This window comes from Pseudophryne corroboree, chromosome 5 (assembly GCF_028390025.1).
Source record: "Pseudophryne corroboree isolate aPseCor3 chromosome 5, aPseCor3.hap2, whole genome shotgun sequence".
Taxonomy (NCBI): Eukaryota; Metazoa; Chordata; class Amphibia; order Anura; family Myobatrachidae; genus Pseudophryne; species Pseudophryne corroboree.
In genome coordinates, this window is record NC_086448.1 from 560,411,364 (window position 1) to 560,483,452 (window position 72,089).

The window sequence follows — 72,089 nt, forward strand, 5'->3', positions numbered from 1 at the left end:
ACTTCTTCTCCCCTAAGTCCCTCGTTGCAGTGAGCCTGTTGCCAGCAGGACTCACTGAAAATAAAAAACCTAACAAAACTTTTACTCTAAGCAGCTCTTTAGGAGAGCCACCTAGATTGCACCCTTCTCGGCCGGGCACAAAAACCTAACTGAGGCTTGGAGGAGGGTCATAGGGGGAGGAGCCAGTGCACACCACCTGATCCTAAAGCTTTTACTTTTGTGCCCTGTCTCCTGCGGAGCCGCTGTTCCCCATGGTCCTTACGGAGTCCCCAGCATCCACTTAGGACGTCAGAGAAATGTCAGTTTCCCCCAAGTACCTTCAGAGAGACACAGAGTTAAGGAGCCAGCACACACAGCGCCCCAGTAGGCAGTTATATAATAAAAGCCTGGTGCTAGCTGAATAACCTTAATAGAATACACAGCCCTTATATGTGACTAGACACTTCCCCCCCCCCCCTTCAATAACCCACTGGTACCGCACAGGATAGCTGGAGTTATGTGGAGTGTCAGCGCTCCTTGTCAGCATCGCTGTAGTGTGATCTGCAGGGAGAAAATGGCGCTGGTGAGTGCTGGCTCCGCTCCGAGGAGAAGCTCTGCCCCCTGTAATGGGGCGTCTTCCCGCACTTCTGGAGATAATTCTGGCCTGAGGTAATGGTGGCTAGCAGCAGTACAGATGTCCCTGATAGCAGTAGTGACCAGTTTGAAGAGTATTGCGCTGGCCCAGGGCGCCCCACATTTTTACCGTGGAGCCCTGCGTAGCGCAGCATCAGCTCTGTGCTCCCACCCTGATGCCGCGTCCTACTCACCACCGTGTCTTCTGGCTCTGTTAGGGGATGGAGGCTGCGGGAGCGATCGGTCGCCTCGGGGGCTAGCGATTGACACACTCAGAAGCTCAGTATCCTGTCAGCGGAGATAGTGGCCATTAACCTCTAGGGTTGGACACTACCCCCACCCCTCCCTCCTCTTCCTAAGTCCCACGAAGCAGGGAGGCTGTTGCCAGCAGCCTCCCTGTGCCTAAACTCTTTAAAAAAACAAAACTAGAAAAGCTCCTAGGAGCTCCCGGCTCCACCGGGGTATCCGTTATCCATGTTATGGTCGACATTCATTAGGTCGACCACTATTGGTCAACATTGACATGGTCGACACATGAAAATGGTCAACATGAGTTTTTCACATTTTTTTTTCTTTTGGGGAACTTTTCCATACTTTACGATCCACATGGACTACGACTGGAACGGTAATCTGTGCCAAGCGCAGCGGAGCGTGGCACCTTGCCCGAAGCATGGCGAGTGAAGTGAGCCATGCACAAAACGACACCAAAAAAAGGTAAGAAAACTCATGTCGACCTTTTCATGTGTTGACCATTTGTCCATGTCGACCATGCCAATGTCGACCAATAGTGGTCGACCATTCATACCGGAACCCTCCACCGGGCACATTTTCTAAACTGAGTCTGGTGGGAGGGGCATACATTGAGGAGCCAGCCAATACCATTAAACTCTTGAGGTGCCCAAGGCTCTCAAGGGACCTGTTTATACCCCATGGCAGAGCCGGATTAAGGGGGGGTCACAGGGGGTACATTACCCTGGGCCCCCCTGCTGCTAGGGGCCCCACAGTTCAGTGTGCAGCTGCAATGCAAAGTGCACCGCAAGCTGCATAAAGTCCAAAGAAAGCAGAGGGAGAGTGCAGCGGGGTGGAATCCGAGCCGGGGGGCGGGGCTACACGGCACTGCTTTCATTTTCACTGCAGGCAGCATGTGAGAGGAGGGAGGAGAGAAGGCAGTAGGAGCAGCTACAAACATGTGCCCATGGCCCACCCAGTCAGTGTGTGATAGTGAGGTAAGAGGGAGGAGAGGAGCACTCTACAGTATATGTATAATATGGGTATAAGTGTGTGATTGATTGTGGTAGGTGTATATGTCTCTGACTGTGTGTGACAAATGTATATATGTGTATAAGTGTGTGACTATGTGAATGTGTCTGTGTGAATGTATGTGTATAAGTGTGTAACTGTCAGTGTGTAACAGTATATATGCATGTGTATACATGTGAGACTGTATGTATGCTTACATGTGTTTATATATATATATATATATATATATATATATACTGTGTGTGTGTGTATATATATATATATATATATATATATATATATATATATTGTGTGTGTGTGTATGTACAGGAGTATGAACGCATGCATTTCCTGCCAACCATCACGTTTTGGTGGGACCGTCCTGTTTTTCGGAAACTGTCCCACCTGTGGGCTGGAGAAAAGGTAGGGAGGGATCGCTCCCACCTGCTGTGTGCATGATGCTGGGGGCAGCACAGCGGCTGGTTAAGTGATGTGCATGCCCCCTGCGTGAAGTGAATTTTTTGCGTGACGTGTGTCCATGCTCCTTGTTTATGTACACGCAGAAGGCTTGTGCACTATGGTGGTCATTCCGAGTTCGCTCGCTAGCAGTTTTTAGCAGCCGTGCAAACGCTATGGGAGTGTATTTTAGCTTAGCAGAAGTGCGAACGAAAGGATCGCAGAGCGGCTACAAAATTTTTATGTGCACTTTTAGAGTAGCTCAAAACCTAGTCAGCGCTTGCGATGACTTCAGACTGTTCAGTTCCTGTTTTGACGTCACAAACATGCCCTGCGTTCGCCCAGCCACGCCTGCGTTTTTCCTGGCACGCCTGCGTTTTTCTGAACACTCCCTGAAAATGATCAGTTGACACCCAGAAACGCCCTCTTCCTGTCAATCACTCTGCGGCCAGCAGTGCAACTGAAAAGCTTCGCTAGACCCTGTGTGAAACTACTTTGTTTGTTGTAATAGTACGATGCGCGTGCGTATTGCGCTGCATACGCAGAAGTGCCTTCTTTTTGCCTCATCTCTGCACAGCGAACGAATGCAGCTAGCGAACAACTCGGAATGACCACCTATGGCTCTTATTAAGATGTGGATGAGTAGCGGTTCATGCAGCAAAGTACCGATGTTCAGTACTTTGTGCATGGACCAGACCCGTACTACATGTGCGCAGTACGGGTCTGTGGCACCAGACATAAGGCGGCATCAGACAGTCAGAGATTGACAGTCTGATGCCATTTGGGGGCAGCGACGGCCTCCATTTCTCCAAACAGAGGCGTGTCTCCGGGGACACAGTAGGCCAGGATCTCTGTCAGAGAACGGATATTTCCTGGCCTCTTGGTAGGTATTGTGGCGGGCGGCTTGCGCAACCCCTTGGGTCACGCAGCCAGCCAATGCTTGTCGGTATTTAGGGGGTTCGGGATATAACCATCAGTATTGTGACCAACTAAATCCCCATCCTTGGACATAGTTCATATCAGTAATACAGCTGGAGGCATTACACCTACTGCTGCATTACCACATTAGTGCTATCGCTGCTACTTTTATGTAAGCAGCAGCGATAGCTACTCCGTCCACATCTGAATGAGGGCCCCCCAGTCTTAAATGCCCCGGGCCCCCCAAAGCCTTAATCCAGCTCTGCCCCATGGTACTAGTGTGGACCCCAGCATCCTCTAGGACGTGAGAGAAAATGAAAATAAATACCTCAGACCCACAAAATTATGGAGGAATAAAACTCAGAAAGGTGATGGTACTGAGAAGTACACCCACAGAAAACAGTGTTCCCATGGTCTAATTCATTTTAATGGGATGTACTAACCTCCGCAGCCGCGTTAATTGCCTTTTTCTCTGCGATTTGAGTCACTGCTCCCCCTTAGCTACCCGTCTCTTCTCTTCTCTTCTCCCTCCTCATCACCGCCGCGGTCACTGGATAGGGTACTCCTATCGCCGTAGTGCTCGGTCTGCGCTGCGCTCCCTCTGGCCGTTTGCGCATGCGCTCCTGTCAAAGTTTCAGGGCATGCGCACACTGGTCAGTGGGACGCCGGATCCTGAAGCCTCCCTGCGCATGCCCGGAAGCAGTGACAGTTGACGCATTCTAGACATAGACATAACCCATTTTAGATGGTAAATCCTAGTGGGCTAAGTGACCTGTGACGTCAGGTGGCGGAGCAAGGATGTTGCATAGAGCTATAGGAACGGTGACGCCCAGACCGCTTACTGACACTTCCGCCACACTAGGGTGGCGATTGGTAACGCCCCCATGATACGTTTCGGGGCACAGGGCGGGGTCTGCTATTGGCTGGGGCGGGGCTTGGAATGGACTTACACTTGCACTGCACATACATTCCATGGGATAAACCTGAAGGTGACCCGCAGACATGAACAGGAGCAGCGTGTAGGTTGTGTATATCCCTGCATCGTCTGCCACTGTTGGATAACTGCGGCACGCAGTCATGGGCTCTCTGTCTGCCCTGCGGATGATGCTGAAGGCGCTGGGAGAAGGTCCCGGATTTGATCGAGTTTTGAACAAGGTATCATGAGTTATGTATGGTACATCGCGCTGACAGGGAGCCGCCTGCTGCCCATACGCATCCTGTCACTGCTGGTTCCACTTGTGAACACAGTGGATGTGTTAAAATAGGATAGCTCACAGAGGTTTCTGCCAACTGTGACAATGCCAGCTGTTGTGGAACTACAAATATCAGCATGCCGGCAATGCTAGTTGTGGAACTCCTGGAGAACCCCAGGTGGCTTATTACCTCTGCTGTAGGTACTAGAGCATGGATGGACCATGTCTGAGAGTGCCATATTTAGAAAAAAATCTTTGAACAGGGAACCATAAATTTTATGTTCACAATTATAGGGGAATTCAGTTGTGGGTGAACAGATTTGCGCAACACCCACTGCGCTTACGGCAGTGGGATTTCGCTTATAAGTGTTCGCTACCCCATAGGGTAGTGAGCACTTTTGAGCAAATAGGAGGGTGAATTGGTCAGACGAAGGGTGCGAGTTGGGCTATTTGCCGGCGTTTAAACGCTGCGCAAACAGCAATTAGCCCAAAATTTAATAAATTATTCCAGATTTAGGCCCCCATTTATCAAGCCTTGGAGAGTGATAAATAGCACGGTACCAGCCAATCAGCTCCTAACTTCCATATTACAGTCTGTTTGAAAACTGACAGTTAGGAGCTGATTGGTTGGCACTTTATCACTGTGCTATTATTCTTCAAGGCTTGATAAATCTGGGCCATCATTTTATAAATATGAACAGTGGAATTGTGGCTTTAACTGCATGAGAGAGTCCCTGGTTTTATGGAGACGTATCAAGCAGTGTAAAGTGTGGAGAAGTTTCACATAGCAATGATTAGCTTCTACCTTGCAGTTTCTGGAATATAGTTGATAAAGGTAACCTCATAGCTCAGGGGTGGCCAACCAGTCAGTGACAAAGAGCCAAAAAACCTTGTTATGTACGTCAAAGAGCCGACATCGAGCCGATGGCGCACATGCAAAAATGGAATGTGGCCTTGTGCCTGCTAGACCACACCCCTGGTATAAAATACAATGAAAAAGCCAGAACGACATAAAATAAAAAAATTAAGCCAGATCCATTAACAAAGCCACTTTCACATAAAATAACTGAAAAAGCCAGATTCACATAATAAATTTCAGCTCCCCCATGTGTCACTCCAGTCAACACCCTCCTGTCACTCTAGCCAGCTCTCCCATGTGTCACTCCAGCCAACACCCTCCTGTCACTTCAGCCAGCTCTCCCATGTGTCACTCCAGCCAACACCCTCCTGTCACTTCAGCCAGCTCTTCCATGTGTCACTCCTGCTAGCACCCGCCTGTGTCACTCCAGCCAGCTCCCCCGTGTCACTCCAACCACCTCTCCCATGCGTCACTACTGCCAGGACCCTGCAGTGTCACTCCAGCCAGCTCTCCCATGTGTCACTCCTGCCAACACCCTCCTGTCACCCCAGCCAGCTCTTCCATGTGTCACTCCAGCCATCTCTCCCATGTGTCACTACTTCCAGCACCCTCCCGCGTCACTCCTGCCAGGACCCTCTTGTGTCTCTCCAGCCAGCTCTCCCATGTGTCTCTCCTGCCAACACCCTCCTGTCACTCCAGACAGCTCTCCCATGTGTCACTACTGCCAATACCCTCCTGTCACTCCAGCCAGCTCTCCCATGTGTCACTCCAGCCAGCTCTCCCATGTGTCACTCCAGCCAGCTCCCCCATGTCACTCCAGCCAGCTCTCCCATGCGTCACTACTGCCAAGAACCTGCAGTGTCACTCCTGCCAACACCATCCTGTCACTCCAGCCAGCTCTCCCATGTGTCACTCCAGCCAGCTCTCCCATGTGTCACAACTGCCAAGAACCTCCTGTCACTCCAGCCAGCTCTTCCATGTGTTACTCCTGCCAGGACCCTCCTGTGTCTCTCCAGCCAGCTCTCCCATGTGTCTCTCCTGCCAGGACCCTCCTGTGTCTCTCCAGCCAGCTCTCCCATGTGTCTCTCCAGCCAACACCCTCCTGTCACTCCAGCCAGCTCTCCCATGTGTCACAACTGCCAATAACTTCCTGTCACTCCAGCCAGCTCTTCCATGTGTCACTCCTGCTAGCACCCTCCCATGTCACTCCAGCCAGCTCCCCCATGTCACTCCAGCCAGCTCTCCCATGCGTCACTACTGCCAAGACCCTGCAGTGTCACTCCTGCCAACACCATCCTGTCACCCCAGCCAGCTCTCCCATGTGTCACTCCAGCCAGCTCTTCCAGTCGTCACTCCTGCTAGCACCCTCCTATGTCACTCCAGCCAGCTCCCCCATGTGTCACTACTTCCAGCACCCTCCCGCGTCACTCCGGCCAGGACCCTGCTGTGTCTCTCCAGCCAGCTCTGCCATGTGTCACTCTAGCACACCCTCATGTATCACTACAGCCCCCCCATCAACTCATGCCATTGCAGCAGTCCCTAATGTGTCCTCTGTTTGCTTGTGGGTGTCTCACCTCTAGTTTCCGACTCCTTCAGTTTTCAGTCCCTGTAGTGCTGCTGCGTGTCTGGCTGGAGTGCAGCGGTTTCTGTATCCGTTGTGGTCACATGATTTAGAGCAGAGGTTCTCAAACTCGGTCCTCAAGGGCACACACAGTGCATGTTTTGCAGGTAACCTAGCAGGTGCACAGGTGTATTAATTACTCACTGACACATTGTAAAAGGTCCACAGGTGGAGCTAATTATTTCACTTGCGATTCTGTGAGGAGACCTGAAAAACAATGCACTGTGTGTGCCCTTGAGGACCGAGTTTGAGAACCCCTGATTTAGAGTGTTGGGAGCCACATTTGAATAAAGAAAGAGCCACGTGCGTCTCAACAGCCACAGGTTGGCCACCGCTGTCATAGCTGATCAGTTGCTATGGGCAACTTCTTCACATGACCACCCTTTACACTGCTTGATACACCTTCCCCATATATATTCTCCTCAAATACTGTCTCTGGTATCAATACTTCTCATATTATGGTCCCATTCCCTAGTCTCTAATAATGACTGCAGTATGCCCCAGCTGTCATGATTCCTCCTTGCATGCATTTCCCAATGCCTATCCTCCTTCAGATAATGAGCCTAATTCATGTTTGTACGCAATGGCCGATGTTCACGCAACAGAGCGTTTATCAGCAAACCACATGTGCTGCGATCGCAGTGTGCAGGGATGCAGTCAGTTTACCTCCAATCAAAATCCCGACGTTCAAAATCCCGACACCAATTGACCGATGGTCAAAATCCCGACATGGACAAAATACCGACATTTAAAATACCGACAAGGTCAAAATACTGACATGTAAAATGCCGACAGGTCAAAATACCGACATAAGTTTTTCATGATTTTTTTAATTGAAACCGACTTGTTCATACTTTACCATCCCAGTGGACCTGGAGGGGGAATATAATAGTGTGCCGAGCGCAGCGAGGCACCGTGCCCGAAGCATGGCGAGCGCAGCGAGCCATGCGAGGGGACGCGGTACACGTTATATGGTGTCCATGTTGACTTATGTCGTCAAACACACAAAAAACCAACAAAAACCGCATGTCGGTATTTTGACCTGTCGGCATTTTACATGTCGGTATTTTAAATGTCGGTATTTTGTCCATGTCGGGATTTTGACCATCGGTCAATTGGTGTCGGGATTTTGAACGTCGGGATTTTGATTGGAGGTATTTCATACCGATCCCAGTGTGCATGCATCAAGGAATTGCAATCTCGCAATGAGGATTTCATGTATTAGGCACTGTACCGCAAAAAATTCCTAGTGTACGTGAGTACACCTGGCCAATAAAGCTGATTCTTATTCTGATGTAGAAGTGATTGACAGGAAGTGACCGTATGGTGGTGTTAACAAGGATTGGTTGAAAAAAAGGATGTCATGGCCATTTTCAGAGCGTGCATCTGCTGTGAGCTCATACGTGCAAAAACGTAGCTACTGGCATGTCCAGTCTTTGTTGCCACAGGCCTACCCTTCACCTCGATGTTCCTTCGATTTGCCTATAGGCCGGGAATGTGTACGCAATTGCAAATGAGTTTGCGATGGCTCAGCTGAGTGTCACTTTTCAATTCTGGGCGTCCGCATCACTTGCCAACATTAGCAATTCCGTAGCCTGAAAAATCACAGTTGCAATTGCATGTGCGTAGAAACCTGAATTAGGCCCCATGTCCGCAATAAGTAATTTGAATAAACACTACCCCCAATCCCTATCCTCCTCAGACATTACCATGGGGTGGGGTGGGATGGGATACAGAATACAGACCCCTTGATCCCAGTTCGCCAGAATGCGGCAGCTGAGCGAGCGCTAGAAAGCCCCTTGCTGGCAGCCTGCGCTCACTACACTGCGGGCTCGATGGCTTGCTGCGCTGGCCACAGGTTCTATTCCCACTCTATGGGTGTTGTGGACACCCACGAGTAGGAATAGCCTTGGCGCAACTGTCTGCATTCTCGGTGATCGGGATCCCGGCGTCAGTATTCTGACCGCTGGAATCCCGACCGCCGGGATAGTAACTACATCCCATTACCATGGTCTCTACTCTTCTTAGGTCAGATATTGCCTCCAGTCTTTGGCTTATGTACCCTTGACTGTGTCTGCAGCTGGGCAGGAGCCTAGGCACTGATGCTTGCAGAAAGGGAACCCAGCAGTACTCTGGCACAGATATAGCACTAGTAATTGCAGATGTGCTGCTAAATAGGAGCCAGGATTCAGCAATGTGACTTACTGCTCTTTCTGTGAGTTAATGAGCAGGGAAGCTTTACATAGGATCTGCAGGTCACAGATTGGCTGCCAGAGTTGAGGAAAAAAACACTCTGGGGGAGATGTAGTCAGCTGACAAGATCCAATATGGTGATATCCATGCATCAGCTACACAACACAAGTACAACAAGAAAACCTGTCCTTCAGAACAGGCAGCAAAGGCAAGTCACATGATGAAGTTACGGAATGTGAAATAGACTATGAGGTATATTCAATTCGCAGCGATAACAGACTTTTCACGTGAAAAACCGGACTTTTCCCGCGAAATGCAATTACAGCCTATTCAATTTTCCGGGAAAATTTATCGGTGATCATTTTCTCTGACGTCCTAGTGGATGCTGGGGACTCCGTAAGGACCATGGGGAATAGACGGCTCCGCAGAAGACTGGGCACATCTAAAGAAAGATTTAGGTCTATCTGGTGTACACTGGCTCCTCCCCCTATGACCCTCCTCCAAGCCTCAGTTAGATTTCTGTGCCCGGCCGAGCTGGATGCACACTAGGGGCTCTCCTGAGCTCCTAGAAAGAAAGTATAGTTTAGGTTTTTTATTTTACAGTGAGACCTGCTGGCAACAGGCTCACTGCAGCGAGGGACTAAGGGGAGAAGAAGCGAACCTACCTAAGTGGTGGTAGCTTGGGCTTCTTAGGCTACTGGACACCATTAGCTCCAGAGGGATCGCACACAGGACCCGACCTCGTCGTCCGTTCCCGGAGCCGCGCCGCCGTCCCCCTTACAGAGCCAGAAGCAAGAAGGTCCGGAAAATCGGCGGCTGAAGACTTCTGTCTTCTCCAAGGTAGCGCACAGCACTGCAGCTGTGCGCCATTGCTCCTCATGCACACCACACACTTCGGTCACTGATGGGTGCAGGGCGCTGGGGGGGGGCGCCCTGAGCAGCAATATTAACACCTTGGCTGGCAAAACTGACACCATATATAGCCCCAGAGGCTATATAGGTGTAAATTACCCCTGCCAGAATAACACAAAAAGCGGGAGAAAGCCCGCCGAAAAAGGGGCGGAGCCATCTCCCCTCAGCACACTGTCGCCATTTTCCCTCACAGCTCCGCTGGAAGGATTGCTCCCTGGCTCTCCCCTGCAGTCCTGCACTACAGAAAGGGTAAAAAAGAGAGGGGGGGCACAAATTTAGGCGCAGTATAATATATATATGCAGCTATAAGGGAAAACACTCTTTATAGGTGATATCCCTGTGGTATATAGCGCTCTGGTGTGTGCTGGCATACTCTCCCTCTGTCTCCCCAAAGGGCTTTGTGGGGTCCTGTCCTCTGTCAGAGCATTCCCTGTGTGTGTGCTGTGTGTCGGTACCGCTGTGTCGACATGTATGATGAGGAAAATGATGTGGAGGCAGAGCAAATGCCTGTAAATGTGTTGTCACTCCCTGAGGGGTCGACACCTGTGTGGATGGACTTATGGAAGGAATTACGTGACAGTGTCAGCTCCTTACATAAAAGGTTTGACGACATAGGACAGCCGGCTACTCAGCTTGTGACTGTTCCAGCGTCTCAAATGTCATCAGGGGCTTTAAAACGCCCGCTACCTCAGATGGCAGACACAGATGTCGACACGGATACCGACTCCAGTGTCGACGACGATGAGACTAGTGTACCCTCCAATAGGTCCACCCGTTACATGATTGAGGCAATGAAAAATGTATTACACATTTCTGATAGTACCCCAGGTACCACAAAAAAGGGTATTATGTTCGGTGAGAAAAAACTACCAGTAGTTTTTCCTGCATCTGAGGAATTAAATGAGGTGTGTGAGGAAGCCTGGACTTCCCCCGATAAGAAATTGATAATTTCTAAACGGTTATTGGCAGCGTACCCTTTCCCGCCAGAGGATAGGTCACGTTGGGAAACGTCCCCTAGGGTAGATAAAGCGCTTACACGTTTATCAAAATAGGTGGCACTACCGTCTCCAGATACGGCCGCCCTAAAGGATCCTGCTGATAGAAAGCAGGAGGCTACCCTAAAAGCTATATATACACACACGGGCATTATATTGCGACCAGCGATTGCATCAGCATGGATGTGCAGTGCTGCTGCTGCGTGGTCAGATTCCCTGTCGGATAATATTGATACCCTGGATAGGGACACTATTTTGCTGACAGTAGAGCAAGAAGGCACCGTATTATCAAGTACAGTCCTTTCGGCCCCATAAACACAAGAGGGCTCGAGGCGCATCCTTTCTGCCGAGAGGCAAAGGTAGAGGGAAAAAGCTGCAGCATACAGCCAGTTCCCAAGAGCAAAAGTCCTCCCCCGCGTCCGGTAAGTCCACAGCATGACGCTGGGGCTTCACAGGCGGATCCGGGTACGGTGGGGGCCCGTCTCAGAAATTTCAGCACACAGTGGGCTCTCTCACAGGTGGATCCCTGGGCCCTTCAAGTAGTATCTCAGGGGTACAGGCTGGAATTCGAGACGTCCCCCCCCCCCCCCCGCCGTTTTCTAAAACCTGCCTTACCAGCAACTCCCTCTGCCAGGGAGGCAGTGTTGGTGGCTATCCAAAAACTGTATTCACAGCTAGTGATTGCCAAGGTACCCCTCCTTCAGCAAGGGAAGGGTTACTATTCCACAATGTTTGTGGTACCGAAACCGAACGGTTCGGTGAGACCCATCTTAAATTTAAAATCCTTGAACACTTATATCAAAAGGTTCAAGTTCAAGATGGAATCGCTCAGGGCGGTTATTGCGAGCCTGGACGAGGGGGATTACATGGTCTCCCTGGACATCAAGGATGCGTACCTGCATGTCCCCATTTACCCTCCTCACCAGGAGTACCTCAGATTTGTGGTACAGGACTGTCACTATCAGTTCCAAACGCTGCCGTTTGGGTTATCCACGGCACCGAGGGTCTTTACCAAGGTAATGGCCGAAATGATGATACTCCTTCGCAAGAAGGGAGTTTTAATTATCCCGTACTTGGACGATCTCCTGATAAAGGCGAGGTCCAAGGAACAGTTGGTAGTGGGGGTAGCACTTTCTCGGGAAGTGCTACAACAGCACGGCTGGATTCTCAATATTCCAAAGTCACAGCTGGTCCCGACGACACGTCTTCTGTTCCTGGGAATGATTCTGGACACAGACCAGAAAAAAGTGTTTCTTCCAGTGGAAAAAGCCGAGGAGATGTCATCTCTAGTCAGAGACCTCCTGAAACCGGGACAGGTGTCGGTGCATCAATGCACACGAGTCCTGGGAAAAATGGTAGCTTCGTACGAAGCAATTCCATTCGGAAGGTTCCACGCAAGGACTTTCCAGTGGGACCTGTTGGACAAATGGTCCGGGTCCCATCTCCAGATGCAACAGCGGATAACCCTGTCGGCAAGGACCAGGGTGTCGCTGCTGTGGTGGCTGCAGAGGGCTCATCTACTAGAGGGCCACAGATTCGGAATACAGGACTGGGTCCTGGTGACCACGGATGTCAGCCTTCGGGGCTGGGGCGCAGTCGCACAGGGAAGAAATTTCCAAGGACTGTGGTCAAATCAGGAAATTTCGCTTCACAGAAATATTCTGGAGCTAAGGGCCATTTACAATGCCCTAAGCCAAGCAAGGCCCCTGCTTCAGAACCAGCCGGTACTGATCCAATCAGACAACATCACGGCGGTCGCCCATGTAAACAGACAGGGCGGCACAAGAAGCAGGAGGGCAATGGCAGAAGCCACAAGGATTCTCCGATGGGCGGAAAATCATGTGTTCGCACTGACAGCAGTGTTCATTCCGGGAGTGGACAACTGGGAAGCAGACTTCCTCAGCAGGCACGACCTCCACCCGGGAGAATGGGGACTTCATCCAGAAGTCTTCCAAATGCTGGTAAACCGGTGGGAAAGACCACAGGTGGACATGATGGCGTCCCGCCTCAACAAAAAGCTAAAAAGATATTGCGCCAGGTCAAGGGACCCTCAGGCGATCGCTGTGGACGCTCCAGTGACACCGTGGGTGTACCAGTCGGTTTATGTGTTTCCTCCTCTGCCTCTCATTCCCAAGGTACTGAGAATAATACGAAGGCGAGGAGTGAAAACTATACTCGTGGTTCCGGATTGGCCAAGAAGAGCTTGGTACCCGGAACTTCAAGAGATGCTTTCAGAGGACCCTTGGCCTCTGCCGCTCAGACAGGACCTGCTGCAGCAGGGGCCCTGTCTGTTCCAAGACTTACCGCGGCTACGTTTGACGGCATGGCGGTTGAACACCGGATCCTGAAGGAAAAGGGCATTCCGGAGGAAGTCATCCCTACCCTGATCAAAGCCAGGAAGGATGTCACCGCAAAACATTATCACCGCATTTGGCGGAAATATGTTGCTTGGTGTGAGGCCAGGAAGGCCCCAACGGAGGAATTTCAACTGGGTCGATTCCTGCAAGCAGGGGTCCATTAAGGTCCAGATTTCGGCCCTGTCGATTTTCTTCCAGAAAGAACTGGCTTCACTGCCTGAAGTTCAGACTTTTGTCAAAGGAGTTCTGCGTATTCAGCCTCCTTTTGTGCCCCCAGTGGCACCTTGGGATCTCAATGTGGTTTTGGAGTTCCTGAAATCACATTGGTTTGAACCACTTAAGACTGTGGATTTGAAATATCTCACGTGGAAAGTGGTCATGCTGTTGGCTCTGGCTTCGGCCAGGCGTGTGTCAGAATTGGCGGCTTTGTCCTATAAAAGCCCTTATCTGATTTTCCATATGGATAGGGCAGAGTTAAGGACTCGTCCTCAGTTTCTCCCGAAGGTGGTATCAGCGTTTCACTTGAACCAGCCTATTGTGGTGCCTGCGGCTACTAGGAACTTGGAGGATTCCAAGTTACTGGACGTAGTCAGGGCCCTGAAAATTTATGGTTCCAGGACGGCTGGAGTCCAGAAAACTGACTCACTGTTTATCCTGTATGCACCCAACAAACTGGGTGCTCCTGCTTCTAAGCAGACTATCGCGCGCTGGATTTGTAGCACTATTCCGCTGGCGCATTCTGCGGTGGGACTACCGCAGCCTAAATCTGTAAAAGCCCATTCCACAAGGAAGGTGGGCTCATCTTGGGCGGCTGCCCGAGGGGTCTCGGCTTTACAACTTTGCCGAGCTGCTACTTGGTCAGGGGCAAACACGTTTGCAAAATTCTACAAATTTGATACCCTGGCTGAGGAGGACCTGGAGTTCTCTCTTTCGGTGCTGCAGAGTCATCCGCACTCTCCCGCCCGTTTGGGAGCTTTGGTATAATCCCCATGGTCCTTACGGAGTCCCCAGCATCCACTAGGACGTCAGAGAAAATAAGAATTTACTCACCGGTAATTCTATTTCTCGTAGTCCGTAGTGGATGCTGGGCGCCCATCCCAAGTGCGGATTGTCTGCAATACTTGTAAATAGTTATTGTTACACAAATCGGGTTGTTATTGCGAGCCATCTGTTCAGAGGCTCCGTTGTTATCATACTGTTAACCGGGGTTCCTATCACGAGTTATACGGTGTGATTGGTGTGGCTGGTATGAGTCTTACCCGGGATTCAAAATCCTTCCTTATTGTGTCAGCTCTTCCGGGCACAGTGTCCTAACTGAGGCTTGGAGGAGGGTCATAGGGGGAGGAGCCAGTGCACACCAGATAGACCTAAATCTTTCTTTAGATGTGCCCAGTCTCCTGCGGAGCCGTCTATTCCCCATGGTCCTTACGGAGTCCCCAGCATCCACTACGGACTACGAGAAATAGAATTACCGGTGAGTAAATTCTTATTTTTTCACTAATTTCACTTCACCTACTCTGAAGCAGATGAAAAGTTGGGAAAAGTCACTATTTTAAGGTAAAAATGTTTGGATATGGTACAGAACTCCTGGGACACCCCCCTTAAGACTAATTAGGCACGTTGAGGTTTTTAATTATTTTTAATTGGCCAATAATGACATGTCATTTTTGGGGTGAAAAAGTACAAAGTGATGGAAATTGGGGTTCAAGGTATGGGACAGGTATATTGGGGTGCTTTATGAGTGGGACAGGTGTTTTTAGGCGTGCAGATGGGAGTAATCGGTCTGTTTCCACTTTTTTTTTAAAGTACCCTAAAATGACCCAAATATATACTTATACCCATTTTCATGTACCCCAAATTTAATGAGAGCATTTATTTTGCTCAAAAAAAACTTGCTTTCTATCATTTTTTTGCATTTTTAAAAAAATGCATATAACAGCCATTTCACACAATTTAAGTCCCCAAAAACGCTCTAATGTGATCTCTAATACACTTCTCTTCTGTTTTCCTATGTTCGTTTAGCATTTTTTGGGGTACAGGCTGATTTCCCCATTTTCACCTGCACTTTTCACTGCAAGAATTTTCAGGTGAAACCCGTTTGGAATTAAATAGGTAGAAAAACGGAGCATTTTCGTGGCAATTTTCGCCCGATTGGCGCGAAAAAATTTTGGCCGAAAAATTGCCGCGAATTTGCGGATAATTGAATACCCTAGTATGTATATTGCTGCTTTCACATCGCAAAACCTGCTTTTGAAATGGTATTTGAAACGGTTCTTAAAACGGGTCTGAGCAGTTAAACCCCTTTCACATCTCATGTTGTAACCAGTAAATTACCATTTCATTCCCGTTTTGGTACCTTTCACACTGAACCCGTTTCACCCATAGAAAACAGTGGTTGTCATTATAAATGGACTTTTCTGGCCCACACATTATTATTAATCACTAATTAATTCATTATTAATAATTTGGATAGTCGTACGATGGAACCCAGCAGCTTGAAGCATATCTATTTTTATTAGATGGGATTAGGTACTTGGTTTGTCTTTTTTGGAGGCACAAGTATTATTTATATATTTTTTAAAAATATTATTTTTTTTTAAAGATGGAATGGTTAAAAACACGGAAAAAAATGGCGTGGGGTCCCCCCTCCAAAGCATAACCAGCCTCGGGCTCTTCGAGCTGGTCCTGGTTCTAAAAATGCGGGGGGGAAATTGACAGGGGATCCCCCGTATTTTTAAAACCAGCACCGGGCTCTGCGCCTGGTGCTGGTGCAAAAAATACGGGGGACAAAACGAGTAGGGTCCCCCATATTTTTCACACCAGCATCTGGCTCCACTAGCTGGACAGATAATGCCACAGCCGGGGGTCACTTTTATGCCGTGCCCTGCGGCCGTGGCATTAAATATCCAACTAGTCACCCCTGGCCGGGGTACCCTGGGGGAGTGGGGACCCCTTCAATCAAGGGGTCCCCCCCCCCCAGCCACCCAAGGGCCAGGGGTGAAGCCCGAGGCTGTCCCCCCCCATCCAATGGGCTGCGGATGGGGGGGCTGATAGCCTTTGTTGTAAATGAAAAGATATTGTTTTTTCCAGTAGTACTACAAGTCCCAGCAAGCCTCCCCCGCAAGCTGGTACTTGGAGAACCACAAGTACCAGCATGCGGGAGAAAAACTGGCCCGCTGGTACCTGTAGTTCTAATGGAAAAAAAATACCCAAATAAAAACAGGACACAGACACCGTCGACAGTAAAACTTTATTACACACTGCCGACACACACATACTTACCTATGTTCACACGCCGACATCGGTCCTCTTCTCCATGTAGAATCCAGGGGTACCTGAAAATAAAAGTTCAATATACTCACCTCAGCCATGGTCCAGAGATAAATCCACGGACTTGGCAAAAAAAGAAAACGAACACCCGGACCTGTGGACCGAAAGGGGTCCCATGCTAACATATGAGACCCCTCTCCCCGAATGCCGGGACATCACGTGACTCCTGTCACTGAAGTCCCTTCAGCCAATCAGGAAGCGCTACTTCCGTGGCGCTCACCTGATTGGCTGGGCGCTGTCTGTACTGTGACAGCACATCGCAAAGCCGCTCCATTACTTTCAATGGTGGGAACTTTGCGGGTAGCGGTGGGGTCACCCGCCGGTCAGCCGCTGACCGGCGGGTGACCTTACCGCTAGCCGCTAAGTTCCCACCATTGAAAGTAATGGAGCGGCTTTGCGATGTGCTGTCACAGTACAGACAGCGCACAGCCAATCAGGTGAGCGCAACGAAGTTGCGCTTCCTGATTGGCTTAGAGACCTTTCTGTGACAGCTGTCACTGACAGGTCTCATTCGTGGAAAGGTGTCCCATGTGTCAGCATGGGACCCCTTTCAGTCCGGCATGGAGCGGGTGTTCGCTTTGTTTTTTTGCCAAGTACGTGGATTTATCTCTGGACCATGGCTGAGGTGAGTATATTGATCTTTTCTTTTCAGGTATCCGTGGATTCTACATGGAGAAGAGGACCGATGTCGGCGTGTGAACATAGGTAAGTATGTGTGTGTCGACGTATGAAATAAAGTTTTACTGTCGACGGTGTGTGTGTCCTGTTTTTATTTGGGTATTTTTTTCCCAGTAGTACTACAGGTACCAGCGGGCCCGTTTTTCTCCCGCATGCTGGTACTTGTGGTTCTCCAAGTACCAGCTTGCGGGGGAGGCTTGCTGGGACTTGTAGTACTACTGTAAAAAACAATATTCTTTAAATTTTGACAAGGCTATCAGCCCCCCCATCCGCAGCCCATTGGATGGGGGGGGGACAGCCTCGGGCTTCACCCCTGGCCCTTGGGTGGCTGGGGGGGGGGGACCCCTTGATTGAAGGGGTCCCCACTCCCCCAGGGTACCCCGGCCAGGGGTGACTAGTTGGATATTTAATGCCACGGCCGCAGGGCACGGCATAAAAGTGACCCCCGGCTGTGGCATTATCTGTCCAGCTAGTGGAGCCCGATGCTGGTGTGAAAAATACGGGGGACCCCTACTCGTTTTGTCCCCCGTATTTTTTGCACCAGCACCAGGCGCAGAGCCCGGTGCTGGTTTTAAAAATACGGGGGATCCCCTGTCAATTTTTTCCCCGCATTTTTAGAACCAGGACCAGCTCGAAGAGCCCGAGGCTGGTTATGCTTTGGAGGGGGGACCCCACGCCATTTTTCTCCGTGTTTTTCACATTTAAACGTTTATAAAGCCACTCTCTCATGTGTCTCCTGTGTTTTCCAAGCTGTTTCCTGGTTGTGGCTGGTGACATCACACATGGAGACAGCCTATCATCTTCTGGGGCTTGCAAATACCGTTTCAGACCCTTTCACACTGCACAGTGAAATGGGACTGAAACGGGTAAAACCCTGCTTTTTTACCGTTTCAAAATACCGGTATTTTGAAAACGGTAAATTGAAGGGGACCCTTTCACATCGCAGCTTGACCCGTTTAGGAAGCCAGTTAAAACGGCAAAATACCGGGTATAAGCTGCGGTGTGAAAGGGGTATAAGTGTGATCTAAAGCTAGGTACACACTTTACAATTATTGGACCGATTTGCCCATAATCGGGCGATGAGTAGTGTGAAGATGAGCGTTTTGGCCTAGCACTAATAAAACTGGTCAAAAACGGATAGAAAGCATTTGCTTCAATAATCCGATTGGACACCCTTCACAGAAAATATCGTTCAAAAGGTCCCAATCATGTACAGTGTGTGTACATTCTCAATAATCTGCCCTATGGTTTATTCAGTGTGAGTGGTAGAAAATCTAAAACTTGAAAAAATTGCTTAATGTTTAGCACAGAATATTGGCACCTTCCAGTGGCAGAAAAATCACTGCTTGACCCCTGTATAGTGTGTACCTAGCTTAACAGTACTGGACACATCACTCATTGCTAGATCTTTGAAGATGACCACACATAGCAACTGACTGGATCTGTGGCAACATTGAGATCCTGAATACACAGATCCTTACCAAACAACTGGATCACAGTTTTTTAGGAGTTCCTGATCAAATATGACTGGTCTTATGCTCAGGATCTGATTGCTTTCAGCTCGCATCTGCTGGGTCAATGTTAAAAGCTACATGTAATGCTTGCTTAAGGTCAATGGAAATCAGTTTCTAGTTGACCTTGTATAACAACTATGGCTTTCTTCACTTAAGAATATCATTGGTAACATAATTTGGAAGACCTTTGGGTGTGGACAGGCCTATAATGGGGTATATGGACAGAGGCAATAACCAATTTGGGTTTGAAATATTTTTATTGAACTTTATTTACAAGGCACCACTAAGGGGAGTATTCAATCACAGTTGGAAGCTCCGACAGGGCGGAAAGACGGCACTTTCCGCCAATAATCGGAACTTTCCGACACTTCAATATTCAATTGAAGTGCCGTTCTTCCGCCCTGTTGGAAATTCCAACAAGTCTAAAAATACATGGATGAGCGGAATCTCTGCTCATCCATGTGTTTTAAACCCCGTCGCTGTGTCGACCATTCATTTTTGCCCATAAGAAAGGGCGGAAATGAATGGTTGGAATGGGAGGTGAAATGGGCGGAAACGGCCCGCTATTGGATAGTGACGTGTTGGATCCTCTCCATCGGAGAGGATCCGCCTTCAATTGAATATACTCATTAGTATTTGTAACACCATAGAGAGAAACAATTACATTGAAAACGCCTCACTTAAAAAAAAGTACACTAAAAGTATAAGGGGATAGACTTAACAGTGAAATAAATTTTTTTGTGATTGACCGTAATAATCACTCAATGACCCAGTGACCGCAGAAAAAAAGACCGTTGACAAGAACCATGAGAGGGAGAACACTGAGGATATGAATAGTGCAGGGAGAGAACAAAAGGGAAGAAGGCCCTGCTCGTGAGAGCCAACAGATATGGGGTCCAACGGGATAGAACGAGGTGGGAGTGCGGAGAAATCAGCTGACGGTGAAGAGCACTGTTGGCTTTGAGGAAAAGGCGTGATTTAAGGGAGCGTTTGGAGTCGTATAAGCTGATAGTCTGATAGGGCAGGGGAGAGAGTACCAGAGGAGGGGAGCAATGCTGGAGAAATCCTGAATGCAAGAGAGGGAGAAGGAAATCAACACAGAGGCAAGGCTGATGGATGAAGAGAGGGTTGAGGGGGAGCATGAACTGAGGTGAGGTCCAAGATGTAGGGAGTAGGGGAGCAATGAAGTGCTTTGAAAGATAGCAATTAAAAAATGTGGCTTATTTTACTGTAGCGAATTAAGTGTTCTTTTTCTCATATATTTTATTTATTTAGTGATGGGTAAAGGACACAGTATGTAGATGCTTGTACTGCTTGTGTACGATGAGAAATTTTGTTTAACCAGCTTTAGCAGTCACTGAAATAATAAGAGTCATCATTGCTGTAGTGCATATGCTTCCAAGCCTAATGAAAAACCCTCTGGTAGTGAGAAGTAGGAATCTAGAATGATCTTAGTGCAGAGGTTCCCAAACGTGGTCCTCAAAGCACCCCAATGGTCCTGGTTTTTAATGTATCCATGCTTAGCCACAGGTGACTTAATAAGCACCTTAGTCAGTTTGATTTAACCATCTGTGCTGAGCCATGGATATACTTAAACCCTGGACTGTTGGGGTGCCTTGAGGACCGCGTTTAGGAACCTCTGTCTTAGTGATGTTCCTAATAATACCTAGGGCTTTCTTCATGTTTTTTAGCAAACCAAAAAAGCACACTATGAGCAAAAGCATGTGCAGTGCCGGTGGGGCAGATATAACATGTGCAGAGAGAGATTAGATATTTTTTGTATAATCTGTGTTTATTCAAGAAAATACAGACATAAATTGTTACAAAATCAAAGTGAAAAAAAAAAAAGCATCAAACATACTGTACAAAGAGTAACGGTACACAACAGCATACATCAGTGCATATAAAATCAAACTGATGCGTCCAACATCACGAGTGATTAGATTTGGGTGGGGTGTGTTCAAACTGAAATCTAAATTGCAGTGTAAAAATAAAGTAGCCAGTATTTACCCTGCACAGAAACAAAACCCATGCAAATCTAAAGGTGCATACACACGGAGAGATTTTAACTATGAGAGATTTTGACTGAGCGTTTTCCCTTGAACTGGCAGTAGGAGATATTGACTAACTTTTCCAGTGATTTTGACTAAAGCTGCATATACACTGACCGTTTTTGCCCAGCGTGAATGCACAGCGATGATCGCTGACATCGCTGGGCTGAACATCGCTCAGTGCATACACACTGAGCTATTTTCTCCCCTGCCCAGCGATGTCGGCGGGGGTGATTGGCTTTCCATAGCAGGACGCTATGGAAAGCCGCTCACCCCGCCGTTCATCTACTGGTAATACCAGCAGATGAACGGCTGCGATGAAGCGGGTGTGCGCATCAGCGCTCATCGCTAGGGCATACACACTGGGCGGCTTTGAGCAGAAAGCAGCTCAACACACCAAAAGTGAGCTGCTTTCAGCTCAAAATCGCCCAGTGTGTATGGGCCTTAAGTGTGCAAGTGATTTTGGCTATGGGCGATTTTGGCTAACTCATTTAAGCAAGGGGATGCTTTTTGTTTTCCAGCGACCTAGCCAAAACTGACTTGCCTGCACAGTCTATTTTTAGCAGCGATAGCGACCTGGCGGGGACGCGCATCGCTATCGCTGGCTGTGTATACACGGAGCGATATGCACTACCTTTCTGACCGATTTTGACTATATAGTAAAAATCGCTCAGCTATATCGCTTCGTGTGTATGGACCTTAAGTACAGGTGTACCAGTTGTACAATATTTGCTACCTTAAATCAGAGATACAGGAAAAATGGAAAGTACAGTATCTTTTGGGAGGGTTGCAGTTAAAATGCTGGGTGACGGTATCTTGGCAGTCAGGATACCGATGCCAACAGTGCCGAAAGCCGGAATCCAGGCACACCAGGGCTCTTCCCATTTGTGGGTGTCCACAAGTGGGAATAGCCCGGCATTCTGACAGGCAGGATGCCGCTGTCGGTATATTGACAGCTGGCATCCTATCTGCCGGTAAAACATATGTAATCCTTTTGGTAAGTTGATGGTCCCAAGGTGTTACTGGAAGTAAAAAGACTAAAAGTGAATGTTATGATTTTTTTCCAGTTACAACTTGTATCTGCAACTCCCGGGAAGATCATTTGTGAACTGAAAGTGGATGAAGAGCACACAAACCGTGGCGGTACATTACACGGAGGCCTTACTGCTACTTTGGTTGATATGGTGTCCACAGTTGCTCTGTTGAATACAGAGAGAGGCGCTCCTGGAGTGAGCGTGGACATGAATATTACGTAAGGATATTTTTTCGCATTCTAATTCTGCACATATATGTGGTGACAAGCAATGTCAGTTAGTTATGGTGCCTATCTAGTTCACTAGCACAGAATGTGCTGGTTACTTTTTAGGGAAAGACTGTGCAGTCAGCATTGGTAGACTTTAGTGATTCGTTAGCCATTAGAACAGTAATGGAATTTGTACATTTTCATGTGGTACTGATGTAGAGTTGCTCCCAGACTGCATACACGAGCATTTGTTGCTCCCAGACTGCGTACACGGAACCATTTATATATACACACATGTATGCTGATTTTGTGGATCTTGCCCACTACTAGGGATATTCAATTAGCTGCGATCATCTTAATTCAGGCTGATAGTGCGATTATCGACCTGTCTAATAATAGGCTGTTTTTAACGCCTGATAAAGGATAGTGATAAAACATGGGATCCGGGATAAGTTCCCAATCCCATGTGTTATTGCAGCTCCGAGGGCTGCTAACATTGTGCACCCCAAGCATAACCCCTCCATAAGTGCCATTTATCAAGGTGAATTGGCTAGCCCCCAGCGAAAATTTGTAGTGCTAAATTACCGCTGCTCATAGTGTACCCCCTTATGTGTACACTTTGTTTCCTCATCATAATAATCATCATTATCGGGACAAGCTTGCACCTGTCTTATATTATTTGCAAAAGTTACGCCTGGAAACGGTTGTATTTTCACTGCCCAAGTCTGCATAACTTGTAGTTGGCTTGACACGAACGTTTGCTATGTGGGATCACACTTATACCCCAGTTACACCTCTTCAGTTGCAGGTAGAGATGCCATTAAAATACAGGTGAAACTCAGAAAATTAGAATATCGTGGAAACGTTAATTTTTTTTCAGTAATTCAACTTAAAAGGTGAAACTAATATATTATATAGACTCATTACATGCAAAGTGAGATATTTCAAGCCTTTATTTGTTATAATTTTGATGATTGTGGTTTACAGCGTTTACAGCTTAAGAAAACCCCAAATCTCAGAAAATTAGAATATTGTGAAAATGCTCAAAATTGTATGCTCAAAGGCCCTCATTCCGAGTTGTTCGCTCGTTCTTTTTCATCGCATCGCAGCGATTTTCCACAAACTGCGCAATGTTCGCACTGCGGCTGCGCCAAGTAAATTTGCTAAGAAGTTTGGTATTTTACTCACGGCATTACAAGGTTTTTTCTTCGTTCTGGTGATCGTAGTGTGATTGACAGGAAGTGGGTGTTTCCTGGCGGAAACTGGACGTTTTATGGGTGTGTGAAAAAACGCTGCCGTTTCTGGGAAAAACGCGGGAGTGGCTGGAGAAACGGGGGAGAGTTTGGGCGAACGCTGGGTGTGTTTGTGACGTCAAACCAGGAACGAAACTGACTGAACTGATCGCAGTGGCAGAGTAAGTCTCGAGCTACTCAGAAACTGCAAAGAAATTTCTATTCGCAATTTTGAGAATCTTTCGTTCGCAATTTTGCTAAGCTAAGATTCACTCCCAGTAGGCGGCGGCTTAGCGTGTGCAATGCTGCTAAAAGCAGCTTGCGAGCGAACAACTCGGAATGAGGGCCAAAGTGTCACACACTAATCAGCTAATTAATCCAAACCACCTGCAAAGGGTTCCTAAGCCTTTAAATGGTCTCTCAGTCTGGTTCAGTACAATTTACAATCATGGGCAAGACTGCTGACCTGACAGTTGTGCAGAAAACCATCATTGACACCCTCCACAAGGAGGGAAAGCCTCAAAAGGAAATTGCAAAAGAAGTTGGATGTTCTCAAAGTGCTGTATCAAAGCACATTAATAGAAAGTTAAGTGGAAGGGAAAAGTGTGGAAGAAAAAGGTGCACAAGCAGCAGGGATGACCGCAGTCTGGAGAGGATTGTCAGGAAAAAGACCATTCAAAAGTGTGGGGGTGCTTCACAAGGAGTGGACTGAGGCTGGAGTTAGTGTATCAAGAGCCACCACACACAGACGAATCCTGGACATGGGCTTCAAATGTCGTATTCCTCTTGTCAAGCCGATCCTGAACAACATACAACGTCAGAAGCGTCTTACTTGGCCTAACCAAGGTATCTCATTGAAAACCAAGGTCCCAGAGTATGGAGGAAGAATGGAGAGGCACACAATCCAAGATGCTTGAATTCCAGTGTGAAATTTCCATAGTCTGTGTTGATTTGGGGAGCCATGTCATCTGCTGATGTTGGTCCAATGTGCTTTATTAAGTCCAGAGTCAACACAGCCATCTACCAGGACATTTTAGAGCACTTCATGCTTCCTTCAGCAGACGAGCTTTATGGAGATGCTGACTTCATTTTCCAGCAGGACTTGGCACATGCCCACACTGCCAAAGGTACCAAACCCTTTGACGTGGGATTACTGTGCTGGATTGCCCAGCAAACTCGCCTGACCTGAACCCCATAGAGAATCTATGGGGCATTGCTAAGAGAAAGATGAGACAAGAGACCGAACAATGCAGAAGAGCTGATGGCCCCTATTGAAGCATCCTGGTCTTCCATAACACCTCAGCAGTGCCACAGGCTGATAGAATCCATGCCATGCCGCATTAAGGCAGTAATTCATGCAAAAGGGGCCCAAACCAAGTACTGAGTACATATGCATGATTTTACTTTTCAGAGGGCCAACATTTCTGATTTTAAAATCCTTTTTTTATTAATTTTATGTAATCTAATTTTCTGAGATTTTGGATTTGGGGTTTTCTTAAGCTGTAAACCACAATCATCAAAATTATAACAAGTAAAGGCTTGAAATATCTCACTTTGCATGTAATGAGTCTATATAATATATTAGTTTGACCTTTTAAGTTGAATTACTGAAATAAATGAACGTTCTGCTGTGGGGTACACTGGGATCCACAGGGAATGACATTGGGGGTGTAGAGTAGGATCTTGATCCGAGGCACCAACAGTACATGATTGTGGCAATTAAAGACGTATTACATATTACAGAAGTCCCTACTATTCCTGATACAAGGGTCTGTTTGTATAAGGGTAAAAAACCTGAGGTGACGTTTCCCCCCTCTCATGAGCTGAACACTCTTTTTGAAAAAGCTTGGGAATCTCCTGACAAAAGGTGGCAGATTCCCAAAAGAATTCTAATGGCATATCCATTCCCCTCTGAGGACAGGGAAAAGTGGGAGTCATCCCCCAATGTGGACAAGGCTCTGTCACGGCTGTCCAAAAAGGTGGCACTTCCATCTCCTGACACGGCTGCCCTAAAGGACCCTGCGGATCGTAAGCAGGAAACTACCTTAAAGTCCATTTATGTCACTACGGGTGCGCTGCTCAGACCTGCCGTTGCGTCGGCATGGGTGAGTAGCGCTATTGGAAAGTGGGCAGATAACTTGGCATCTGACATGGATACCCTGGATAGGGATAGCATTCTTTTGACTCTCGGTTATATCAGGGACGCTGCAGCTTATCTAAAGGATGCGGCAAGGGATGTTGGCCTCTTGGGATCAAGGGCCAATGCCATGGCAATCTCGGCCAGGAGAGCACTGTGGATTCATCAATGGAATGCTGATGCCGACTCGGCTCTCCCTTATAAGGGTGGTGTCTTATTTGGTGACGGCCTCGCTGATCTGGTATCTACGGCTACCGCGGGTAAGTCATCATTTCTTCCTTATGTCCCTGCACAACAAAAAAAGACGCCTCACTATCAGATGCAGTCCTTTCGGCCCAATAAATACAAAAAAGGAAGAGGGTCGTCCTTCCTTGCCTCTAAATGTAGAGGGAGGGGAAAAAGGTTGCCTGCTGTGGCAGATCCCAGGAGCAGAAGTCCTCCCCGGCTTCTGCCAAGTCCACCGCATGACACTGGGGCTCCTCTACAGGAGTCCGTACCGGTGGGGGCACGTCTCAGACTCTTCAGTCAGGTCTGGTTTCACTCAGGCCTGGATACTTGGGTGTTAGAAATAGTGTCCCAAGGGTACAAACTGGAGTTTCAAGACGTCCCCCCCCCCCCCCCCCCATAAATTTTTCAAATCAGCCTTGCCAGTTTCTCAGCCAGAAAGGGAAGTAGTGTGCGCTGCGATACAAAAGCTGTGTCAACAGCGTGTCATTGTCACGGTACCCCCATCACTACGGGGAGAAGGGTTTTATTCGAGCCTGTTCGTCGTCCCAAAGCCGGATGGCTCGGTCAGACCGATCCTGAACCTAAAATCCCTCAATCTATATTTGAAAAGGTTCAAGTTCAAGATGGAATCTCTTCGAGCAGTGATCTCCAGTCTGGAAGGGGGGGATTTTATGGCATCAGTCGACATCAAAGATGCCTACTTACATGTCCCAATATATCCTCCACATCAAGCTTTCCTGAGGTTTGCTGTTCAGGATTGTCATTACCAGTTTCAGACGTTGCCGTTTGGTCTTTCCACGGCTCCGAGGATTTTCACCAAAATAATGGCGGAAATGATGGTGCTCCTACGCAAGCAGGGTGTCACAATTATCCCGTACTTAGACGATCTCCTGATAAAGGCGAGATCAAAGGAGCAGTTGCTAAGAAACGTTGCGCTCTCCCTGACAGTTCTGCAACAACATGGTTGGATCCTAAATTTGCCAAAGTCACAGTTGATTCCGACAACACAGCTGTCTTTCTTGGGCATGATCCTGGACACGGAACTGCAGAGAGTGTTTCTCCCAGTGGAAAAAGGTCTGGAAATCCAGAACATGGTCAAGGAGATTCTGAAACTGCCAAGGGTGTCGATTCATCAATGCACTTGGGTGCTGGGGAAGATGGTTGCAGCCTACGAAGCCATTCCGTTTGGCAGGTGCCATGCCCGGGTGTTTCAGTGGGACCTGTTGGACAAGTGGTCCGGGTCTCACCTGCACATGCACCGGAAAATAAGCCTATCTTCCAGGACCAGAATATCTCTCCTGTGGTGGCTTCAAAGTTCTCACCTCCAAGAGGGACACAGGTTCGGGGTCCAGGATTGGGTCCTGGTGACCACGGATGCAAGCCTACGGGGCTGGGGAGCAGTCACACAGGGAAAAAAAATTCCAGGGAAAATGGTCAAGCCAGGAAGCTTGTCTGCACATAAACGTTCTGGAATTAAGAGCCATCTACAATGGCCTTCTACAAGCGGAACACCTTCGCGGTCTGCCTGTCCTGATTCAGTCAGACAACATAACAGCAGTGGCGTACATAGGGGGTAATTCCAAGTTGATCGCAGTTGGGCAAAACCATGTGCACTGCAGGGGAGGCAGATATAACATGTGCAGAGAGAGTTAGATTTGGGTGGGTTATTTTGTTTCTGTGCAGGGTAAATACTGGCTGCTTTATTTTTACACTGCAATTTAGATTGCAGATTGAACACACCACACCCAAATCTAACTCTCTCTGCACATGTTATATCTGCCTCCCCTGCAGTGCACATGGTTTTGCCCAACTGCTAACCAAATTCCTGCTGCGATCAACTTGGAATTACCCCCATAAACCGCCAGGGTGGAACAAAGAGCGGCGATGGCGGAGGCCACAAAAGTTCTCCGCTGGGCGGAAAAACATGTAAGCGGTCTTCATTCCGGGCGTTGACAACTGGGAAGCAGACTTCCTCAGCAGACACGATCTCCATCCAGGAGAGTGGGGTCTTCATAAAGAGGTCTTTGCATGTCAAATAGACATGATGGCGTCTCGCCTCAACAAGAAGCTTCAGAGATATTGTTCCAGGTCGAGGGACCCTCAAGCCAGTGCAGTGGACGCCCTGGTAACTCCATGGGTGTTTTAGTCGGTATATGTGTTCCCTCCACTTCCACTCATTCCAAAAGTGATAAGGATCATAAGAGGAACAAGGGTTCAGGCGATACTCATTGTTCCAAATTGGCCACAGAGGGCCTGGTATCCGGATCTTCAGGAATTACTCATAGGAGATCCCTGGCCTCTTCCTCTGAGAGGGATCTGTTACTGCAAGGGCCGTGCGTGTTCCAGGACTTACCGTGGTTGCGTTTGACGGCGTGGCGGTTGACCGCCAAATCCTAGCTCGAAAAGGTATTCCCGGGGAAGTCATCCCCACTCTGCTTAATGCTTCGCCGTAACGTCCTTTCTAGCTTTATCACCGTATTTGGAGAAAGTATGTGTCTTGGTGTGAATCCAAGAAGGCTCCTACGAAAGAACTTCAGCTTGGTCGTTTTCTCCATTTATTGCAGGCAGGTGTGGATGCGGGCCTAAAATTAGGCTCCATTAAAGTGCAGATTTCGGCCTTATCTATCTTCTTTCAAAAAGAGTTGGCCGCCCTTCCAGAGGTTCAGACTTTCGTGTAGGGAGTGCTGCATATCCAACCTCTGTTTGTGGCACCATGGGACCTTGACGCGGTGTTGCAATTTCTTATGTCACACTGGTTTGAACCTTTTGCGAAAGGTTGAGTTAAAATTTCTCACCTGGAAAGTGATCATGCTTTTGGCTTTGGCATCCGCAAGGCGGGTGTCGGAATTAGCGGCCTTGTCTCACAAGAGCCCTTATTTGATCTTCCATGTGGATAGAGCGGAAATGAGAACTCGTCAACAATTATGCTCCCAACAAAATCGGGGCTCCTGCTTCTAAGCAGACTGTTGCCCGCTGGATCTGTAATACGATTCGACATGCTCATTCTACGGCTGGATTGCCGTTACCGAAGTCGGTGAAGGCCCATTCTACCAGGAAGGTGGGCTCATCTTGGGCGGCTGCCCGAGGGGTCTCGGCGCTTCAACTTTGCTGAGCAGCTACTTGGTCGGGTTCAAACACTTTTGCTAAGTTCTCCAAGTTTGATACCCTGGCTGAGGAGGACCTCATGTTTGCTCAATCGGTGCTGCAGAGTTGTCCGCACTCTCCCGCCCGGTCTGGAGCTTTGGAATAAACCCCATGGTCCTTTTGGAGTTCCCAGCATCCTAGAGGACGTATGAGAAAATAGGATTTTAATACCTACCGGTAAATCCTTTTCTCCTAGTCCGTAGAGGATGCTGGGCGCCCGTCACTGTGTGGACTGTATTTGCAGCACGTGTTGATAGTTATTGCTTTTGTTACACAGAGGTTGTGTTTTGGTTATGTTCAGCCATGTTCAGCCTGTTGCTGGTTTTGGTTCATGCTGTTAACTGTTATTTCTTAAAAGCCATGTTGTACGGTGTGTTGTGGTGTGAGCTGGTATGTATCTCGCCTTTTAGTTAACAAAAATCCTTTTCCTCGAAATGTCCGTCTCCCTGGACACAGTTCCTATAACTGAGGTCTGGAGGAGGGGCATAGAGGAAGGAGCCAGTTCATGCCCATTCAAAGTCTTAAAGTGCCCATGTCTCCTGCGGATCCTGTCTATACCCCATGGTCCTTTTGGAGTCCCCAGCATCCTCTACGGACTAGGAGAAAAGGATTTACCGGTAGGTATTAAAATCCTATTTTTACTTATTTTGCATAATGTACTAGATTAATGATAGCTAGAAGCTGGTTGCTATGGGCACGTTCTTCACACATTCGTTTCCTTCCGTCATCCAGCTGACACTGCAAGTTTATCAGCCCTACTGTAAATAGCCGATCTGTGCATTGGGTATCGTCACAATGTCTGGTGGCACATCGCTTTGAATTGACTTCCCTCCCTAGAATGTTAGCTTCTATTAAACAAATATCATCCTTCGAAACACATGCTCCTATAACCGTCTCTATGATATTTGTGACCTAACCATTCTCCCACTCACTATATTCAGCGAGCGCTGTGTTAATTGCTTCCATTGGGCTTATCCAGAAGGTACACATTCATTTGCATTAATGAAAGCTGCCAGTTGTACTGTGTCCTGCTTTGTGTTTAGCAGCAGTTGAAAGCCGTAAAATAGGTAGATAACTGACTATAGTTCGGGCAACGGTCTGGATTCTGAGTTGGGAGTAAAGCAAAAAAACCAGCTAGTAACTTTGCACCTGGGCACTGCAGCTCAGGCAATGTAACGTGCAGAGTGAGTTAAGATGGGTACACACTAGGCGATATACCAGTCATTTGAGCGAACAGCCGATATATCGCGAGCCTGTCGGCGGGTGTGTGCACCTGATATGTCCTGTGAGCGTCATCGTTCACAGACATATCGCAGTGGCTGTGCAGCATGGCCAATATATCTAAAGATGTATCGGCGCAACTGGCTGTTTGTATGGGCGGTCCGCTGACTGCCCGTACACTTGCTACAGGGTTTGACATCACAGTTGGATGGGCAAATTCAAATGCCCACACATCTAGCGGCCGATCAGTAAGAGTGTATACTTAACCCGAATCAGCCACTCTGTCAGCGCAATGGTGGGTCCACCGACATGTCTGGGGTGTTCCCAGCCTAAAGCTACAGATGCAGCCACCTTTATCTTGACTGGCTAAGGCGTTTGTCCCGATCGAGCATACGCAGCGTCCCGGGTGTAGGGAGGCGCGCCTAGTCACAGAGAGGCGTACCTAATCGCACGGAGAGCGTTTGGCGTTACCTTTACATGAAATACCTGTGATCATCCACCAGATGTCGCTTTTTACAATCACCACTGCGCATGCGTGTGGTCTTCCGTAAAATACAATACTGAAATATATAATAAGGACTACTTTACTAAGGCGTCTCATTACGCTGCATTATTTAATACAGTAAATACTCATTATGCTGCATTATTTAATACAGTATATACGGTACAGATGCAAATAGTACAGCATACAGTATATGATCCATCTACAGTACTTTATGAATATGTGAGCGTCCAAGTCCCGCAGACAAAACAACATAAAACCAGTAGTGTACACTGTCGCAAATGGACGTGTTAGAAGTTCAGTATTGCCTCTTGAGTTTAGGAATTTTGTACAGTATGTTAGCATCCTAATCCCGTAGCCATTACAGCATAATCAAAACCAATGGATTTATTCATCTGTCTGCGGCGAAGTGGTGAAGTGTTCCGCTTCCTATACTCAGAGTCCCGGGTTCGATTCCTAAAGTACGAATGCATGTTAGTTTTTTCCAGACACTTTATTATTATTTTTATTCACATAAACCAGGGCAAAGCTACACACCGTATAGTACACATACAATTCTGTAGCAGGGTAGACTCAATAGAAATGGCTACCACCTATGACTCCTTGCCCCATGGAGGCCATAGGCTACAGAGCAAGTAACAGTCCAGATTTTGCAGGCTATGGTGCAATGCTGAAGGAGCGTCACAATCCCCTAGCTAAAATACACAGAGGCGATAGGAATAAGTGAGGTCTATGCACATTACGGTACACTGGACTCGATCGCATAGCACACTGGCAAAATGGCCACTGCCCCTGAACCCCCACCATGTGGCAGGCAGCGCTCGGATATGGAGTGAGAGATGGTATAAGTTTTGCAGGCTACGGGGCAATGCTGAAGGAGTGTCACAATCCCCTAGCCAAAATACACAGGGGCGATAGAGATAAGCGAGGTCTATGCACATTACGTTACACCGGGCTCGATCGCATAGCAAACTGACAAAACACAAGTTTTACATAAAGCAGGGCAAAGCTGCAGGAGAGTTTCTACTGTCAAGGTTCTATGCCACGTACGGTACACATACAATACTATAGCAGGGCAGACTCAATTAAAATGGCTACCGCCTGTGACTTCTAGCTCCATGGAGGCACTCGGCTATGGAGCAAGTAACAGCAAAGATTTTGCAGGCTACGGGGCAATCCTGAAGGAGCGTCAGAATCCCCTAGCTAAAATACACAGGGGTGATAGGGATAAGCGAGGTCAATGCACATAACGATACACCGCAAAGTTCCCCATGGTTTTGATTATGCCTTTTCTTTGAACACAGTATTTTCCACTGCCTCGCCCTACCACCATCCCAATTTCCCCTCCCCCCCTGGGAGCCTGCAAAGTACATGCAGTAGACAGGGAGGGAGTTTAATGTATAACAAAGAAAAAAATAATAATAAAGTGAATGTCACGGGAACATATAAAAAAAATTTTTGGGACTCCGCGTGGGAGGTGGGAGCCTTCATCACTAGGTTGGTATGGAAGGGGAGACAATTAGCTACCGGAGGGTACCAACCCCAAGTTTCTGTGACCCCCACAAGGCTCATGGCAAGCGTCAGAACCCATGGTGGGTCTGAATTAACGGGCCCATTATAGTCTATGGGAAAATGGGTCCACTTTGCGTACTGATATCTCTGGTTCTAGGTGTCCCAAAGACTCAGGACTGGTACCATACAAAAGAGGAGACTCTTGGCTTTCGGGGCAGACCAACCACTAGTTTATGTGACACTGGAAAGGGAAACGGGAAGCAACCGTGTTTCGGGTCCCCTCCTGTTGTCCGCCTAGCTTGCACAGGATGCAGGGTTTCTGGCTAGATAGGAAATACTGTACAGAAATGCTAAGCATGGTAATTTGACATCCAGGAACATAGGGAGGAGTTTTTATCTCTCTCCATTATACTTAGAAAAATTACACTTGCCACTGTACGTTACAAGCTGTTCGTGCTAATTAGTACACTAATAGAACATACTGTACAGAGATACTAAGGATGGTGATTTGGCATCCACGAACTTAGGGAGGAGCTTTAATCTTTCTATGTATAATGGAGAGATAAAAGCTGCTCCCTAAGTTCCTAGATGCCAAATCACCGTCCTTAGTATCTCTGTATAGTATTTTCTATTAGGGTACTAATTAGCACGAACAGCTTTTAACTGAATGCCAAATCATCCTACTTAGTATCTCTGTACAGTATGTTCTATTAGGGTACTAATTAGCACGAACAGCTTGTAACGTACAGCGGCAAGTTTAATCTTTCTATGTATAATGGAGAGAGATAAAAGCTCCTCAGTAAGTTCCTGGATGCCAAATCACCGTACTTAGTATCTCTGTACAGTATGTTCTATTAGGGTACTAATTAGCTGTTCATGCTAATTAGTAACCTAATAGAAAATACTATGCAGAGATACTAAGGACGGTGATTTGGCAACCAGGAACTTAGGGAGGAGCTTTTATCTCTATATTATATATAGAAAGATTAAACTTGCCACTGTACGTTACAAGCTGTTCGTGCTAATTAGTACACTAGTATAACATACTGTACAGAGATACTAAGTACAGTGATTTGGCATCCACGAACTTAGGGAGGAGCTTTAATCTCTCCATTGTAATCTTTCTAAGTATAATGGAGAGAAATAAAAGCTCCTCCCTAAGTTCCTGGATGCCAAATTACCGTCCTTAGTATCTCTGTACTCTATGTTCTACTAGTGTACTAATTAGCACGAACAGCTTGTAACGTACAGTGGCAAGTTTAATCTTTCTATGTATAATGGAGAAAGATAAAAGCTCAGTAAGTTCCTGGATGTCAAATCACCGTCCTTAGTTACTATGTATAGTATTTTCTACTAGTGTACTAATTAATGGAGAGAGATAAAAGCTCCTCAGTAAGTTCCTGGATGCCAAATCACCGTCCTTAGTATCTCTGTATAGTATTTTCTATTAGTGTACTAATTAGCACGAACAGCTAATTAGTACCCTTATAGAACATACTGTACAGAGATGCTAAGTACGGTGATTCGGCATCCAGGAACTTACTGAGGAGCTTTTATCTCTCTCCATTATTCATAGAATGATTAAACTTACCACTGTACCTTACAAGCTGTTCGTGCTAATTAGTACACTAGTAGAACATACTGTACAGAGATACTAAGGATGGTGATTTGGCATCTAGGAACTTACAGAGGAGCTTTTCTCTCTCTCCATTATACATAAAAAGATTAAACATGCCACTGTACGTTACAAGCTGTTCGTGCTAATTAGTACACTAGTAGAACACAGAGTACAGAGATACTAAGGACGGTAATTAGCACAAACAGCTTGTAACGTACAGTGGCAAGTTTAATCTTTCTATGTATAATGGAGAGATAAAAGCTCCTCGGTAAGTTCCTAGATGCCAAATCACCGTCCTTAGTATCTCTGTACAGTATGTTCTTCTAGTGTACTAATTAGCACGAACAGCCAAATCACCGTACTTAGTATCTCTGTACAACATGTTCTATTAGGGTACTAATTAGCACGAACAGCTTGTAACGTACAGCGGCAAGTTTTAATCTTTCTATGTATAATGGAGAGAGATAAAAGCTCCTCAGTAAGTTCCTGGATGCCAAATCACCGTCCTTAGTATCTCTGTATAGTATTTTCTACTAGAGTACTAATTAGCACGAACAGCTAATTAGTACCCTAATAGAACATACTGTACAGAGATACTATGTACGGTGATTTGGCATCCAGGAACTTACTGAGGAGCTTTTATCTCTCCATTATACATAGAAAGATTAAACTTGCCACTGTACGTTACAAGCTGTTTGTGCTAATTAGTACACTAGAAGAACATACTGGAGACTCGGACTCATACAGTACTTACATTTCAAAAGCACTGTATTTTCCACTGCCTCCCGCTAGCCCATCGCCCTTCCCCCCTGGGAGCCTGCACAGTTCATGCAGTAGACATGGAGGGAGTTATTCACATAAACCAGGGCATAGCTGCAGGAGCGGTTATAGTGTTAAGGTTCTATGCACCATATGGTATACATTCAATTCTATAGCAGGGCAAACTCAATTGAAATGGCTACCGCCTGTGACTCCTTACCCCATGGAGGCCCTCGGCTATGAAGCAAGTAACAGCACAGATTTTGTAGGTCATGGGGCAATGCTGAAGGAGCGTCAGAATCCCCTAGCTATAATACACAGGGTCGATAGGGATAAGCGAGGTCTATGCACTTAACGATACCCCAGACCCCATCGCATCACAAAGTGACAAAATGTCCAAGGCACATGAACATCCACCTTGTGTCAGCACTCCGCTATGGAGCGAGTGACGGCATAGGTTTTGCAGGCTATGGGGGCAGTGCTGAAGGAGCGTCGGAATCCCCTAGCTAAATACACAGGGGCGATAGGGTTAAGCAAGGTCTATGCTAATAATGCTACAAGGCGGGGGTTCATGTGCCTCGGACATTTTGTCACTTTGTGATGCGATGGGGTCTGGTGTATCGTTATGTGCATAGACCTCGCTTATCCCTATCAACCCTGTGTATTTTAACTAGGGGATTCTGACGCTCCTTCAGCATTGGCCCGTTCTTTGAACGCGGTATTTTCCACTGCCTCGCCCTACCCCCATCCCACTTTCCCCTTCCCCCTGGGAGCCTGCACAGTTCATGCAGTAGGGAGTTCCGCTCAGGTTACAAGGGAAGATTTATGTGAAACCTGTGTGCACCCTTCCATTGAAGGTATAACAAAGAAAAATATTATAATAAAGTGAATGTCACGGGAACTCTTACGCTCATACTGTACATGTATTTCAAAAGCACGGTGTTTATGCATTGTACATACTTTCTTTTACACAATTAGTTGCGTCTCCATACACAATCTTGCGTCTGCATACACAAGTTTTTTAACATGTTCGTTTGTGTCTGTATAAACTATTAATTTATATTGAGAACTCTCACCGTCTGACCATTGGTCACCATCTATTAACATTACAGTCGTCACTGACCATTTGCCAGAGCTGTAGATCAATCCGCCGCTATACGATCGAAAGTACTGGATTAGTGGAGCATTAGCCACCTAGTGATGGAAATGTGTAATGCATGCGGAGTATCTAGAATCGCCTCAACGCGCCTGCCTGTGATTAAACTCGGCAAGCTAAGCTATCCCCTTAGCGTGACTAAACGCCCGTCTAGGCGGAGAATCGGTCAAGATAAAGGTGGCTACATCTGTAGGTACACACTATACAATTATTTGGCAGATAATCTGCCAGGTCTAGCTGGTTGGAAAGGAAATCTGGTAATGGATGAGAGCAAATGACAATCGACCATTTGCTCCCACTACAAAACGGACAAAAACAGTTGTTCATACAAGTTAGTTAAAGTTGCATTTAACCAATTTGTCTGTACGACAGGTTTTGTTTGTTTTCCAGTGTTTGGGAGCAAATAGTCAATTGTCATTTGCTCTCATCCATTACCAGATTTTTATTACGTCTTCCAATGCTGCGCATAAAAATTAACACCATGCGGTCTATTTCTCCATCTAGGACAGTAAATATGTGGCTTTCATTATTATTTTTTATTATTGGCCCTATGTTCTTCCTTACCCCAGCCTTTTTATCTGTAACCCTTTCTCCTACATTAAGTTACATTTTTACTATTGTATATACATGTTATTGCCATTTAATAATCTGTTATTTTTCTGCTTTTAAAGGTACATGAATGCTGCTAAAATAGGGGAATCAGTACTCATTACTGCTCAGGTTTTGAAGCAAGGAAGAACTTTGGCTTTTGCTACAGTAGATTTGGTTAATAAGGAGACAGGGAAACTTATAGCACAAGGAAGACACACAAAACATCTTGGAAATTAGATGCTTCATAAAGCTGCAATGTTCTGTTCAACAGGAGGATGTTTTTCACCATTAACAACCTACTGAGACTGTGTTTCATTTGACCTCTTACTTGGATTGTATTCCTGTTTTCTTTTTTGACTCCCTAGTCTGAAATGCGTATTGTTCAAAATGTGTTGCTTATTAAAACATGTAAACAAGTATTCTGCCACTTTTCATGATATGTTCTCCACATGGAATATTTATACAGCAGTGGGTGTTGAAAAAAGTATGGTGTGTATTATGTGTTACCATGTGTAAGCTATCAGCCACTTACAAGGCCATACCTACTGCATTCATTCCCACCACTTTGATTGTGTTTGGTTACGAAATGTTGAGTCATGTACACATTGGCCATATGTACATTCGTCCTGTGGACAGTGACTTAACAGTGGTTGCAACAGTGCCTGCTAGGTCACAGCGCTAATGTGACGATCACTTCCCTCAGACAGACCTCCGATTCCCAATATATCAGTGATGTATGGGGGCCATAACCGAGGATCCTTATAAACGGATGATTTGAGTGTAGTTACTGTAGATGTATGTAATTTCTTAAAACAACCCTCTGTCTTTTTTGAGTGTGGTTCATTAGGTCGTCATGCATTGGGTCGATGTGAAAAGGGTCAACATGAAAAAGGTGGACAGGAGTTTTTTGACTGTTTTTGGTGTGTTTTCTTCGTAAAGTGCACCGCGTCCCCTCGCTCTGCTACCGCTGTACTCGGCACAAGTTACCGTTCCCAATTGTAGTCCACGTGGATCGTTAAGTATGAAAAAGGTGAACAAATGAAAAAAAATGGGGAAAAACTCATGTCGACCCTTTTGCATGTCGACTTAATGCATGTTGACCTTCAGTGGTCGACCCAATGTATGTCTACCTAATGCTTGTCGACCTAACGACCGCCTCCCGTCTTTTATCTATTGTATTCTTGATGGCTTCATCTTCCAGCAGAATAGTAGTTCTAATAATCAATGCTGCTGCAGCAGCTGTTTCTACTTTAGTCACTAGGCCACATACATTCTACCCTAGAGAGACATCAGCACTTGTCCAGATTCTGCCACTCCTGTAGCATTTTTTCATTCAGTACTTTATGACCCAGACACACCCTACCTCTTCTTGTGTGGTCTTCAGAACAGAAGATCCTACTCTATTTGCTCTGATTACTCTTTATAAGAGTTTACATTTTTTGTTTTTTCAAAGATTTCCATCAATTTCTGCTTCTAAACCAAGCTCTGAAGAAGCTGCAGCATATTCTAAACCAAGGCTGGTCAGGGATATAGATCTTTTGAAACCCTGCAACGCCAGAAACTCTTCTATAAGCTGGGTACACACAGGTCAGCATATACACTTACCGAACGACAGCTCAATGTGTCTGTCTTGTCATCCAGCTGGGTGGGTATTTGAATTTGTCCGTACACACACAGCCAGACCCGCCGATCTATGGGCCATTGGCTGTGCTGCATAGCCGACGCGTAATATCTGTGGAAGGAGTCATTCATAGACATGATTTGCACACACCCACCGACCCCGTATATAGTCCAAATGGCTGATATATCTCCCAGTGTGTACCCAGTTTTAGAAACAAAGGATTTTGTAATCTGAATTGGCATGAAGGATTAACTGAATGGCCTCAGGCATGGAAACTATCAGCACAAAAAAGGGTCTTGATCAGCAGGTATAAACTTAAGGCCAGTACTGACGGAAGAGATGTGTGCTGAGCGATCTTAACACAGACCGCTCAACACACCTCTCTCCCCCCGCTCAGCACAGTGCAATGTGCTGAGCGAGGGGGGATGACAACGGGGGGGCCGCTCACTTCACACAGCGCTGAAGGGAGCGACCAGCTAGATTGAGCATGCATGCAGGCTCAATCTAGCACCGGCGATAGCGATGCATCACCATCGTTGGGGGGCATACACACAACAGATCCGTGCTTAAGATATAAGCAATCTAGTCAGATTGCTTAGATTTTAAACACGGATCTCTCTGTGTGTACCCCCCATTACCACTAGCTTTCATAAGCACGGTTTTAACCAAATCAACTATATAAATGTCTGGCCCTACCTAAGCAAATGAGTAGATAAAAATAGGATTATAATTACCTACTGGTAAATCCTTTTCTCATAGTCCATAGAGGATGGTGGAGTCCATATTAGTACCATGGGGTATAGACGGGTTCACCAGGAGCCATTGGCACTTTAAGAGTTTAACAGTGTGGGCTGGCTCCTCCCTCTATGCCCCTGCTACCAGACTCAGTGTAGAAACTGTGCCCAAGGAGACAACATACTTCGAGAGAAGGAAATACACAGATAGTGGCGAGATTCATACCAGCTCACACAACAAGGCAAATCCGGCCAACATGCCGGAAAACTTGGCAACAGCTGAAACAGTAAAGAAAGCAGGAACTACTGCAGGATAAAGAAGCGCTGGGTGGGCACCCAGCATCCTCTACGGACTACGAGAAAAGGATTTACCGGTAGGTGATTAAAATCCTATTTTCTCTTACGTCCTAGAGGATGCTGGGGTCCATATTAGTACCATGGGGATGTACCAAAGCTCCCAGAACGGGAGGAAGAGCGCGCTGGCTCCTGCAAAACTGCTTGACCAAACTTGAGGTCATCAGAGGCCAAAGTATCGAACTTGTAAAACTTAGCAAACGTGTTCGATCCAGACCAAGTAGCTGCCCGGCAAAGCTGTACAGCCGAGACACCCCGGGCAGCCGCCCAGGAAGAACCCACCTTACGAGTAGAGTGGGCCTTAACAGATTTTGTACACGAATATGCATGCTGGATGGTGAACCTGATCCAGCGGGAAATCGTCTGCCTAGAAGCAGGACGCACAATTTTCTTGGGATCATAGAGGACAAACAGAGAGTCAGATTTTCTGTGACGTGCCATCCTCTTCACATAAATCTTCAAAGCCCTCACAACATCCGAGGCCTTTGAAGCAATTGAGGAGTCAGTAGCCACTGGCACCACAATAGGTTGGTTGATATGAAAAGCCGACACAACCTTAGGAAGGAACTGTTGACGAGTCCTGAGTTCCGCCCTTTCTTCATGGAGACCAGATAGGGACTTTTACAGGACAAAGCCCCCAATACCGACACACGTCAAGCCGAAGCCAAGGCCAACAAAGTTACCGCCTTCCACGTGAGAAACTTGATTTCAGCCTCCTGTAGAGGCTCAAACCAATCCGATTGCAGGAATTGCAACACCACATCAAGATCCCAGGGTGCCGATGGTGCCACAAAGGGAGGCTGGATGTGCAGAACCCCTTTCGAAAAGGTCTGAACCTCGGGGAGGACAGCCAATTGTTTTTGGAAGAAAATGGACAAAACTGAGATCTGGACCTTGATGGAGCCCAATCTCAGGCCCATATCCACACCTGTTTGCAGGAAAAAGAGAAAACGTCCAAGTTGAAATTCCACAGCAGGAAATTTCTTGGATTCACACCAAGACACACATTTTTTCCAAATTCGATGGTAATGTTTAGACGTTACCCCCTTCCTAGCCTGTATCAAGGTAGGAATAACCTCGCCCGGAATACCCTTCCGAGCTAAGATCTGGTGCTCAACCGCCATGCCGTCAAACGTAGCCATGGTAAGTCTTGATAAGCGAACGGCCCCTGCAGTAGAAGAACCTCCCGAAGAGGTTGGGGCCGTGGATCTTCCAGCAGTAGATCCAGCAGATCCGCGTACCAAGCCCTCCTTGGCCAGTCTGGAGCAATGAAGATTGCCAGAACTTTTGTTCTTTTTAAAAGTTGTAGAACTCTTGGAATTAGAGGAAGTGGAAGGAATACATACACTGACGTGAACACCCACGGCATTACTAGTGCATTCATCGCCACTGCCTGTGGGTCCCTCGACCTGGAACAGTACCTCCGCAGCTTCTTGTTGAGGTAGGAGGCCATCATGTCTATATGAGGAACCCCCCACCAACCGGTTACCTCCTCGATCACCTCCGGGAGGAGGCCCCACTCTCCTGGATGGAGATCGTGTCTGCTGAGGAAGTCCGCTTCCCAGCTGTCTACTCCCGGAATGAAGATTGCTGACATCGCTACAGCGTGCCTTTCTGCCCAGAGGAGGATTTTTGTCACCTCTGACATTGCAGCCCTGCTCTTCGTTCTGCCTTGTCAGTTTATGTAGACCACTGTGGTCATGTTGTCCAAATGCACCTGAACAGCCCAATTCTGTAGAAGGTGTGCTGCTTGAAGAAGGCCGTTGTATACGGCTCTTAGCTCCAGGATGTTTATCGGAAGAAGGGACTCCTGACTCCCCTTGAGCGACTGCTCCCCAACCTCTTAGACTTGCATCCGTGGTTAGAAGGATCCAGTCCTGAACTCTGAACCTTTGGCCCTCCAGAAGGTGTGGAAGTTGTAGCCACCAGAGGAGCGAAATCCTGGCTTTCGAAGACAGACGTATCCTCTGGTGCATGTGTAGGTGAGATCCCGACCACTGGTCCAAGAGATCCAGTTGAAAGGATCGAGCATGAAACCTTACTTACGTACTCTACGTACTGCAGAGCCTCGTAAGAGGCAACCATCTTTCCCAGAAGGCGGATGCACTGATGAACCGACACCCTGGCAGGCTTCAAGACATCCCGGACCATGGTTTAAATCACCAACGTTTTCTCCACCGGTAGAAACACCCTCTACACCTCCGTGTCGAGGATCATCCCCAGGAAACCAGGAAAGACAGCCTCCTTGTCGGCTCCAGATGAGACTTTGGAAGGTTCAGAATCCAACCGTGCTCCTTGAGCAGATGTGTCGTGAGAGCAATGGATCTTAACAACTTCTCCTTGGACGATGCCTTGATCAGCAGATCGTCCACATATGGAATTATGTTTACCCACTGCTTGTGGAGGAGACCCATCATCTCTGCCATCACCTTGGTGAAGACCCTTGGTGCCGTGGAGAGACCGAACGGCAGTGCCTGAAACTGATAGTGATCGTCTAACAGTGCAAACCTGAGGTAAGCCTGATGCGGCAACCAAATGGGAATGTGGAGGTATGCATCCTTGATGTCCAGGGACACCAGGAACTCCCCCTCCGTCAGTCCTGAGATAAATGCCCTCAGAGACTCCATCTTGAATTTGAAGTCCCTGAGATAAGGGTTCAAAGATTTCAAGTTCAGAATTGGCCTTACGGAACCATCCGGCTTCGGTACCACAAAAAGGTTCGAATAGTAACCTTTGGTCAACTGATGAGGTGGAACTGGAACAACGACCTCGGACACTATAAATTTTCGGATAGCGTCCATTAGCTCTGTCTGCCGACAAGCCTGATTTGAAGAATTGGTAAGGTGGGAGAGTTTGAAACTCCAGCCTGTACCCCCGGGACACAATATCCTATATCCAGGGGTCCAGGCTAGACGACACCTAGACGTGGCTGAAATGCCAGAGTCTAGCGCCAACCTGACCTTCCTCCAGGCTCTGTGGTCCACCGTCATGCTGAGGACTTTGAGATACCAGAAGCAGGCTTCTGGTCCTGGGAACCTGCAGGAGCAGGCTTTTTAGATTTGGCACGACCACCTCTAAAGAAGGTGTGAGAGGGCTTGTTCTTTCTAGGCCTAGTGGGCCAAAAGGACTGTGACATGTTGGGAGTAAAAGGCTTCTTAGTAGCCGGTGCAGCTGAGGGGAGAAAAGGAGACTTCCCCGCGGTAGCTGTGGCAATCCACGCATCCAGCTCCTCCCCAAACAGAGCCTGACCTGTATAGGGTAGGTTCTCCACACTTTTCCTGGATTCCGCTTCCGCAGACCACTGGCGCAGCCAGAGACCCCTGCGAGCTGAGACGGACATGGAGGAGATCCCTGCAGCCATGGAACCCAGATCCTTCATGGATTCTACCAGGAACCCTGCAGAATCCTGTATGTTACGTAAAAATAAATCAACGTCACCTTTATCCATCGTAGTCAAGTCCTCCTGCAGAGTGATTGACCACTTTGCTATAGCTTTTGAAATCCAAGCACAGACAATAGTAGGCCGCAGTATAGCCCCTGAAGTCATGTATATGGATTTGAGCGTAGCATCCCCTTTGCGATCTACCGGGTCTTTCAACGCGGTAGATCCTAGGACTGGTAAGACCACCTGTTTTGACAGCCTAGAGACAGAGGCGTCAACTATAGGCGGGACTCCCATTTTTTTCTATTATCTTCTGGGAAGGGAAAACAACCAGAACCCTTTTAGGGATCTAGAATTTTTTCTCTGGGTTTTCCCAGGCTTTTTCAAATATAGCATTTAATTCCTTAGATGCCAGGAAGGTGAGAGGGGCTTTCTTACTGTCTGTGAAAAAGGCCTCCTCAACCTGGTCAGGAGGTGTGGCAGAAATATGTAACACATCCCGCATGGCCTCAATCATCAACTGCACCACCTTAGCAAGTGAAGCCGTCCCCCTCGACACATGCCCCATCACCGTCTGCTGTGTCAGAATCGGTATCCGTGTCATCCTGCATAATTTGGGCAAGCGCACGTTTGTGAAAATGTACCGCAGGGGGACCCGAGGGAGCAGTATTGGACCATACTGCCATAGAGGACTGCAATACCTGAGTTGCATGCTCAGTCCTTGCAACCCTTTCATAAATCTGAGAAATAGCCCCCCTAAGAGAGGCTAACCACTCTGGTTCTCTAGCTGGGATCTGTGCTACAACAGTGCAATCCTGATTACATGGGATGGGATCTTCCTGAGAAGATAAATCGCTATATAGGTATAGGGAGACCCTTAACCAGTGCTGACTGTGTCCCTTAATAGGTGACACAGTCTTTACACAGCCTCCCACTGGCAGCGTGTCTGCAGGCAGGAAAGTGGCGCTGAACGCTGCTGGGTCTGCTCTGAGGAGAAGCTCCGCCCCCTTAATGGCGCTGTCTTCCCGCTCTTCCAAGATTATACTGGCCTGAGGATTTTGTGCTGGCTGAGATTTTGCAGACCCCGACAGGCTTTCTGGTCAGTGTAGGGTAAGGCGCCGGCTCAGGGCTGCACCAAGTACCGCTGAGCCCTCGGAGAGCAGTTAGTATTGCGCTCCTACCCTGTAGCTGCCATCTTCACCTCGGCTCCCTGCTTGTTAGGGAGCCGATGACTCACTCGCCACACTTCAGCTCTGTAAGGGGGTGGCGGCGGCATGCTGCTGGGGTGAGCGTTCCCCTGCGGCGGGGAGCCCCTCTGGAGCTCAGTGTCCAGTCAGTGGAGACAGTGGCTCAGACCCCGCAGGGCGGGCACTGCTCTCCCCCTCAGTCCCTCATGCAGGGAGGCTGTTGCCAGCAGCCTTCCTGTAAAATAACAAAATCTAAAATAAACTTTTCTAAAGAAGCTCTGTAGAGCTTTCCTAGCTGTGACCGGCTCCTCCGGGCACATTTTCTAAACTGAGTCTGGTAGGAGGGGCATAGAGGGAGGAGCTAGCCCACACTGTTAAACTCTTAAAGTGGCAATGGCTCCTGGTGGACCCGTCTATACCCCATGCTACTAATATGGACCCCAGCATCCTCTAGGATGTAAGAGAAATGCAGTATACCTAATAAGGTCTTGTGGGGAGAAGGCTCAGGATCCATAATCGCTCCATTAGTATCATTGTTACGACCCTTCCTTACATTTACTTTGCATACCACATTTTCACTGGATTGTACAACTAGCAGTACCTGGGGAGGGTGGTCTTCAGTATGCCGCCGGCCGGCTGACACACATTCATACAGCGCCGGCATGCTGACACATATTCTCCCTCTTGGGGGTCCACGACCCCCCTGGAGGGAGAATAAATAGCGTGGCGCGCCACTGTGCCCACAAGGGGCTCATTAGCTCTCGCCCAGCTGTCGGTATGCCGGCGGTCGGCTCCTGGCCGCCGGCCACTCATACTACACCCCTGGGGAACCACACCATTGTGGCTTGTAATTACATCTTTTGTCTTGCGTCCTAGAGGATGCTGGGGACTCCGTAAGGACCATGGGGTCTAGACGGGCTCCGCAGGAGATAGGGCACCTAAAAAGAACTTTTACTATGGGTGTGCACTGGCTCCTCCTTCTATGCCCCTCCTCCAGACCTCAGTTAGATCTTGTGCCCAGAGGAGAATGGGTGCACTGCAGAGAGCTCTCCAGGGTTTTCTGTTGAAAAATTATTTTGTTTGGTTTTTTATTTTCAGGGAGTCCTGTTGGCAACAGGCTCCCTGCATCGTGGGACTGAGGGGAGAGAAGCAAGGCTGGCTTAATGGTTGGGCTCTGTTTCTAAGGCTACTGGACACCATTAGCTCCAGAGGGAGTCGGAACACAGGTCTCACCTGGGGTTCGTCCCGGAGCCGCGCCGCCGTCCTCACAGATGCCGAAGATAGAAGCCGGGTGAGTATGAGAAGGCAGAAGACATCATAGGCGGCAGAAGACATCAGATCTTCATGAGGTAAGGCGCTGCGCGCCATTGCTCCCATTCACACACACAGAGCAGCGCTGAAGGGCGCAGGGGGGGGGGGGCGCCCTGGGCAGCAATAAACCTCACATTTGGGCACTGACAAGGTAGATTAGGCTGCTGGGCAGTAATTCTACGATCCCCCGCCATTTTCTATAAAAAAGCACCGGGACTGAAGCCCGCCATCGGGTGGGCGGAGCTTGATCCCCAGCACTAACCAGCGCCATTTTCTCCACAGAAGCTGCATGAGGAAAACGCTGGCTCCCTGGTCTCTCCCCTGCTGAACATTCAGGCTGGAAAAAAGAGGAGGGGGGCATTTTGAGCGCAGTGAGTGGGAATCTGCTCATTTTATATATAAAAGCGCTATCTGGTCATATTTTTCCAGTGTTATTAAGCGCTGGGTGTGTGCTGGCATACTCTCTCTCTCTCTGTCTCTCCTAAGGGCCTAGTTGGGGTTTTGTCCCCTTATAGGTTAATCCCTGTGTGTGTGGGGTGTCGGTACGTGGTGTCGACATGTCTGAAGCGGAAGGCTTTTCCAAGGAGGAGGTGGAGCAATTGAGTGGTGTGTCCCCGTCGGTTGTGCCGACTCAGGAATGGATGGACATGTGGCATATGTTGAATGCAAGTGTGGCATCCTTACATAAGAGGCTTGATAAAGCTGAATTAGGGGGGACATCAGGGGGTCAATCCTCGGATTGGACCGACTCACAGGGCCCGTCGGGGTCTCAAAAGCGTCCCTTAACACAAGACACTACTACCAACACGGACTCTGATTCCAGTGTCAACTATGACGAAGTGAAATTGCACCCTAGGGTGACAAAAAGCATTCAGTGTATGATTGCGGCAATAAGGGATGTGTTGCATATTGCGGATGAACCCTCGGTCCCTGACACAAGGGTGCACATGTTTAAGGGAAAGAAACAGATTATAAACTTTCCCACATCTCATGAGCTAAATGACTTCTTTGTAAAAGCTTGGGAGACTCCGGAAAAGAGACCGCAGATACCCAAAAGAATTTATATGGCATACCCCTTCCCTAAACAGGACAGGGAGCGTTGGGAATCACCTCCCACTGTGGACAAGGCCCTGACGCGCTAGTCCAAGAAAGTGGCGCTACCGTCTCCTGACACAGCTGCCCTTAGGGACCCTGCAGATCGCAGGCAAGAGACTACCTTAAAGTGTATTTATTCTCATACTGGAGCAGTCCTTAGACCAACAATTGCGTCGGCATGGGTGTGTAGCGCGATTTCAGCTTGGACAGATGAGATGACAGCTGATTTTGATAAGATGGATAAGGATACTATATTCTTAACTCTAGCCCATATTAAAGACGCAGTCTTATTTATGAGGGATGCTCAAAGGGACATTGGTTTGCTGGCTTCTAGGGCCAATGCCATGTCTATCTCTGCGAGAAGATCCTTATAGACTCGCCAATGGACGGTTGATGCAGATTCCAAAAAACATATGGAAGTTCTACCCTATAAGGGAGATGTATTGTTTGGGGATGGGCTGACGGACCTGGTTTCCACAGCTACAGCAGGTAAATCAAACTTTTTACCATTTATTCCCCAACAGCAAAAGAAAGTACCACCCTATCAGATGCAGTCCTTTCGGTCGCACAAGTCCAGAAGAGGTCGGGGATCCTCCTTCCTCGCCAGAGGTAAGGGCAGAGGCAAAAGAGCACCTGCTTCGGCAGGTGCCCAGGAACAAAAGTCCTCCCCAGCTACTCCAAAGCCCACAGCATGACGCTGGGGCTCCCCTGAGGGAGTCCGCACCGGTGGGGGGCACGTCTTCGACTTTTCAGCCAGGCCTGGGTCAGCTCAGGCCTGAATCCTTGGGTGTTGGAAATAGTTTCCCAGGGTTACAAACTGGAATTCGAGGAGGTGCCACCGCGCCGATTTTTCAAATCGGCCCTACCAGCTTCCACATCGGAACGGGATGTAGTCTTAGCTGCAATTCAAACGCTGTGTCTACAGCAAGTAATAATCAGGGTTCCCCTGAACCAGCAGGGAAGAGGTTACTACTCAACCCTATTTGTGGTCCCGAAACCGGACGGTTCGGTCAGACCTATTTTGAATCTGAAATCCCTAAACCTGTACATAAAAAGATTCAAATTCAAAATGGAATCACTCAGAGCGATGATAGCCAATATGGAGGAGGGGGAGTTTATGGTGTCTCTGGACATAAAGGATGCGTACCTTCATGTCCCCATATATTCCCCCCATCAGGAATACCTGAGATTCGCTGTACAGGATTGTCATTAACAATTTCAGACGTTGCCGTTTGGGCTTTCCACGGCCCCGAGGATTTTCACCAAGATAATGGCGGAAATGATGGTGGTCCTGCGCAAGCATGGAGTCACAATTATCCCATACTTGGACGATCTCCTAATAAAAGCGAGATCCAGAGAGAAATTGCTGAGCAGTGTGGCGCTCTCTCTGAGAGTGCTCCAGCAACACGGTTGGATTCTAAATCTACCGAAGTCACAGTTGATTCCGACAACTCGACTAACGTTCCTAGGTATGATACTGGATACGGAACAAATGAAGGTCTTTCTCCCACTGGAGAAAGCCCAGGACATCCAGAACATGGTCAGAGAACTGCTAAAAACGAAAAGGGTGTCAGTTCACCAATGCACTCGAGTTCTGGGAAAAATGGTGGCGGCCTACGAGGCCATTCCCTTCGGAAGGTTCCATGCAAGGACTTTTCAATGGGACCTTCTGGACAAGTGGTCCGGGTCCCATCTGCACTTACATCGGAAAATAACTCTGTCCCCAGGGGCCAGGGTGTCTTTCCTGTGGTGGTTGCAAAGTACTCACCTGCTGGAGGGTCGCAGGTTCGGAATTCAGGATTGGATCCTGGTTACCACGGACGCGAGCCTCCGAGGATGGGGAGCAGTCACACAAGGAAGAAGTTTTCAGGGACTGTGGTCAGACCAGGAGTCCTGTCTACACATCAATGTGTTGGAACTCAGGGCCATTTACAACGGCCTTCGACAAGCGGAGAGTCTTCTTCGAAACCTACCGGTTCTGATTCAATCAGACAATGTCACAGCAGTGGCTCATGTGAACCGCCAAGGCGGGACAAGAAGCAGAGTCGCGATGGCGGAAGCCACCAGGATTCTTCGCTGGGCGGAAAATCACGTAAGCCCTCTGTCGGCTGTCTTCATTCCGGGAGTGGACAACTGGGAAGCAGACTTCCTCAGCAGACACGATCTCCATCCAGGAGAGTGGGGACTTCATCAAGAAGTCTTTGCAGACGTAACGCGTCTTTGGGGAACTCCTCAAATAGACATGATGGCGTCACGCCTCAACAAGAAGCTTCAGGAGGTATTGTGCCAGGTCTCGGGACCCTCAGGCAGTAGCAGTAGACGCTCTGGTAACACCGTGGGTGTTCAAATCGGTCTACGTGTTTCCTCCTCTTCCTCTCATCACAAAAGTGTTGAGGATCATAAGACGAAGAAGAGTACAGACAATACTCGTTGTCCCAGACTGGCCTCGAAGGGCCTGGTACTCGGATCTACAAGAGATGCTCACAGGAGATCCCTGGCCTCTTCCTCTGAGGGAAGACCTGTTGCAACAGGGGCCCTGTGTATTTCAAGACTTACCGCGGTTACGTTTGACGGCATGGCGGTTGAACGCCGAATCCTAGCGAAAAAGGGGATTCCGGAAGAGGTCATCCCTACTTTAATAAAGGCTAGGAAGGAGGTGACGGTAAAGCACTATCACCGTATCTGGCAAAAATATGTGTCTTGGTGTGAGACCAAGAATGCACCTACGGAAGATTTTCATCTGGGTCGTTTTCTCCACTTCCTACAGACAGGAGTGGATATGGGCCTGAAATTAGGCTCTGTTAAGGTACAGATTTCGGCCCTCTCGATTTTCTTTCAGAAGGAATTGGCTTCTCTTCCAGCAGTCCAGACGTTTGTAAAGGGAGTGCTGCACATCCAGCCCCCTTTTGTGCCTCCAGTGGCACCATGGGACCTGAACGTGGTGTTGCAGTTCCTAAAATCACACTGGTTTGAACCGCTTAAGAAGGTTGAGTTGAAATTTCTTACCTGGAAGGTGGTCATGTTGTTGGCCTTAGCATCAGCAAGGCGAGTGTCAGAATTGGCGGCTTTGTCAAACAAGAGCCCCTACTTGATTTTTCATGTGGATCGAGCTGAATTGAGGACAAGTCCGCAATTTTTGCCTAAAGTGGTTTCTTCATTCCATATGAATCAACCTATTGTGGTGCCTGTGGCTACAAGTGACCTGGAGGATTCCAGATCCCTGGACGTAGTCAGGGCCTTAAAGATTTATGTAGCCAGGACGGCTAGAATTAGGAAAACAGAGGCTCTGTTTGTCCTGTATGCTGCTAATAAGATTGGCGCACCTGCTTCGAAGCAGACTATTGCTCGCTGGATCTGTAATACGATTCAGCAGGCTCATTCTACGGCTGGATTGCCGGTACCAAATTCGGTTAAGGCCCATTCCACTAGGAAGGTGGGTTCTTCTTGGGCGGCTGCCCGAGGCGTCTCGGCATTACAGCTTTGCCGAGCGGTGACTTGGTCGGGGTCAAACACTTTTGCTAAATTCTACAAGTTTGATACCCTGGCTGATGAGGACTTAGCGTTTGCTCAGTCGGTGCTGCAGAGTCATACGCACTCTCCCGCCCGATTGGATGCTTTGGTATAAACCCCATGGTCCTTACGGAGTCCCCAGCATCCTCTAGAACGTAAGAGAAAAAAAGATTTTAAACCTACCGGTAAATCTATTTCTCCTAGTCCGTAGAGGATGCTGGCCGCCCGTCCCAGTGCGGAAACTCTGCAAGACTTGTATATAGTTGTTGCTTACATAAGGGTTCTGTTACAGTTGGAATCGGTCTTGGACCGTTACTGTTATTGTTCATACGGTTAACTGGTTATGTTTGATCCAGGTTACATGGTATGATTGGTGTGGGCTGGTATGAATCTTGCCCTTGAATTTCTAAATCCTGCCTTGTATTGTCCATCTCCTCTGGGCACAGTTCTCTAACTGAGGTCTGGAGGAGGGGCATAGAGGGAGGAGCCAGTGCACACCCATAGTAAAAGTTCTTTTTAGGTGCCCTATCTCCTGCGGAGCCGGTCTATACCCCATGGTCCTTACGGAGTCCCCAGCATCCTCTACGGACTACGAGAAATAGATTTACCGGTAGGTTTAAAATCTTATTATAATGTTATATGGGAAACACTTATGCCTAAGGATTTATGTGCTTTCAATAAAGGTGCCACATTATACAAACCAAATTTTTTAGGTGCATTTTTTATTTCCCCATATTCCAGACTGGAAGCATTTTCATTAGTGTCTTGAGAATCCACTTCTGAAGGAATCTGTATCTTTTACCGTACCAGAGGTTCTCAACTAGCACCAACAGTTCATATTTTATAGATTTATTTAACCATGCACAGGTAAGTTAATTTATTTTGCTGGGACAGTAAATATCCCTCCTGCTTCTAGACAGAAATCCTCAAAACATGACATTTTGCGACCCACTGGTCTATGCTAAAGGTAATAAGGGTTTTTAACCTTTTGTTAGCTTCATACAAGCAATAAAGCTCTTTAAATTGTTCTAGAGGATGAATTGTTTAACAACTGTAGTCTGAATGATACATTTGGTGCGTACATATAATCCTGCACCTACTATGTGGCATATACTGGGAACATATCTTTCTTACTGGAGGTCTTACGACAATACTGCAGCAAACAACCTACTATCATCAAAATGCCCTCATACATCAATCAATTGGGGCAATTTGGCGTTTTGCAGATGATTGTGTAATTAAATCTACAATGGATGGGGTTCACAGATAACAATTCCAACCAAAAATCGATTGGGTTTGTCAAATTAGGTTTTTCAATGAGTTTTATTTCACAGATCAATTGGGCTGTAGATTGCCAGGACCTCACAATTAGTCCCACTTGTCCAGGTTTGACTTTATATGGGGGCAAATTGGTGGATTGGAGAATCTTAAAATAATGGGAGGGGGGATCATAGAATCTGAATTGCTTTTTGTGATTGCTGATGTATGGTAGCCTTCCAAGCCTTCACCTGCATCTGCTAGTTTTACCTCTGTCAGACATAGGGGTGTATTCAATTCATGTTGGATCCTTTCCGACGGGAAGGATGCAAAATGCGAGTATTCAATGCCCGGCCAAACCCGACAGGTTTGGCCCGTACCCGACATTGCCAATCCAACTTTTTTTAAAGTCGGACTCACATTATCTAAAACGGGGCTAAAACTTGTCAGGTTTGGCAGCGCTTCCGACAATACGCGTGGATCGGCGGCTTATCCGTGGGCTTTCCAACAAGTCGTATTTTCCAACTTGATGGAGGTAACAGGATTTTAGTACTTACCGATAAATCCCTTTCTCTTAATCCATAGGGGACATTGGAGTAGAGTACCATGGGGTATAGATGGGGTGATCAGGTGAGCTGGCACTTTAAAATTTTTAATGTGTGTGACAGGCTCCTCCCCCTTTATACCCCTCCCCAGACCAGTTAAGAAACTGTGCTTGAGGAGAGATGGCAATACGACCAACAGAGGAGGAGGTAAGCAAGACAACCATAAAGAGATGTCTCCGTAAACAAGAACCTCAGAAAACACACAGATATACATGGAACATTTCTGTGCGTGTGTGTGTGTGTGTGTGTGTGTGTATATATATATATATATATATATATATATATACATTCATACATACATATATTGTAAATCACAGGTCTTAGCAGTCACACTCAGGATGAGAAACAATGACCTGTTACACTGAAGGCAGACACCTTACAGAGTGAGCTATTTATGTTTGCAGAATAACCATACAAAAGAAAAAGACAAAATGAGAGTAACGCAACGAAACCGTGCAACCAGGTCCGAAGGACACCCAGCCACCCGGAACCACGATACAACCATTTGTATAACCACACCGCCGGAAGAGAGCAGTGCAGGGTGGGCGTCCAGCGTCCCCTATGGACTCAGAGAAAGGGATTTATCGGTGAGTACCAAAATCCTGTTTTCTCTATCATTCATATGGGACGCTGGAGTAGAGTACCATGGGGAAGTCCCAGAGCTTCCCAAACGGGCGGGAAAATGCTGAGCATTCCGGAAAACTGCCCGGTGAAGCCAAAACTCAAGGTGACAACCAAGAGAACTGTGTAGTGTGAATAAAGAATGTCAGGCTACCTAAGATGCAGAAACCACCAAGAAAAGTGCCAGATAGCATGTCAAGGCTGGCCAGGCAAGTATCGAAATAAAGGTGATGCCAAGATGTTCTGCAAAGACTGAAGCCACAAGCATGCCCTGAAAAGCATAGAGACTGCAGAGGCCAGCTAGAAGGATTGCAACACTGCAAGAGCGAAATCCAAGGAATAACACGGAACGTTGAAGGCCAACAGTTGAATGTCCAGCAGACTTTATGGTAGAGCAGATAGACAAGCGAGTCTTTCCCTTAAGAAACACAATCAGAGACCTGCCTCTAACAGAACCGGAACGGAAAAAGAGGCCACCAAACCACCAAGGGTATGCACCCCAGACCACATATGCCGTCTGCCAGTATAGGAGTGGCTGGACTAAAGGCGGCATATGTCCACAGACACAGTAGAGTAACCACCACAGAATGCCATATCTCCATTCTGGGAAGGGACTCCAGTATGTCTCCTAAGTGAGAGACCCAACATGCTGAGCCACCGGAGTTCCCTGCATTCCATCATCACACTGTGAACAGCCAAACCGACAAACGTAGGTGCCAAAACTAGCCTGAACGCAGCAGCAACATACCAGGGTCGCCCATGAGAAAAATCAGCAGATCTGGAGACCAAGACCTGTGAGGCTAGACAAAAAAGAGGACGAAACAGACATAATTTGTTTACACTGCATGAGTAAACAAGGAAGGCATAGAAAAGGCAGTTGACACCAAAATCAACTGGGAAGGCGACGGAGCAGACAAGGTCTCCCTTGTTATAGCCCCTCCACTAGAGAAGATAAAAATTAGGTGGAACCAATATACGAACTGTTACCCTTTCTGTATAGAAAACCCCCTCTCACTGAAGGTAGGATATGCCTGCTACAAGGACCATGGTCGAGAAGTCGATGGCAGTATAACACGATCTGATGACTCCTTACTGTTATAAATATTCTACAGTAGAAGAGTAGAACACAATCTGTGTCTTCCTACTGCAGAGAATATGCAACAGTAGGGCTGTAGTCAGACCAGACTAAAAGGACCCATTCTCAAAAGGAGAAGCAATGTGATCTAACGCCATTCAAGTAGTCCTGGGTCCAGAACATCCATGGGCATTGCAGAATCCTAAGGGGATACCTGCACTATAGTAGAGTCCTAATGGGATACCTGCACTGGTCTGAAGAGACCAATTGGGGTGTACCACCCACTGACCTGTGGAAAATCTGAACAGCTTGTAGGGGAGTAGAAAAAAATCAATCAATAAATAGTCCCTGTAACAAGGGAATCCCGTAGAAAAATGGAAAAAGGGCCCTACGGGAAGGTCCTATTTAAGGCCAACCAACTCTCCCCGAAGTAGAGAACGCCAACTGAGCTGAGGATCCCGCAAAGCGAAACCCTTACACTCAAAAAGAGTATCCAATGGAGTCTACACATTAAGAACTAACGTCACTGTATGTATTGAGACTAGAGGAAAGCATCCCACATATATATCTGTGTGTAAACAAAAGCATTAATCAAACTCTTCCGAATATGCCGAGAGTAATAGGTCATCCAGATAAGGGATGAAGCCTAGGAGCTGAGGTCTCAGACGAGCAACTCCTGTGGCCAGGAATGACGCCCCCTGAGTCACGTGGCATCCAGTAAGAAACATATTAAAAGTAGGAAGGTGACAAAAGGACTACAAACCTTAGTAACTGAAGAAGAATCTTTCAGAAGGGAACAAGGAGGAAATTCCAAAGATATGTAGGAATTTCTCCCACACCAAGCCAGGTGTCTGACATTTGACTATCCTGTGACTGTAAGCAATTGAGATATATGACCCCTAAATGTGGGGCCTTAATCCCAAGCATGAGAAAAAGAGTCAGGAGACCCCTTTGCACCCTGCGATTTTCCAGTTAAGATGGTAGGTATCGCTAGTTGCCGATGGAATCTAGCTAGAGAACCCGAACGTATCTATAACCAGACACAGATATGTGTGTGTGTGTATATATGTGTGTATATATATATATATATTAGTGATGTGCACCGGAAATTTTTCGGGTTTTGTGTTTTGGTTTTGGATTCGGTTCCGCGGCCGTGTTTTGGATTCGGACGCGTTTTGGCAAAACCTCCCCGAAATTTTTTTGTCGGATTAGGGTGTGTTTTGGATTCGGGTGTTTTTTTTTAAAAAACCCTCAAAAACAGCTTAAATCATAGAATTTGGGGGTCATTTTGATCTCATAGTATTATTAACCTCAATAACCATAATTTCCACTCATTTCCAGTCTATTCTGAACACCTCACACCTCACAATATTATTTTTAGTCCTAAAATTTGCACCGAGGTCGCTGGATGACTAAGAAAGCGACCCAAGTGGCCGACACAAACACCTGGCCCATCTAGGAGTGGCACTGCAGTGTCAGACAGGATGGCACTTCAAAAAATAGTCCCCAAACAGCACATGATGCAAAGAAAAAAAGAGGGGCACCAAGGTCGCTGGATGGCTAAGCTAAGCGACCCAAGTGGCTGACACAAACACCTGGCCCATCTAGGAGTGGCACTGCAGTGTCAGACAGGATGGCAGATTTAAAAAATAGTCCCCAAACAGCACATGATGCATAGAAAAAAAGAGGTGCACCAAGGTCGCTGGATGGCTAAGCTAAGCGACCCAAGTGGCCAACACAAACACCTGGCCCATCTAGGAGTGGCACTGCAGTGTCAGACAGGATGGCACTTCAAAAAAATAGTCCCCAAACAGCACATGATGCAAAGAAAAAAAGAGGCGCAATGAGGTAGCTGTGTGACTAAGCTAAGCGACCCAAGTGGCCGACACAAACACCTGGCCCATCTAGGAGTGGCACTGCAGTGTCAGACAGGATGGCACTTCAAAAAATAGTCCCCAAATAGCACATGATGCAAAGAAAAAAAGAGGGGCACCAAGGTCGCTGGATGGCTAAGCTATGCGACCCAAGTGGCTGACACAAACACCTGGCCCATCTAGGAGTGGCACTGCAGTGTCGGACAGGATGGCAGATTTAAAAAATAGTCCCCAAACAGCACATGATGCAAAGAAAAAAAGAGGTGCACCAAGGTCGCTGGATGGCTAAGCTAAGCGACCCAAGTGGCCGACACAAACACCTGGCCCATCTAGGAGTGGCACTGCAGTGTCAGACAGGATGGCACTTCAAAAAAATAGTCCCCAAACAGCACATGATGCAAAGAAAAAAAGAGGCGCAATGAGGTAGCTGTGTGACTAAGCTAAGCGACCCAAGTGGCCGACACAAACACCTGGCCCATCTAGGAGTGGCACTGCAGTGTCAGACAGGATGGCACTTCCAAAAATAGTCCCCAAACAGCACATGATGCAAAGAAAAATGAAAGAAAAAAGAGGTGCAAGATGGAATTGTCCTTGGGCCCTCCCACCCACCCTTATGTTGTATAAACAGGACATGCACAATTTAACAAACCCATCATTTCAGCGACAGGGTCTGCCACACGACTGTGACTGAAATGACTGGTTGGTTTGGGCCCCCACCAAAAAAGAAGCAATCAATCTCTCCTTGCACAAACTGGCTCTACAGAGGCAAGATGTCCACCTCCTCCTCATCGTCCGATTCCTCACCCCTTTTCACTGTGTACATCCCCCTCCTCACAGATTATTAATTCGTCCCCACTGGAATCCACCATCTCAGGTCCCTGTGTACTTTCTGGAGGCAATTGCTGGTGAATGTCTCCACGGAGGAATTGATTATAATTCATTTTGATGAACATCATCTTCTCCACATTTTCTGGAAGTAACCTCGTACGCCGATTGCTGACAAGGTGAGCGGCTGCACTAAACACTCTTTCGGAGTACACACTGGAGGGGGGGCAACTTAGGTAAAATAAAGCCAGTTTGTGCAAGGGCCTCCAAATTGCCTCTTTTTCCTGCCAGTATACGTACGGACTGTCTGACGTGCCTACTTGGATGTGGTCACTCATATAATCCTCCACCATTCTTTCAATGGTGACAGAATCATATGCAGTGACAGTAGACTACATGTCAGTAATCGTTGGCAGGTCCTTCAGTCCGGACCAGATGTCAGCACTAGCTCCAGACTGCCCTGCATCACCGCCAGCGGGTGGGCTCGGAATTCTGAGCCTTTTCCTCGCACCCCCAGTTGCAGGAGAATGTGAAGGAGGAGCTGTTGACGGGTCACGTTCCGCTTGACTTGACAATTTTCTCACCAGCAGGTCTTTGAACCTCTGCAGACTTGTGTCTGCCGGAAAGAGAGATACAACTTAGGTTTTAAATCTAGGATCGAGCACAGTGGCCAAAATGTAGTGCTCTGATTTCAACAGATTGACCACCCGTGAATCCTGGTTAAGCGAATTAAGGGCTCCATCCACAAGTCCCACATGCCTAGCGGAATCGCTCTGTTTTAGCTCCTCCTTCAATCTCTCCAGCTTCTTCTGCAAAAGCCTGATGAGGGGAATGACCCGACTCAGGCTGGCAGTGTCTGAACTGACTTCATGTGTGGCAAGTTCAAAGGGTTGCAGAACCTTGCACAATGTTGAAATCATTCTCCACTGCGCTTGAGTCAGGTGCATTCTCCCTCCTTTGCCTATATCGTAGGTAGCTGTATGGGCTTGAATGGCCTTTTGCTGCTCCTCCATCCTCTGAAGCATATAGAGGGTTGAATTCCACCTCGTTACCACCTCTTGCTTCAGATGATGGCAGGGCAGGTTCAGGAGTGTTTGCTGGTGCTCCAGTCTTCGGCACGTGGTGGCTGAATGCCGAAAGTGGCCCGCAATTCTTCGGGCCACCGACAGCATCTCTTGCACGCCCCTGTTGTTTTTTAAATAATTCTGCACCACCAAATTCAATGTATGTGCAAAACATGGGACGTGCTGGAACTTGCCCACATGTAATGCACGCACAATATTGGTGGCGTTGTCCGATGTCACAAATCCCCAGGAGAGTCCAATTGGGATAAGCCATTCTGCGATGATGTTCCTCAGTTTCCGTAAGAGGTTGTCAGCTGTGTGCCTCTTATGGAAAGCGGTGATACAAAGCATAGCCTGCCTAGGAACGAGTTGGTGTTTGCGAGATGCTGCTACTGGTGCCGCCGCTGCTGTTCTTGCTGCGGGAGGCAATACATCTACCCAGTGGGCTGTCACAGTCATATAGTCCTGAGTCTGCCCTGCTCCACTTGTCCACATGTCCGTGGTTAAGTGGACATTGGGTACAACTGCATTTTTTAGGACACTGGTGACTCTTTTTCTGAGGTCTGTGTACATTTTCGGTATCGCCTGCCTAGAGAAATGGAACCTAGATGGTATTTGGTACCGGGGACACAGTACCTCAATCAATTCTCTAGTTCCCTGTGAATTAACGGTGGATACCGGAAACAAGTTTCTCACCACCCAGACTGCCACGGCCTGAGTTATCCGCTTTGCAGCAGGATGACTGCTGTGATATTTCATCTTCCTCGCAAAGGACTGTTGGACAGTTAATTGCTTAATGTAAGTAGTACAAGTGGTCTTCCGATTTCCCATCTGGGATGACGATCGACTCCCAGCAGCAACAACAGCAGCGCCAGCAGCAGTAGGCGTTACAATCAAGGATGCATTGGAGGAATCCCAGGCAGGAGAGGACTCGTCAGACTTGACAGTGACATGGCCTGCAGGACTATTGACTTTCCTGACTAAGGAGGAAATTGACACTGAGGGAGTTGGTGGTGTGGTTTGCAGGAGTTTGGTTACAAGAGGAAGGGATTTAGTGGTCAGTGGACTGCTTCCGCTGTCACCCAAAGTTTTTGAACTTGTCACTGACTTCTGATGAATGCGCTTCAGGTGACGTATAAGGGAGGATGTTCCTAGGTGGTTAACGTCCTTACCCCTACTTATTACAGCTTGACAAAGGCAACACACGGCTTGACACCAGTTGTCCGCATTTCTGTTGAAATAATTCCACACCGAAGAGGTGATTTTTTTTGTATTTTGACCAGGCATGTCAATGGTCATATTCTTCCCACGGACAACAGGTGTCTCCCCAGGTGCCTGACTTAAACAAACCACCTCACCATCAGAATCCACCTTGTCAATTTCCTCCTCAGCGCCAGCAACACCCATATCCTCATCCTGGTGTACTTCAACAGAGACATCTTCAATTTGACTATCAGGAACTGGACTGCGGGTGCTCCTTCCAGCACTTGCAGGGGGCATGCAAATGGTGGAAGGCGCCACCTCTTCCCGTCCAGTGTTGGGAAGGTCAGGCATCGCAACCGACACAATTGGACTCTCCTTGGGGATTTGTGATTTAGAAGAACGCACAGTTCTTTGCTGTGTTTTTGCCAGCTTAAGTCTTTTCATTTTTCTAGCGAGAGGATGAGTGCTTCCATTCTCATGTGAAGCTGACCCACTAGTCATGAGGAACATAGGAGAGGGCCTCAGCCGTTCCTTGCCACTCCGTGTCGTAAATGGCATATTGGCAAGTTTACGCTTCTCCTCAGACGATTTTAATTTTGATTTTTGGGTCATTTTACTGAACTTTTGTTTTTTGGATTTTACATGCTCTCTACTATGACATTGGGCATCGGCCTTGGCAGACGACGTTGATGGCATTTCATCGTCTCGGCCATGACTAGTGGCAGCAGCTTCAGCATGAGGTGGAAGTGGATCTTGATCTTTCCCTATTTTACCCTCCACATTTTTGTTCTCCATTTTTTAATGTGTGGAATTATATGCCAGTAATATATTTATCAATAGCAATGGCCTACTACTATATATACTGCGCACAAAAACTTAAATGCACCACACGTATGGATGGATAGTATACTTGACGACACAGAGGTAGGTAGAGCAGTGGCCTACTGTATTGTACTGCTATATATTATATATACTGGTGGTCAGCAAACTGTGCAAAACTGAAATGCCCCACAGGTATGGATGGATAGTATACTTGACGACACAGAGGTAGGTAGAGCAGTGGCCTACTGTACCATACTGCTATATATTATATACTGGTGTTCAGCAAACTGTGCAAAACTGAAATGCACCACAGGTATGGGTGGATAGTATACTTGACGACACAGAGGTAGGTAGAGCAGTGGCCTACTGTACCGTACTGCTATATATTATATATACTGGTGGTCAGCAAACTGTGCAAAACTGAAATGCACCACAGGTATGGATGGATAGTATACTTGACGTCACAAAGGTAGGTAGAGCAGTGGCCTACTGTACCGTACCACTATATATTATATACTGGTGGTTAGCAAACTGTGCAAAACTGAAATGCACCACAGGTATGGATGGATAGTATACTTGACGACACAGAGGTAGGTAGAGCAGTGGTCTACTGTACCGTACTGCTATATATTATATATACTGGTGGTCAGCAAACTGTGCAAAACTGAAATGCACCACAGGTATGGATGGATAGTATACTTGACGACACAGAGGTAGGTAGAGCAGTGGCCTACTGTACCGTACTGCTATATATTATATACTGGTGGTCAGCAAACTGAGCAAAACTGAAATGCACCACAGGTATGGATGGATAGTATACTTGACGACACATAGGTAGGTAGAGCAGTGGCCTACTGTACCGTACTGCTATATATTATATACTGGTGGTCAGCAAACTGTGCAAAACTGAAATGCACCACAGGTATGGATGGGATAGTATACTTGACGACACAGAGGTAGAGCAGTGGACTACTGTACCGTACTGCTATATATATAGTTATACTGGTGGTCAGCAAAATTCTGCACTGTCCTCCTACTATATACTACAATGCAGCACAGATATGGAGCGTTTTTCAGGCAGAGAACGTATAATACTGGTGGTCACTGGTCAGCAAAACTCTGCACTGTCCTCCTACTATATAATACTGCTGGTCCCCAGTCCCCACAATAAAGCAATTAGCACACTGAGCACAGATATTTGCAGCACACTGAGCACAGGGGTGGTCTTCAGTATGCCGACGGGATCCCGGCGCATAGTATACCGGCGCCGGGATCCCGACAGCTGGCATACCGACACTTAATCTCCCTCGTGGGGGTCCACGACCCCCCTGGAGGGAGAATAAAATAGCGTGGCGCACGTAGCGCGCCACAGTGCCCGTAGTGTGGCGTGCGCAGCGAGCCCGCAAGGGGCTCATTTGTGCTCGCCACACTGTCGGTAAGCCGGCGGTCGGGCTCCCGGCGCCGGTATGCTGATCGCCGGGAGCCCGACCGCCGGCATATCGTAGTGAACCCGAGCACAGATATGGAGCGTTTTTCAGGCAGAGAACGTAGATATTTGCACTTGCAGCACACTGAGCACAGATATTTGCAGCACACTGAGCACAGATATTTGCAGCACACTGAACATAGAAACTGAGAGGACGCCAGCCACGTCCTCTCACGATCATCTCCAATGCACGAGTGAAAAATGGCGGCGACGCGCGGCTCCTTATATAGAATACGAATCTCGCAAGAATCCGACCGCGGGATGATGACGTTCGGGCGCGCTCGGGTTAACCGAGCAAGGCGGGAGGATCCGAGTCTGCCTCGGACCCGTGTAAAATGGGTGAAGTTCGGGGGGGTTCGGATTCCGACGAACCGAATCCGCTCATCACTAATATATATATATATATATATATATATACACATACATATATACAAACACCTCGGTGAATACATATACTTATCCATATGGGCGATCCTGATGAACTTCCTTGCTGGACAGGAGACGGAATACTACCATAGCGTAGCTTTCCATCTCTAAATAGGGGAGAGAACTGTAAACCATCAATGGATGGCAGTGCGCTGTCAGAAGTTTCTGGCAACATGTTCCATTCTTCCCTAACCTGTAGTAATAGAAGGTACACATAATATATGACTTATACAGATACGTAATGTACAGTACACATCCTAAATAATTGGAAGGTAATAGCCAGGAATAAAATTACACAAAGTGTCCCTTTCCCGATACCCCTCACCTTACCATAAAGGCAGTTCCTGGGAACCAAAAAGTAGGATTTTAATTACCTATCGGTAAATCCTTTTCTTGTAGTCCATAAGGGATATTGGGGGAATCTAGTACGATGGGGTATAGACGGGGTCCAAAGGAGCCGATGCACTTTAAATTTCTTCATTGGGTGTGCTGGCTCCTCCCCTCTATGCCCCCTCCCACAGGCAGTTATAGGTAAAATAGTGCCCGAAGGAGAAAGGACATACTTGAAAGAAGGAACATAACAACAATGAGTGGTGAGATTCACACACCAGCACACCAATAAGTTAAAACGACCAGCAATGGCTGGTAACAAAACAGCAACAGCTGAACATGTAACCATAAAAGAGACAACCTGCAGAAAATTCAACGCACTGAGGCGGGGGCGCCCAATATCCCTTATGAACTGCGAGAAAAGGATTTTCCAGTAGGTAATTAAAATCCTATTTTCTCTAGCATCCATAAGGGATATTGAGGGAATCTAGTATGAAGGGGATGTCCCAAAAATTCCAGAACGGGCGGGAACGTGCGGAGACATCTGCAGCACCGCCTGCCCAAACTGGGAATCCTCTTTGGCCAGGGTATCAAACCTGTAGAACTTCACAAAGGTGTTCTTCCCTAACCAGGTAGCAGCTCGGCATAGTTGCAAGGCCGAGACACCACGGGTAGCTGCCCAGGAAGACCCCACCGATCTTGTAGAGTGGACCTTCAGAGACTGTAGAACAGGTAAGGCTGCTGACACATAGGCCTGTTGGATAGTAAGCCTAATCCAACGAGCAATGGACTGCTCGCACAGCATCAAATGCCTCCGGAGGAGCAGAAGTGCCAGAACCTGACGGAACCACAATAGGTTGATTCAAGTGGAACGCAGAGATGACCTTTGGCAGGAACTGCTGCCTAGTCCTGAGCTCTGCTTTGACCTCATAAAAGACCAAGTAGGGACTTTTACACGATGAGGTCCCCAATTCTGAGACATGCCTAGCAGAAGCCAGGGCCAATAACATCACCGTCTTCCGCGTGAGATACTTGTCTTCTACCGTCATCAGAGGGTCAAACCAGGAGGACTGTAGAAATTCCAACACTACATTCAAATCCCAGGGTGACGTGGGCAGCGCAAAAGGAGGTTGTAGGTAAAGTACCCCTTGCAAGAAGGTCTGAACTTCTGACAACACTGCCAATTTCTTCTGGAATAAAATGGAGAGAGCTGAAATCTGGACCGTAATGGAACCCAGACATAAGCCCTTATCCACACCAGCCAGCAGGAAATGGAGGAATCGTCCCAAGTGGAACTCTGCAGGTGGATACGTGCGTTCCTCACACCAAGAGACATATCCTCTCCAGATATGATAGTGTTTTGACGTCACAGGCTTCCTGGCCTGAACCATGGTAGCAATAACCTTCTTGGAAAGGCCCTTGTGAGCTAGGATGTCCGCTCAACCTCCATGCCGTCAAACGAAGTTGCCGTAAGTCCGGGAAGATGAACGGTCCTTGTTTAAGAAGATCTCTTCTCAGTGGTAGAGGCCAAGGGTCTTTGACGGACATGTCCAGAAAATCCATGTACCATGCCCTCTGAGGCCAATCCTGGGCAATCAGAATTGCCTGGACTCCTTGATTCCTGATTCGTTTTAGCACCCTTGGGAGCAATGTAATTGGAGGAAACAGGTAGACCAGCCGGTAAGGTCAAGGCGATGTCAGTGCATCTACTGCCCTTGCCTGAGGGTCCCTGGTTCGTGAGTAATACCAACGAACCTTCTTGTTGAGTCGAGAAGCTATCATATCTATTTGTGGGCAACCCCACCGGTCAATGATGTGCTGTAACACCTGATGGTGGAGATCGTTACGACTCAGGAAGTCCGCTTCCCAGTTGCTACCCCCGGAATGAAGTTTGCAGACATTGCTTTTGCATTTCTTTCTGCCCAGAGGAGTATCTTTGACACCTCTTGCATGCAGGCCCTGCTTTTTGTCCCTCCTTGCTGATTGATGTACGCCACTGCCGTGGCGTTGTCCGACTGAACTTGGATTGCGTGATCTCTGAGTAGAGGAGAGGCCTGGATCAAAGCATTGTAGATCGCCCAAAGTTCCAGAATGTTGATCGGAAGTAGGGCTTTGTGGGCTTACTACCTGCCCTGGAACTGAACCCTCTGGGTGACAGCTCCACATCCCCTCAGACTCTCATCCGTCTTGAGGAGGTCCAATCCTAAATCCTGAAACTGCGACCTCTCAGTAGTTTGGAGGACTGCAGCCACCACAGGAGGGAAATCCTGGCGTGAGGTGACAGACATATTATCTGGTGCATCTGAAGATGTGATTCGGACCACTTGCTCAGGAGATCCAATTAAAACGTTCTGTCATGGAACCTTCCATACTGGATCGCCTCGCATGAGGCTACCACCTTCCCCAACAATCTCATGCAAAGATGGATGGATACTCGAGTAGGCTGGAGGACCATTCGGATCATCTCCTGAAGTGTTCTCGCTTTGTCCTCTGGGAGGAACACTTTCTGTGCCACAGTATACAGCAACATTCCCAGGAACAGGAGCTGATGAGTTGGTTCCAGGTGGGACTTCTGTAAATTGAAGATCCACCCATTGTGTGACAGAAGTTGGATAGTGCCATCTATATGGAGTAATAAAAGCTCCCTGGATCTTGCTTTTATCAAGAGATCGTCCAGATAAGGGACAATATTGACCCCCTGGACCCGGAGTTGGAACATCATCTCCGCCATCACCTTCGTGAACACAATCGGAGCTGTGGACAGACCGAAGGGTAGCGCCTGTAACTGGTAGTGATCGTTCAGCAGGGCAAACCTCAGGTAAGCCTGGTGAGGTGGCCAAATCGGGATATGGAGATAGACGTCCTTTATATCCAGTGAGACCATGAACTCCTGTTCTTCCAGGCCCGCAATTACTGCTCGAAAGGATTCCATCTTGAACTTGAAAACCTTTAGGTAAGGGTTCAAGGATTTTAGATTCAAAATGGGCCTTACCGAACTGTCCAGTTTTGGAACCACAAACAGGTTGGATTAGTAACCCTTTCTCTGTTGTTGCAGTGGCACTGGAACAATGACTTGGTACTGGACCAACTTTAGCATGGCCTGTTGCAGCGTAACACACGTATCCTCCAAAGCTGGTAAGCTTGATTTGAAAAATCGTTGGGGAGGAGAGCCGTCGAACTCCAGCTTGTAGCCCTAAGAAATGAGGACCTTTACCCAGGTATCCTGGCAGGAGCTTTCCCAGATGCGGCTGAAGTGATGCAGCCAAGCTCCCACCTCGAGATACCCTTGGGGTGGGTGGGCACCGTCATGCTGAGGCCTTAGTGGAAGCTGAACTGGTGCTCTCCTGAGAACCTGCCATTGCTGGTTTTCTTGTCTTACCCCTGGTGCCTCTAGCCGCATTGAAGGCACCTCTGGCCCTAGAGCTAAAGCTGTTAGAGCAAAAGGACTGGGTAGACCGCTCCGGGTAGGAACGTCTAGCCGGCGGGGCCCCAGAGGGGAGAAACGTGTATTTCCCCGCAGTTACTTTAGAAATCCACGTATCCAATTTCACCCCGAAGAGCCAATCCCCTAAAAAAGGGAGAGACTCTACACTGCGCTTAGACTCTGCATCCGCTATCACTCACGCAACCACAAAGCTCCGTGCCAACACTGCCATAGCAGTGGTCCTAGCATTAATATTGCCTATCTCCTTGAGAGAGTCACACAGGATTCATGCAGTGTCCTGAATATGTTTTAGGAGAGTCACTGTAGTGACCAGGGACATATACCCTGAGAGGCCCTCCTGAATTTGAGTAGCCCACGTATGAATGGCATGAGTCATCCAGCAACCTGCTATGACTGGTCTTTGTGATATACCTTCCGCTGTGTAGATAGACTTCAGTGTAGTCTCAATTTTTCCATCCCCAGGGTCTTTTATGGTAAAGGAGCCCGGAGTTGGCAGTACCGCCTTTTTAGATAGGCGAGAGACTGATACATCAACAGCCGGGGGTTCTTCCCATATTTTCCTGCCTTCAGGAGCAAATGGGAAGTGTGCAAAAACCGTCTTGACACTTCGTATTTTTTATCTGGATTTTTCCAGGCTAACTTAAACAGGTCATCTAACTGTGCAGAATCAGGGATACTGACACTTTGTTCTGTGCTAAGAAAAATGACTGCTATGCTGCAGCGTCCTCTAGAAGGAGCTTTAACACGTCCCAAATAGCTAGAAGGAGGGGTTCAATACCTTGTGCAGAAGGGGAATCCCCAGTAACAGGATCCAATTCCTCCCCCTCCTCCTGTGTCTCCTCATCAGAGTCTGAAAGTAAAGCAGGTAACTGGGAAAGAAAGGACGTACCGCACCAGAACTGTTTTGGTAATCAATAGTAATGTAAGGGATGCGATTAATACTTTTACTGTATGAAGTTCACATACATAATATTATACTGGTGCTACCCACTGATCCTAAATACATACAAAAAAGAAAAGAGAACAGGGATCAGTTTCTCCGGGTGCACTCCATCCCATTCATACATATGTGGTATTCAAATTGACAAGTTTATTCATAAACATTTATATTGAACAGTACACTGCCAATATCCATATGGGTATTGGCAGTGTACTTTTCAATATAAATGTTTATGAATAAACTTGTCAATTTGAATACCACATGTGTATGAATGGGAAGGAGTGCACCCAAAGAAACTGATCCCTGTTCTCTTTTCTTTCTAGTAAAGCAGGTAACCCATGCTTTTGTGGTCCTGATCTAGAGAGAGGGGGCTCCCTTGCAGCTAGGTCTGCAACAGCCTGCTGCATTTGTTGAGTTTTTTTTAGCATTAGCAGTGAGCTGAGACAACATATCATGGATTTTATGGCACCTAGTCAGGAAGGCTCTTGACCTACCCCCCCCCCCCCCCTCCCTCCCTCCAAACCCCTCACTGTGCTGTGAGGACTGACTACATTGTTCACATGATATGGAACCAGATGTAGAGGGAGAGAATCTGGTGTGACATATACTGCATAATTGGTGTTTTACCATGTTTACAGTAAACAACACTTACAGTACATACACATACACACAGACAAGTATTACAATAGCAAGAAAAAAGAAACAACTAACAACTGCTGAGTAGCGCCTCAAATGATAATAATATTATATAAATATGTAATTGCTCTATCAGCTGCGCTGCCGTAAAACACTGTGTGTGTGTTTGTTACAGATAAATAAATTAAGAAAAAAAGAACGGCTGCGCAAATGTGTAAGAGCAATTAGTAATAATTTATAATGAGTAGTTAATACTAGGAGCTGACGTGTAGTAAAGGAAAATTTATTATATTAATAACATTATTTATAACACTTTGAAACTAGATATAAAATTCAATAAAAACATTCATACAGAGATTGGATGTAACAACGCCTTTAATAATCTGGGATGGAGACAGTGAATGTTTTAACCAATTTTTTAAACATATCAGCACCAATGAAATTAATCTTACTTTTACATCCAACACAAGCAGGGAGCACATTGAGTTTTTAGATCTGACTCTTACAGGAGAAAATGGGAGAGTTACAACCAAGAATTTTGTTGGTGGACACCAACAGTTATCTCAACTACAAGAGCAATCACCTCAAAAGTTGGAAGAACAGTATTCCATTCTCCCAATTTAGTAGAATCAAAAGAAACTGCAGCAAACCGGAGGACTGCCAATTACAACTGGAGATGTACACAAGCAGATTCAAGCAAAAAGAATATCCGGACACCATTCTAGAAGAAGCCATCACTAGAACAAATGGAGTTGAAAGATCCAAGTTGTTAGAATACAAAACAAGGGAAAAAAACAAAAGATTCTACGGCGTTCATTACAACCTTCAACCAGCATGAAAAATCTATCCGTGATTCATTTAGGAACCATTGGAGAATATTGCTCATGGACCCTATTCTTAAAGATATCCTTCCTCTTCATCCGGAAATAGTATTAAAGAAATCGCGGAACCTCAAGGATATTCTAGCCCTAAGCATGCTGACGACCGACCAAGAAAAAGACCACACATGGCCTATATGTGTGGGTTCATACAAATGCAGGCGATGCAACGTATGCAGGTATCTACACCCTAACAGGAAAACCTTTACAGATGTGGAAACGAAGAAGGAGTACAAAATTAAAGATTACATGAACTGCAATACCCAATCAGTTATATACCTACTGGAATGTGATTGCGGCAAACAGTACATGGGGAAGACGAAGAGACCCCTGAAGCTAAAAATACAAGAGCACGTGAGAAACATCAGGAATAAAGTCGAGAGCCATGCTGTCTCCAAACATTTCATTTTAACACATAACTCCAATCCGGAGGCCTTGACATTCAAAGCTATTGAACTGGTAAAATTGGGAGATAGAGGAGGTGACCTCGCCAATAAACTGTCACGTCGCAAAATGTTTTGGATTTTCCAGTTACAGACATTACAGCCAAAAGGATTTAATGACAGCGACGAAATTGCTCCCTTCTTATGAAATGCGTTAGTACATTTATAGCCGTACCACACTTAACTCCTTCCTACGTCTCCCCCCCCAAATTAATCTGTTCCTTCCCCACCCCCCACTCCACCCCTACACATCAATCCCCCTCACGTACCTATCCCCCCCACCCTCCGCCCACCCTCCAGCTCACCATTCACTATATACACATCTATACTACTTTTGAGCACTCTGGTAGTGATAAAAATTCACTCATAATTCAGTAAGATTTGGAGTTAGTATAACTCATAATTCAATAAATTAAGCTTTGGAGTGACAACCAAGAAGGTACAACGTCGTTACAGTCATACCGCACTGGAAATGCCCAAATACGTCCGATCTTGGAAGCTAAGCAGTGCTGGGCCTGATCAGTACCAGTGAGGGGGACCACCTGGGAAGATCAGGTACTGCATAGTACGATAACAAATAGCTGCCTGAGAAAGGTGTATACTCCACATAATCACAAACATGGCACTGAACACTACAATATACCTACAAACGAAATAATCAGCACATGCACTTTATATATGCATTTTTTAGACATATGCACTTTATTCACCCTATATACATAAACTATGTTTCTAAATTAAAAGCATACACGTGCACTTATAGATATATGCACTATATTATATATCATTAATTGTAAATGCCATCGGTCTGCACTTAACTTTAATACTATCTCAATTATCCCCAAAATCATTTTCTGAAAATTGTGTCTCATACAATTGTTTTTTCTTTTTTCTTTTTTATGGGAACACTGCAATGAATATGCAAGAACATCCTTTAAGATGATCCCTCTAAAAGATGACACTGTGAATCTTAAGGACACCTAATATATGATATCCCGGCTAAAAAATATGAAGAATGTCCTCCATTAAGGTCCTCGAGAAAATAGCCCCAGCACTGTTTCATATATAAACATCGCTAAGAAAATGGCCGCCGCAAAGAACATACTGACACAGACTGTGATATGGCTCTAGAGATTACACAAATGGGCGCATGCACGGTTGAGCCGCCGGAAGTGGGGCGGAAGCCGGAACTAAACACGCATCGCATACCGGAAGTGGGGCGGATGTACCGCTCCGTTCACTGCACTATGATTCCTGATGGATCTAGACTTTATACAATGCTAATTTTTAGGTTCTGATAGTAGATACATATTATAGAATGCTCCTGAAACATTTATATACCTTTTAAAAGAACTTACAAGAAATGTGGTCAATCAGCCAATCTGTAGACAGGAAGTGATGTCATAATCATCCCTCACCAGTATTACTATAAATTGTCATTCAGTCCCATACCACCCTAACCCCATGATGAAGTCCATGTGACGAAACGCGTTGGAAGACCTGTACTTACCTCAGACTCAGATAAGGAAAATCTGTTTTACTTTATCTTACTGTAGTCTTTATACATTCATTTTAAGTGCTTTTAGTTCAGCTGTGTTTATATTGTTGACCCTTTTTTATATATGTCCTTTTTATATATGTTTTTTATGTCTCATTTTTATGGTAATAGTTTTATTGTAATATTGGCAATTTTATTCTATTAATTGACACCGTGGTCACAACATATCCCTCATCCCCCCTTTCTCCTACATTTTTCTTCAGGGAATTACCACCCCTGTTCACACTGAGGGGCTCAGCTGATGCCCCATTAGCAGCATAGGGGAGTGTCACATTGCATTGCCATTTTTTACATAACATATCTGTTTTATATCACACGTGGCGCAGTATTAATCCTTGTTTTTACATTTATCCTTGGTAATAATTTTTTATTGCGACCTGGTGAAGGGGTACACCCGACAGAATGTTGAGAAATACAGATCGTACCAGCAAAAGAAATGTGTGGTGTAAACATTTTTTTAATGAAAGCCTTACTGTAAATGAACCAACCCAACCATGTGATCTAGATGATTTATTCTGGGGAATAGAAAAACTTCTTACCAAAGAGGTCAAAACATGGTGGGACATTAAGGTCATGGAGCACTACATTTCAATGGATAGGGTTCCAAGGGGCCTCAGACTACTCAATCAACCCACATTTGGTAATCAAAAAGGGGCATTTATAGAAAAATAGGACAAAATATTACACACCTGTTCTATAGACTTAATGAAACTCCTTATCGATGAAAAGAAAAAATCCCTCTCATCCTTAGAGACTGAAATTAAGACGAAGGAGAGAGAACTGGAACCCTTCAAAGACAAGGAGGACCACAAAATTAATGAAAAAGTATTGAACAAGAAAATGGAACACATTGAGGAAGAAGTTATCAAAGGGAAGGAAAATACATTTTTAAGGGACAAGAATGACTATGAACAAGGGAGAGTGAAGAATTGGAGCAGATTTAGATCTAATGGACAGTTCAATCAGAGAACAGATGGAGGAAATTGGAAATCAATACCTACAAGGCACAACACTACACAGAATAAGACCAGGGATACTCCAACTAGCAGTATAAAGACATCCAACAGATTTACAACCCTGCAGAGGTACGGCTCAAGCAGTGACCAGGATTTTTTATCCCAAAGAACGGGCGCAAGACAAAAGAACACCATAAGAAATTAAGTGAGAGAAGACATACGTCATGCATCGCCCCTCAAAAGAAGATATACAGAAGAAGAGGATCCCGAGGAGGCAGGAGGGAGGGAATACAAAAAAAGAACATTGTAACAACCAACCCAAGAGAAAAAGGCATATTTAACCTATCCCAACACACACTGACAGAATCGGAAATATCCCTCTTAGACAAAGGACTCACTTTTGCACCGACAGGAGGCCTTAACAAGTTCGAGACATTCATTGATCTTAACAAGTTTATTAGGAAATGAATGCTAAAAAGACACTTTCTAAAGAAAGAAGATGCAGTCATAGCCAACTATGAAAGCCGCTCGAAATCAGGCCTAAAACCAACTTCTAAGTACTACCCTTTAGAGTCCAAAGGGAGTAGCATTAGTATGTTTTACAAACTGGTGAAGAAGGACCTGAGCGACATGGACCAGGAAAAAATAAAAGAGAAGAATATCAATAACAGAGAAAGTGAGGCCCTGAAAAACTTACAGAAGAACAAAGGGATTATTATAAAACAAGCTGACAAAGGGGGGGCTGGTCATCATTGATCGGTACAAATATATCACAGAGGCAGAAAGACTGCTATCAGATGGAGAGTCTTACAAAAAACTAACAGGAGACCCGAAGGATGACTACATTGAAGAATTAAGGACACTTCTATTACATGGACTAAGAACAGAAATCATCACCAAAGAAGAGTACCAATTCTTAATGAGATCAGACCCCACTACCCCCATCTTCTATTTTTTACAGAAAATTCATAAAAGCTTGGACAACCCGACACGGGAGACCGACTGTGGCGGGTATAGATTCACTTACCTCTAATCTATCCGAATATGCTGATGTCTTTTTAAAACCATATGTAAAGGATCTCCCATCATACCTTACAGATACCACGTCGGTATTGAGCCTTCTAAAAGATATTGAGTGGAAGTACTCATACATGTGGGTTACAAAAGATGTTCAATCATTGTACACATGCATTGAGCATGAGAAGGGAGTGACAGCTTGCAAGGAATTTTTGGACAATGATAACACATTAACAACCATCCACAAAGATTTTATCTGTGACATCATGTATTTTATTCTTCATCATAACTATTTTAAATTCTTGGACCAGTTTTACTTGCAACAGTGCGGCACCGCAATGGGCACAATTTTTGCGCCAAGTTTTGCAAATCTTTTTATGGGTTGTTGGGAAAAAGTTTTTATATATGACCGCCATGATTTTAACAACAATATAATTTTTTATCGGAGGTACATAGATGATATTTTAATAATCTGGGATGGAGACAGTGAATGTTTTAACCAATTTTTTAAACATATGAGCACCAATGAAATTAATCTTGCTTTTACATCCAACACAAGCAGGTAGCACATTGAGTTTTTAGATCTGATTCTTACAGGAGAAAATGGGAGAATTACAATCAAGAATTTTGTTAAACAGGTGGACACCAACAGTTATCTCAACTACAAGAGCAATCACCTCAAAAATTGGAAGAACAATATTCCATTCTCCCAATTTAGTAGAATCAAAAGAAACTGCAGCAAACCGGAGGACTGCCAATTACAACTGGAGATGTACACAAGCAGATTCAAGCAAAAAGAATATCCGGACACCATTCTAGAAGAAGCCATCACTAGAACAAATGGAGTTGAAAGATCCAAATTGTTAGAATACAAAACAAGGGAGAAAACAAAATATTCTATGGCGTTCATTACCACCTTCAACCGGCATGAAAAATCTATCCGAGATTCATTTAGGAACCATTGGAGAATATTACTCATGGACCCTATTCTTAAAGATATCCTCCCTCCTCATCCGGAAATAGTATTTAAGAAATCGCGGAACCTCAAGGATATTCTAGCCCCAAGCATGCTGACGACCGACCAAGAAAAAGACCACACATGGCCTATATGTGTGGGTTCATACAAATGCGGGCAATGCAACGTATGCAGGTATCTACATCCT

General features: G+C 46.8%; 1 protein-coding gene and 1 pseudogene across 2 annotated transcripts; both read left to right on the plus strand.

The window, feature by feature from the left end:
- Positions 1 to 3,906: 3,906 nt before the first annotated feature.
- Positions 3,907 to 36,690, plus strand: ACOT13 (acyl-CoA thioesterase 13). Of its 2 annotated transcripts, none has more exons than XM_063923272.1 (3): positions 3,907 to 3,973; positions 21,996 to 22,180; positions 36,352 to 36,690. In XM_063923272.1, exons 1-3 carry the CDS (start codon positions 3,971 to 3,973, stop codon positions 36,506 to 36,508), a joined length of 345 nt encoding a protein of 114 aa, XP_063779342.1. In that variant the 5' UTR covers positions 3,907 to 3,970; the 3' UTR covers positions 36,509 to 36,690. The 2 variants fall into 2 exon arrangements, with proteins under 2 accessions (XP_063779342.1, XP_063779341.1); XM_063923271.1 differs by lacking the exon at positions 3,907 to 3,973 and adding an exon at positions 3,994 to 4,380.
- A 31,153-nt stretch (positions 36,691 to 67,843) lies between these two features.
- Positions 67,844 to 67,962, plus strand: LOC134931561 (5S ribosomal RNA; annotated as a pseudogene).
- The last annotated feature ends 4,127 nt before the right edge of the window (positions 67,963 to 72,089 follow it).

Coding starts and splice junctions, on each gene's coding strand:
- ACOT13 (XM_063923271.1), top strand. CDS start 4,303: ATGGGCTCTCTGTCTGCCCTGCGGATGATGCTGAAGGCGCTGGGAGAA. Junction 4,381..21,995: donor TTGATCGAGTTTTGAACAAG/GTATCATGAGTT, acceptor ATTTTTTTCCAG/TTACAACTTGTATCTGCAAC. Junction 22,181..36,351: donor AGCGTGGACATGAATATTAC/GTAAGGATATTT, acceptor CTGCTTTTAAAG/GTACATGAATGCTGCTAAAA.